At 41.6% G+C, this 72,089-nt stretch overlaps 1 long non-coding RNA gene across 1 annotated transcript; it reads right to left on the bottom strand.

The window, feature by feature from the left end:
• Nucleotides 1–13,432: 13,432 nt before the first annotated feature.
• Nucleotides 13,433–66,851, bottom strand: LOC131277347 (uncharacterized). Its single transcript, XR_009184535.2, has 4 exons — nucleotides 66,647–66,851; nucleotides 65,667–65,869; nucleotides 59,591–59,708; nucleotides 13,433–13,836 (listed from the first exon to the last, which is right to left on the bottom strand). It is a non-coding gene; the product is annotated as an uncharacterized lncRNA (long non-coding RNA).
• Between the last annotated feature and the right edge of the window lie 5,238 nt (nucleotides 66,852–72,089).

Here is a 72,089-nt window from a genome sequence, read left to right as displayed (position 1 = left end):
GTATCTTAACTGATTGCTGATAACTAATAAAAATGTTTCCAAGCACAAGGTTGCATGTTACAGGCAACATGGATTCCAGAAGAAATCTTACCTCTTAAAAAGTAAAATCTAAGATGTGATATAACAGAAAACTTAAAAACAACTATACCAAGAAAGTAAGAATTATGAGTCAATTGTAAACTGTACGTTTCTGTTAATGTGTTGTAATAGTTTTGTGTTTGTTTGTTCAATGTCAGTGTATATTTTGATACCTCCAGATGGTGATATAAATTAATGTAAAGAGCTCTATTCAAATGACCAAATATTATTAAATAAGCACTTATATTAATACATAAATTTAAATGTTAATAAGATCTATACATTGATAAAAATTGTAAGTCTATTAACAAAATTACTATAAGTCTTTTAAAAAATAGCTTTCACCTAGATTGAAATGAAAAGTTTATTTTTCTTCACAGGATAAAATGAAGTATATAAAACTTAAATGAATATTTAAAAGGTTAAAAGTTTGTGGGAATGCTGCCTGAAATTTAATACATTTTTTCCTAAAAGGTGTGTTTTGTCCTAAACAGAATGGCTAATTTTCATAAACTCTTGGAACTTAAATTCATGTGGCAAGTTGTAGAAGGTATTGTGGTAATTTTAAGTAAGGGAATGTGTTCTGTGAAGGTAAAATTTGTCTTCAAATAATATAATTACAGTCTATATGGTTATAAATAATTATAAGAAGTTTAATGAAGCATTGTTTAAATTAAGGTATTTAAATGGCTAATTCCAAAAAGTAATTATTAAATAAAAACTGAATTGATAATAATAATAAAAAATAATTTTACAACAGGAAAACTTGTCAGCAGCCAGCCTCCCCTGCCAACTTGCTTCCAGGGGACTGTTTCTAGTATTGCATATTACTGAGTATTTAAAGTGAAGGAATGTTCATTATTTTAACAAGCTTGTTTAGTGTTGATGGTGATTATATGTTGTAAGAAGTTTGCCTGGTAACTTAATATGTAGAATATATGGAATGTATTTTTATTGTTAAGGAAAAAGGAGATGATTTTGTCCTAAAATAAAATAACTGGTTACTAAGAAAATGTAAAATGTGGAAATAAACCTGAATAAATACAGAAAGTGCAAAAGGTTTGTGGAAAAGAAATTTTTATGATTAAAGGTAAATAAAATTTGATGGGTCTGTCTATAAAGTTTTAAAGGGTTTAGGCAAAGATAAAAATTTTGTCCTTTTTCAAAGTCTCTCATTATTAGTCTGTTTTGGTAAAAGTTTCCTGAATAATCAGTATACAAAGAAAGTGTTTTATCAAAATAGCTTCTTTGGACAAAGAAACAAGACGCAGTAAAAAGACACAGAAAACAGACAACCAGGGGAGGAGAGGGGAATTAAATAAATAAATAAAAAATAAAATAAATCATTAAAAAAATAGCTTCTTGTGCTTTAACCTCATCATTTCCTCAGTGTTTAAAGAAGGGTCTTATCGCTTTTAAAGGAAAATAATGTTTAAACCTGCTTTCTAAAAATCAGATCTTGAAAAGTAGCTTTCTTTTTCAAACTAATTACAAGAGATTTGTTCTTTTACCTTGAAAGAAAAATTAAAGTAACAGTTAAGTTCATTTAATATGTTATAAGTTGAGTGTTTTAAAGTGTTATAAAATTAACAAGAGTTTTTAACCCCCTGTTAAAGTTGTATGAGTAAAAGTTTCAAGTGAGTACTTAAGAGCATATAAATTTACCAGTATTTCAGCATAATATTAAACAGAAGTACAATGTGGTTAATTATGGTTTTAATTATTATAAAAAGGTGTGTGTCACAGAAACAACCTCCTATAAATTAAAATAATAACATTGTAGTATGCAGCAGTCTCAAATATTGCTAGTTTGTTGCAAGAAGTTAAGGTCCAGCTGTGTCATTATCACTTTGTTTTAAAACGTGCTAAGACTTTCTTTAGTAATTCCTTAGGCAAGTCAAGCCAGTCTGCATTCTCCTACCTGTAGAAAAGTCAACAATGGACTTTTGCAGTACCTCTACAAGGCTGTGTGTATAGCCCAACCATCTGTCCTGGCAGGTGATAATAATCCAGCTGTGTAAAATCAGTGGCTGAAACTCTACTGATGACATTATGTTAACCAGTAATCCTTTTTTCAGAATGAAAAAAAACATCAGAGACAATAGTATCTTATCTTAAGAGCCTGAACTAAGCAAACAATTGGGACAGGCTGCAGGGTCCCTGATGCTCTATCAAATTCTTCAATGATGTTTAGTTTGGTAAAACAAAACTATAGCCTGCTGTAATTGATAAAGTACAATGTTTTCTCACGTTAACTTAGTTTGTAATATTGTTAGAATACTGAAAATCTTTCATCTCTTAGTCTCAAATATTAAAACCATTGTATGTAATAATTGAGAAAAATCCTTCATGAAAGTAGGAATACCTCCAGCAAGCTGCTTTTAATAATAATAAAAGGAAGGTAAATTGTGGACATTAACTTAGCCTATGAATTGGATGTAGCAAGCACCCATAGTGGCTTTGGGTGGTGTTTGTGGCAAAAGCAAAATTCTAAACAAGTACCCCTTGGGTTTTAATCACAATTCTGGAAAGATGTCAAAAGCAAAACATAAAAAGGAAATTGTGTGCAGCATAGGAAGTCCTGCTAAAAGTGAAAGACTTAACCCAATAGTGTCTGGTCACTCTAAAGACTGCCATCCCTATCCAGGGGTAGATTGCAAATACTAAAAACAAAACAGAAATGATGGACTGTTATAAATCACCCTCAGATTATGAAAAAACATCCAGGTGACTGTCATGTCCCTGCCACTCCTCTAACATCCCTTTTAGGACTGTTAACACAAATGCCTTTATAAAAATCTAGGCCCTACCACTGAAACCTGAAAAAAGGGAGAGTGACTCTACCAGAAAGATTAACATCATGAGTACCAAACCTTATGGTGACTAACCCAGCAGTTCCAGCTGCCTGTTACTTGCCAACAGCTCATAGACATCACCCATAAGTTCCTTCATGTTACAGCCAATGACTTACATCAGATCCCTCCTGCTCTTGAGAGGAATCAGCCCTTAGATAACATGTGGCAATTGCTACCATGCATCACATTAACTTTACAAATTCTGGAACTATGAACTTACAGCTTGTGTCTGCCTATGGACTTTGTGACTTTGGGCCTTTGTGCTCTCTCCTTATGCTAACATTACAAAAGAGAATAGATACCAGTCCCTTGGACTAATGACACTCATAGTCATAACCTACAAAAGAATTTGTGGAAAATATTTCTTGGAATTGCCCCTACTTATGAATGGTTTGGAAATATAAATAAGACAAGACAGTATTTGATGCTTAAACAGACATATCATTTTAAAGCCTGTGTTAGAGATCTATTTGTTTTCATAACTGATAAGATAACTCTTAAGAATGACTCAGTGTTTTATGAAAATGGTGCATTTGTATAGTCTATCAGAAAGTGTGTTGCAGGATGAAGAAACAATAGTAATGGCCAGAAGAAGAAAATGCATCTGGATACCAGTGAGAATGATGCAGATTTGGCAGTTATCTTCTGAAAGTCAATTATTGCTACATAAGAATTCTTGAAATGGACTAAATGCTTTATTGGGCTGCTTATTATAAGTATTTTGGAACTGATTGGAATCATTACAGCTGCTGCTACTGCTGTGGTAGCTTTACATAATCAGGTTAATATTTAGAATCTGCTGTTTTGCATATTGGAGATCAATTGTATAATTTAAACTTAAGGTGATTGAAATGTAATTGGAATGAAAGTAGTTTCTGTATAACTCCACTTGCCTATAATTCATCTGATATAGAATGGAAAAAATTAAGACTCATTTATTAGGCCATAAAAGTATTATCTCTCTGAAAATAATTGAATTACAAAGGAAAATATTAGAAATGTCTCAAAATCAAATTCATGTAACCAATGATAAGGATATTTTCTCAGATTTGATTTCACATATTACAAAATTTAACCCAGTTAATTGGTGGAAATCACAGCATTCCTGTCAGCTTTAGGAATAGGGTTAATCATATTTGTTCTGTTGCTCATGATTCTCGCCTGTGCCAGACAGTGCTTTCAAAGAAAATTGCAAAGTGTAACAGCCATGGGACATGCAAATAATCAGGTGCTAGCAAAGGCACTTCAATAATATCCCCAAGTTGAAGAGCTTGACTGGTATTCAATGACAGGTAAGACTCTCAGAGGAGAGCAACCTAAGATAGGAATGGTCACCTCGACTAAAACAAAAAGGGGGAGATGTTGGAAACTGAGGCACAGTGGCCTCTCAAGAAGAGATGTGCTGTCTCCATGGCTATGCTTGCAACCTAAGGAATGTAGTAATTAAGAGTCCTGGCAAATGGGATGAAACTGTTAAAGGCTGAAAGAAAAGATAAGCACATACCTTTTGTAGTGAATGGAACACTTAGACTTTGTGCCTTGAGATAAGATTTTTAAAAATTCCTTAGACTATGGGTAATGCTGATAGTTAATACATGTTGCTTCTTAATGTCATGTATGCTATGTTTGTGCTTATTGGCATGTAGGCTACCTATGCCTGCTTCTTGGCACATACACTGGGGTATATAAAGAGCCCCTTGTAAACAATAAAGTTGTTTGATGAGCTTGAGGCTACAATGCTCTCTGATTCCCTGATCCCAATCTCTCTTTGTCATTCATTCCTGATACCCTTCAGGTTGGCAACTCCGACAATTTAGATTATGAAGTCCCCATGATCAAATAAAGGTTCCAAAAATGAAAATTTTATAAAGGTCTGTATTAGTCAGATTCTCTAGGGAAACAAAACCAACAGAGGATATCTGTAAATAGTTTGAAGTTTTATAAAATTGCCTCATGCAACCATGGCAATGCATAAGTCCAAATTCTTCAGGGCAGGCAGCAAACCAGGGGTTCCAGTGAAGGTCTTTGATGAGTTCCCAGGAGATGCTAAAATAGAGATAGGACATGCCTTAAACCAGTAACACTTCCTTATTATATTTTCTAAAGAGATTTTTCAACATCATAGTTTCAACAACATACCTGACAATTTCCTGTGTTCACATGATACCCCTTAATCCTTCCCGCAATTCCATGGACCATCTGACCCATCCTCCCAACCCTAGGCCCCCTGAAGCCTGCAAAGCCCAACCCAATAGTATCCCTATGCCTCTGTCTTATTCCTTCATTGCACAACTACTTATCTCCACTTTATCATAGATTTTGCCTGTGTGGGCATTGGCTGACAAACTTTCTCTCTTCCCATATTTTCTGTAAGCCTATCTTCCAGTCTCTAGCTCTCTGAGACAGCTTGATTTGCTTAATTCTTATCAGGTACATCATGTAGTATTTGTCCTTCAGTGCCTGGCTTGCTTCACTTAACATAAGGTCCTCAGGGTTCATCCATGTTATCCCATGTGTTAGTACTGTATTCCTCCTTACAGTTGAGTAGTATTCCATTGTATGTATATATCACATTTTGTTTATCCATTCATCTGTTTGATGGGCATTTGGATTGATTCAAACTTTTGGCAAATAGTGAATAATGCCACTATGAACACTGGTGTGCATGCATCAGTTCGTGTCCTTGTTTTCAGTGCTAGGTATATACCCAGCAGTGGAATTACTGGGTCATATGGCAAATCTATAGCTAGTTTTTTGAGTAACTACCAAACTGTCCTCCAGAATGGCTGGATACTTCTACATTCCTACCAGCAGTGGATGAGGGTTTCCATTCCTCCACATCCTCTACAGCACTTATAGTCTTCTGTTTGGTTTTTTTTTTCATTTTTTTAATTCATTTTGTAAAAATATTACATTCAAAAAATATGAGGTCCCATTCAACCCCCCCCACTCTCACCCCACCATTCCCCCCCCCCCCCCAGCAACACTCTATCCCATCATCATGACATATCCATTGCATTTGGTAAGTATATCTCTGGGCATCGCTGCACCTCATGGTCAATGGTCCACCTCATAGCCCATACTCTCCCACGTTCCATCCAGTGGGCCCTGGGAGGATCTACAATGTCTGGTAATTGTCCCTGAAGCACCACCCAGGACAACTCCAAGTCCTAAAAGCGCCTCCACATCTCATCTCTTCCTCCCATTCCCTGCACCCAGCAGCCACCATGGCCACTATTCCAACACCAATGCCACATTTTCTCTGTGGACCTTGGATTGGTTGTGTCCATTACACCTCTATGTCAAGAGGAGGCTTAGATTCCACATGGATACTGGATGCAATCCTCCTGCTTTGAGCTGTAGGAACTCTAGGCTCCAAGGTGTGGTGACATTCTTCAACTCCCTGTTAGCTGAGTGGGGTAAGTCCAATAAATCAGAGTGTAGGAGTTGAAGTCTGTTGAGGCTCAGGGTCTGGCTATCATATTGTCAGTCCAGAGATTCAAATCCCCTAGATATATCTTAAACCCCAGCACCAACTACAATTCCAGTAAAGTAGCATGAAAGGCTTGTGAAAAGAGATCACATCTGAGTCCAGCTCCATCACGCAGAAACACCAGCTCCAAAGAAGGGCCAACTGGCATGGCAGTGAACCCCATCTGCCATGACCATAGAACCTGTGGGTCTCTTTAGCCCTCAAAAGAACCAATACCTGGGGTTGTATCTACTTTATGTGTCTCTGAGACTCTACTCAGGTGTACATAAGGGCAATCCTTCTGACATCCTCCAGACTTTTTTAGAGACTCATAGCCGTATAAACTCATTTGTCCTTCCCATTTCCCCCTTACTTTAGGTCAAACAGCATTTTTAACTCCTGTTATTGTATGTAGACAGGGATATTCTGCTGGTCCACATTGAACCTTTAATTCAAGGTCATTTTCTAGTTTCATCATCAGTTGGTACTTGGTAGTGATCCCTCAGTGCCAGGGAGGCTCATCCCCAGGTGACATGTCCCACGCTGGGGGGAAGGCATTGCATTTACATGCTGAGTTTGGCTTTGAGACTGGCCACATTTGAGTAACATGAAGGCTGTCAGGAGGAAACTCCTAGGCACAGTGCTGCTCTAGGCCTTGTTCTTATTTCAGGCATATAGGCTCACAAGCATAGTCATTAGTATCAGGGGCTCACTGTTGGACCCTCATTCCTTCCTGGTCCTTACTGTTGCACCTGGGGGACTGCCACTGCTCCCCTAGGGACCACGAAAGAGCCCCCCCCAGCCAGTAACCCAGTACCCCCCCCAGCTGTAGTTTTTAATTGTTTCCACTATGAGTATATCCAAACATTACCATGCACCCTGGACATATGCCCTGTATAACTCCCTGTCAACAATATATCACCTGTCAATAACATCCTATACCAGTATTCCTGCGCTGCCATTGTTGAGCCACTCTGTGATCCAAAACTTCCTGAAAAGTGAAGCCCAATATAATGTCAGGATCCCTTACTAGTAAAATGGAATATAGCGATGGGTTTAAAGGTTAGATATAGATATACGTACTGATTTGGAAAAATTCTACATCCTATCTTTTTCTTTTCTTTTTTCCTAATGATTGAGCTTCTCTTCACAAGAGCCCTAGATCACAGTAATTCATATATACAATATACAGTACTCCCACACATCCACCATAAAACCTTTTCCCTTCCACAGCAATATTCTTATAACTTATTCATATCATATTTACTTAAACTGATGTACAGACTCTGAGACAATAGCTTTCAAACAAGGTGACATCTGTGCTTACATTGTGGCCCATTGTGCTTACATTGTGGTCCATACTTTAGGATATACAGTTTTCTAAATTTTTAGTTATCCTATGTTTTACATTATAGTTTACATTATTAGTCTGTCATCCCCTATATGTTTATGGTGTAATATTACATGTTTTCTATCCATCCTTGTGTACTCTCGTGAAACTCCTCTCTTACCCCCACATTTACCTTGGTTCCATCCATTCAACATCCATTTTCCTCTCCCCTTGGGGCCCACAGTGACAGCCAACCTCCATTTCCCAAGGAGCCACGTCCAGAGATACTTGCAACAGTGTTCAGGGCCTGACTTGCTCAACTGCCCTAATGCCCTGGGAGCCACCCTTTCTCTCAAGAGATACAGTTCCCTCTATCTGATGGCATCAGTCCTCCCCAGGATGTGGGTCCACCCCACTCTCACTACTTGGGTCTCTACCCAATGGTACAACCCACTCTGGCAAAATGAGTATTCAAACATTCCCCAGGAGTCCGTCCCGCATCAGACCATCCCCTCCGAGCATCCTATACAGGTAACCCTCCTAGTTATATTTTGATACGATTTTCTCAACATTTTACTCTCAACCAACACCTGACACTCTCCTATGTTCGTATGTTGCCCCTCCCTACCCCCAATTTTTGGGCAATATTACCCATCCGCCCAGCCCCAGCCCCCCTCAAACCCTCAAAGCCCCACCCAAAGGCAACCCCTTGCCCCCATTTTATCTCTTCTTTGTGTTCATACTTACTGCCAGCTCATCACAGATTCCACCCCTGCAGACGTCGACTCAAATCCTTCCTCTACCCCCGATTTCCTGTAAGCCTATCTTCCAGAGTCTAGCTCTCTGAGGCAGCTTGCTTATTTCATATCATTGAGGTCATGTAGTATTTGTCCTTCAATGCCTGGGTTGCTTCACTCAACATAAGGTTCTCAAGATTCATCCATGTTATCACGTGTTTGTAGTGTATTTGTTCTTACAGCCGAGTAGTATTCCATTGTATGTATTTATCACATTTTATTGATCCACTCATCTGTTGATGGGCATTTGGGTTGATTCCAACTTTTGGCGATAGTGAACAATGCTGCTATGAACATTGGTGTGCATATATCAGTTTGTGTCCTTGTTTTCAGTTCTGCTGGGTATATACCCAGCAGTGGTATTGCTGGGTCATATGGCAAATCTATGGTTAGTTTTTTGAGAAACCGCCAAACTGTCCTCCAGAAAGGTTGGATCCTTCTGTATTACCACCAGCAGTGGATGAGTGTTCCCCTTTCTTCACATCCTCTCCAGCACTTATAATCTTCTGTTTTTTTAACAGCTGCCAATCTAATGAGTGCAAGATGGTATCTCATTGTACTTTTGATTTGCATTTCCCTAACAGCTAGTGATGTTGAGCACCTTTTCATTTGCTTTTTAGCCATTTGTATTTCTTCTTTGGAAAAGCGTCTGTTCAAATCTCTTGCCCATTTTTAAAATGGATTGTCTTTTTATTTTCAAGACACAGGATTTCTTTTTATATGCTTGATAGGGGCAACTGGCACAGGGTTCACCTGGGGCAGGCTTCTAGGGAGTATGTGAGTGCTTATTTTGCCATACTGTGTTATATCAGTGGGTGGAGACCAGCACAATGAGTGAGAAGGTGTTATACCAGGCCAAAAAGTAGGCCTGACATTCTCAAATAGAGGGGAGCGTATCTCTTGAGAGCTGGGTGGCTCCCAATGGGGGAGGACTAGTGTGTCAAGCTCTCAGCATTGGTGCAAGTATCTATGAATTTTGTCTTTCAAGCAATAAAGCTTGGTTGTCACTGTGGGCCCCAATGGAAAGGGAGAGAGGAATAGAATGGAATGAAGAGGGTTTAACTGGTGGCAATGGAAGTGTTCTGCATGATCCTGCAATGATGGATACAGACCATGTTAAATTTCACCAAAATTTTATAAAAGTGTATGGTCTAAAATGTAAACCATAATGAAACCATGGTTAGTAGCTATGTATCAATATTTGTACATCAGTTGCAGCAAATGTGACATCCACGTTTAAAAAGATCATTGCTAGGGAAGGGGGAAAAGGGTTTGATGTTGTGTATATGGGAGTTCTATATATTCTAAATGTGACTTTACTGTGATCTAAAACTTTTTTGAAAACATCATTTTAAAAAAGGATGCAGACACAGGAATAAATGGAAAAGATTGCCTTGCCACTCTACATATAGAGCAACACCTAATACAGTGATGAAAGGCAAAAAGTAAAAAAAAGTTTTGAATCACAGAGGGGTTCAACTATGGCAGAGGAGGAACACTATGTAGGATGTCATTTAAGGAGGATGCATGGGTGGGAGGGAGTTTTCCAGGACATGCATATAAGTTATAAACATATGTTTGGATGTTTGTTGGGTATTGACATAATGGGTAGAGTTTCACATGATAACAGAGGGAGTGCTGCCCATTTTAATTGTTCTAAAGTGACCCTGCTGCTACATACTACTGGTATACAAGATATCAAGAAGTACAAGAATGAAATGAAACCACTGTCTATGATCTGAGCTTCCTGCCACTCTGAAGTAGGTCCATATAGTTTTCTTGTTTATTTCTGTAGGTTAAAATAATATATTTTGCCTGATTTCAATAACTTATAATTTTTGAAATTTGTCTTATGACTCAGAATATACTCTTTTCAAATATTTCATACACACATGCAGACATTTTATTCTGCAGTTCTTTGGTAGAGTGTTTTATAAATATCTTTTGGTTCTGCTGTTGATTAGATAGGTCAAGTCTTCTCTATATTTTTAATGACTTTCTGCTTACATTCTATTATTTTTTAGGGTGAGTTTTGAAATAGCCAAATAAAATTGTTGATTTTTCTGTTTTTTCATTCAGTAGTAGCAACAGTTTTTCATGTAGTTTGAATTAAACAATATATAGTCTTGATGAATTGAACTCTTTTTTATATTGAAGTGTTTCACTTTATCCCTTGTAATTTTCTTTGCTCCAAAATATGATTTTTCTAATGTTAACACAGTCATTCCAAATTTCTGTTTTTAGATCTTTACATGAAAACCTGTGTTTATAAATGTAAAGTGGGTTTCTTATGGAAATAATATAATTGGTTCTGCTCTTTTAAATAAAATCAACCTCTTCCTTCTACCTGAATTTTACCACAAACCAATAAATTGCTCTAACAAAGTCCATAATAATTGTGCTGTCTCAGTATACATTGAAGGGACCACCTGCAATTTCCCCTGTCAGAGTCCTGGATGAAGTTCTACCCTCCCCCACTTCAAGCCCAACTGCCCTCTGCCCCTCCCCCCTGTAGAATGTCTGAGTGCTCCGTTCTAGTCCTGTTGAGATTCAAACTTCTCCACCCTTTCCGTGGATTCCTGAGAATCTGTTGGCAGCGGTTCACTCTCAGGGCGTAGAAATGAATCTTGTTTATGTGTGATGAATCTGGACTCAGATGGGATCTCCCTTCATAAGACTTTCATGCTAATGTGCTGGAGGTGCAGTTAATGTTGGGGTTTAAGATATATTTAGGGGATTTGAATCTCTGGACTGACAATGTGATAGCCAGATCCTGAGCCTCAACAGACTCCAGCACCTACAATCTGATTTATTGGACTTACCACACTCAGCTAAGATGGAGTTGAAGAAGGACAACCACCACACCATGGAGCCTAGAGTGATTACAACTGAAAGTGGGAGGATTGCATCCAGCATCCAGGTGGAATCTGAGCCTCCTCTTGACATAGAGGTGCAATGGACACAACCAATCCAATGTCCACATAGAAGAGGTGGCATTGGATTGGGAAAAGTGGACATGGTGGACGATGGGTATGGGGAAAGGCAGGAAGAGATGAGAGGTGGAGGCGTCTTTGGGACATGGAGCTGCCCTGGATGGTGCTTCAGAGGTAATCACCGGACATTGTAAATCCTCACAGGGCCCACTGGATGGAATGGAGGAGAGTATGGGCCATGATGTGGACCATTGTCTATGAGGTGCAGAGGTGCTCAAAGATGTACTTACCAAATCCAATGGATGTGTCATGATGATGGGAACGAGTGTTGTTGGGGGGGTGGGGGGGTGGGGCTGAATGGGACCTCACATATATATTTTTAATGTAATATTATTACAAAGTCAATATAAAAAAAAAAAAGAAATGAATCTTTGCTAGAGGTTGTCAGATAGTGGTGGTCCATGTCCAAGCATACCGAGGTGACTTCAAAAGGTAAGCACTTAGGATAAGGTGTTGTGTTATCAGGGTCCCTGATATCCTTCAAATCCATATAAATTCACATTTGACCCATCTTCTTGGAACAAGATTTGAGATGAATCTTGAGGAAGGAGAAATCACTGGACTCCACCAAGAACCTCTCACCTGGAAATTGGTGGGGTAGGTTAGAAAGCCAAGACTTAGAGTTGAGGAAGGGGTCTCCTTAGAGGTACATTTAGATATGTGAGAGGGCTACAATAGGTATGAGAAAGTTTGGATGCAGGAAGAGTTTCTCTCTAGAAAAAAACCACATAACAAGTTCATTAAATGGTAGTGGGTTTATGTTGTGTGGTAGTGTAGAGAGGCTTGTCTCCACCCTTTGTCATTACTTCACGCACCTGAGAATGTATGATTTTACTGGAAGAATATGACCTGGGGTAAATGAGATCCTATGGGGACAGTTAGAATCAATGGTCTAACGTAAAAAAACTTTTTGGTAGAGTTCATCGTGGCCAAGTTAGCAGAGAAATATCCTGTCTGTCTGGATATATCCAGGCAGCCTGGAAGTTACTCTAACTGTCCCAGCCCAGAGCCTCTAAGCTCCTACCAGCCCAGAGGCCTTTTGCTTTCACTCCTGGCAAATGTTTTCTTTGATTCAATGTGTCCAGGGCACTTGTGGTAACTTTAGCTAGTTTTACAGATCGGGTTTACCTGGATTTTATGACTTTTTCTTAAACTGTGTAAACTCAGGTGTTCAACCAATTCATCTTCTCTAATTCCTCACGGTGAACCCTCAGCTCTTCATTTTAAAGTTGAGGTGAAGATGTTGCTCATAGTCCATGAATAATTCATGGTCATGGAATAGATAGTGGCTGCTATTTGTTTTCAGTAAAACACTCAATGAAGGGTGGTTTCTTTCTGAAGAGGGGAAGGAGAAGAGATACAATTAGGTATATGTTACTCTATCACCAATAGTGCTAGAAGTAATAGTAGTATTGGTAACAGTCTGAAGAGATGATGCAGAACATAATCTTAAGAATTTTCCACCTTTATAACTACCTTGTGCTGCCTAGAACTTACCCAAAAGAACATCCCTTATCTGCTCATGAGCATGCTGAGGGGTATTTTTCCCAAAGAATTCCTTGACAACAGCTCTTTGGTCAAGAGGCTGACTGAATGCCTTCACCAAATATTGAGTCTGGCTGAATTTCTGGTAGCGATTTCCTCAGAGAGGGGCTGTCCTGATAGCACGTGCTTCTTTCTCCTTCACACTCAGAGGTCTGGGAGCCTCACTGAATGGGAGCAAGTTCTCTTATGGGAAAACCCTGATCTGGAGTTCTAGAACCTAAAATCACTAGAGGGACAGGTGCTATTCTGAATTTCCTCCACCTAGGTGCCTGCTCACTTTTTGAAATTCAAAGCTCTGCTCTCTTGACATATGCATGGCCATTTCAACAGAACGGCATGCCTGTTCCAGCACCACAAAGAAGAAACACGTCTCTCAGTGAGAAGGTGATTTATTGCAAATACACAAGCAAGGAACTGGGATAATCTTCCCAAAACCAGTTCAAAGTGAGAATGGGAACTTGAATTTGTATAGGGAAACACCCAGGGGAGAGATGAAAAGAAAAGCAAGTCCAAAACAAGAAACAAGTGATGACTTTAGACCTTCCAGGGGTCTTGTGAGGAGGGTACCTGCAATTTTCCAGTCCTGTGTTTTATCTCAAGCATGTTAAACTCACAATCACTCAGTTTCTGTGATTTATCAGTGACAGTTTAGATTCAGGTACTGGTGCTTCTGATGCTATTCTCTGGTTTTGCCTTCAGTTGATATTTCATTCTTCTTGTTCCTGTAACCGGAACTGGGAAGGTCTGGTTGATGTCCTCTTAGGAGCTAAGGAGAAAGAGTAACTATTAAGATTGGATTAAGAGAAAGCTATCTTAGTTATGTCTGCATAGATCCAGAGCTGCGTAGGTGAAGAAATTTTTAATAAGCACTTTTTCCAGCTCTCAATTTCCTAGTGAATAAAGGACAGCTCCAGATAGCCTCAAGAGTGTTGCCTTTGTGGCCTCTAAATCCACTCATTTTCTTGTCTCGACAGCATCTCCAGTGCTGGGACCAGACAAGACCATGAACTCTGGAGTCTCCCTGTATCCTGGCACTGCCCTGCCAATCCCTTCACCCATTCCTGGCCCACCGCCCCCACCTCCCTGGGGGCAGCACCTACCCCCATCTTTCCTTCCTGGCAGCTCTCTGCTGCTGCCTGCATTCCCCAGGCCACAGTTGGTGACAGGAAGTGGGGGCCTTGTCCCCAGTGGGACTGGAGGTGAGAAGATCATTCTTCAAATCACAAAACTACGGGGACCAGCAGAGCCCCCTCCTACTCAGCCCTTTGTCCTTCCTCAGATGCCCCACATTTCAAGTGACCCAAGGATCCTCTGTGGGGGTGCTCAGCATGCCCCTCCTGGGATCTTGAGGGTCTCTTCTCTGGAGTCCTTGATCGCAGCCTCAGCTGTGGGGTGCACCCAGTCTGCTGAGGGAGGCTGGACCCCAGGCCTTCCTCCTCAAGCTCCACCACCAGCTGCCCAGATGACCCCAGTATTCCTCCAGGGAATGCTTTCTTCAGGCCACAGGAGGCCTCCATGGAGAGAGGTCCTCCCTCCAACCAATCCAAGGATGACTCCTGTAACCCCAAGAGTGTTGTTACCCAGAACTTCCAATGTTGGCAGTGCTTCAAGTCCCTGGCCTGGAGGCACATTCGCCTAAGTCCTGATGCTGAAGCTCTTTCCTGCTTTCTCATGTGAGTGGCTTCCTCTTGGAGACACATTTGACTGTTTTGCACCATTCAGATACAGAGGACTAGGGGATGGATACCCCAGGTTAATGTCTCCAGAATTTCTTGACAGTAGGTCATGAGGAGAGAAGATCTATTTCTGGTTTATGATTGATTTTCAGGTGTCTTATCTCAATTGATACCTCCCTCTATTGGGGGTCCAGCCATTCTCTACTTTGGTATCATTATCCTAGTAACCATTTATATAAAAACTAACAATCCAAGGGGTGTCCTGACATTGAGTGAGGAGCCATGATTTGAATTGAGGTGTGACTACAAACACCACACTCTTCCCCTTGCACTCTACCTTCCAGCACAAGATTTGAGCATCCGTTGTCCAGAGAAAGCAAAATCCACAGCAATCAGGCAAATAAGTCTAGTTTTTCCCCCATACACATTGTTCTGGAGAATCCCAGTTAGAACTGGGAGGTGGTAAAAACTGTAGAGTTGTGAAGTACTTGGCTCCAACTTGATTTGTAATCCTGGAGAGGTTACCTCACTTGGTAACCTTATCTGTAAGGGTTTATTCCATTTATTGCAGAGTATTGCTTAGATGTTTACCTGAGCTAATAGACAAACTACTTCATAGACACAATTTCTCATGCTTTCCTACCTTACATGATAACTAGTCTTTTTTCTTTTTATTGTAATTCTTACTTTTTTAAATTGTTATATTATTTTAGGATTTTGAAAGGACAAGAAGAGCAAAAGAGCTCACAAAAGGCAAAATTATCCTAACTAAAGAGTGTGAATGAATGATTAGCAATGTGGCCCAAGTCCATGGGCTGTTGTGACTGTGAGGCAGAAACCGTGATGGTAATATTTTCCTCTTTTCACACCGTGAACTGCCATCCGTCTCTGCTCTGCACTGCCCCCAGTAAAATTGTGTCAACCGCAATAGAGCCTATATCAAATAACAAGACACTTAATTTTTATTTACACAATGCTTTTCGATTTTTGAACTCCCAAAAGTATCTCCTGCCCCAGGGAAGAATTCAAGGAAGTCCCCCAAATTTCCAGCTGAAGAGTCTTAATGATTCTCCCACATTCTTGAACACTCTTGGAGCAAACTCTCAAATGCAGGCAGCAGCATGATCTTCTGTATCTTGAGGCAGCCCGTGGCTGTCCATGGGCATGGGCTTTAACAACTCTTGGCTTTGCATACTAACTCCTCTTCATATTCTTTTTTTTTTAATTATTTATTTTTAAAAATTACATTAAAAAAATATGAGGTCCCAATCAACCCCACCGCCCCCACCCCCCACTCCCCCCACAGCAACACTCTGTTTTCCAAAGCACTCATCACCTAATAGTCACCTGGGAAGTTGTTTACTTAGCTTTGGCCCCTGGGAATAGGCCCGGAATCTCCTTGTAAAGTGCTCTCCCAGTTCATTCACTACACAATGCCATTGAAGATACAGAGGGAAGTCAGAGATTCCAAAACAATCATTTCATTGTTGTTCCTTGTATTGATATTCAATATTCGGTCAGGGATCATACAAGGCAGATGTACTTAAAATCACAGGGTGGGAAACGGACTTTGGCCCAGTGGTTAGGGCATCCGTCTACCATATGGGAGGTCCACGGTTCAAACCCCGGGCCTCCTTGACCCATGTGGAGCTGGCCATGCACAGTGCTGATGCGCGCAAGGAGTGCCGTGCCACGCAAGGGGGTCCCCCTTGCGCAAGGAGCCCCACGCGCAAGGAGTGCGCCCGTGAGAAGAGCTGCCCAGCGTGAAAAGAAAGTGCAGCCTGCCCAGGAATGGTGCCGCCCACACTTCCCGTACTGCTGACGACAACAGAAGCGGACAAAGAAACAAGACACAGCAAATAGACACCAAGAACAGACAACCGGGGGGGGGGGGAATTAAATAAATAAATAAATCTTTAAAAAAAATCACAGGGTACACATAGAAAGGAGATCATGAAGGGGCAGATGGTGGATAGATGGGATGGGGTTCAGGTGATGTTGGCTGGGTAGTATCAGGAAGGGGTAGGAGAAGGTGCATGTAGAATATTACTGACAAGGGGGATTTTAGCCCAGTGCTTCGACCACTGGCCCATTCGAAGCCTACCATGATCCTGGAAGAGGGACCACAGAGGGCCGTGCAGGAGTGGTGGCACACAAGCAAATTTGATTGGATGATCTACTACGACATGGCCTCAAAGTGATCCAGGGATCCTTGTTAATTTGCGAGGTTTTGTGGCTGGGTGTGATTGGGGAGGATGAAGCCAGGCAGGGGTCTTGCTTTGTTGCTGGTCAATAGAAGGGATACTTAGAGAGGGGGTGTCAACTAGGTCACTCTTCCCTGGAAATTGAAGGACCAACTCCTCTGTGCAGTCACTTTCACATTTAGTACTGGACGGTTTTTCACCTTTCTTTCATAGGATGCTCAACCCTTCTCTGACACTGCGTCTGCAGATGTCATGAAATTGAAGGTCTTAGGATGGGGTTGAGGGTAATTCCTACAGATTCTGATGACTTTAAGCCTCTAGGTTGTAGGTACTTTGCAGAGGTGACATGCTTTACAAGACATGTTTCTGCCTGTCTGGGTGTCTGGGCAGCTGGAGCCTATTGGCATAGAACTTTGGGCCCACCTCTCCTCACAAGATCATGTCCAAATGGTTCCCTGTCATTCCAGATGAGTTATGTTGGATGAGGTTGGTTAGGGGAAGCCAGGATCTCAGATATCCTGTGAACAATTTGTTCAACTGCATGTTAAACTCTTGGCGAAAACACAAAGTAATAACAAAAAAAATTAAACAGGACAGCATTGGAAATTGAATCCCCTCCATAATGTTTCCTTCTACTTTCTTTCCAAGCATTATTTCACCCCATGTCTTCATTCAGTTTACTGGTCCAAGGCTCTAGGATTCTTAGACCTGGGCACTGACCCCTCCTTTATTTATATTAACATCCCAGATACCAGCACGTCATTACTGTCAGCTCATCAGCATAGTTTTTGCTGACATCCTTGACTTGGGGATGATGGCCACCTTTGTGATCCTGTCATGTACCACAATGACAAATTTAATTCAAGAACCTATATCAAGATTGTTGAAGCCCATTCAATCCTAGTTAAAAGAGTGTATAGTCAAGCAATTACAACTTGTAGACCCAATTTTGAAAATCTGCCAAGTACCAAATTGATTCATTTTTTTCACATTCCCCTTAAGTGATGATGCTTTGCTGTAGGTGAATGGATGATGTGGGGACCTCATGAAGTACCCCCAAACTGTGGTTGTACTGCCAGGAGTAAAACCCCTCTTGGAAAAGCACTTATCCAAGACCCTGATAGCTCTCCCAAGACACTTAGTTTCCCCTATTGTTGGTGATGATCTCTTTTTGTAGGCATCGCAGTGGGCCAGGCCACCTTGTCAACACTGCCTGTGCCTTCCTCCCATGCTAGGTTCAGGGAGTTTGAAATTGAAGAAGAGAGGCAGATTCAGATGTTGGAGGAGAGGAATGGTTTCCAGTGCCCTCCACCTCCAGCCCCTCCAAATCTTCATCCACAGGTGCCCCCAGGCACTATGGAAGGCCAGAAGCCAGGTATGGCTTGTCACATTCCAACAGAAGACTAGGTGCAAAGGGGACTGAGAGAAGGCAATAAGACTCATGAGCTACATTTCTTTCAAGATTTGCCTTCTGTATTTCCAAAGGAGAAATCCATCGAGAACCTAGTTTCTCAGTTACCCTTTGTCATGGGCTAGGTCAATTTTGTCAGCTGTCATACCTACACTCTCATCTTGACTGTCAAAAGGGACATATTTATATAATATTCCTGATGATGAGGGGATGGATGAAGAGATAGCTTTCAATATCACAAGTTCCTCTTTTTCTTGAAGAGAAACTTTCTCTAAGATCATTCATCTTTTAAATTTTATCCTATAAATGTTCATGTAGTTTCAGATTAGCCTGAACCAAGTGGAAGTATTTTCTATCCCTCAAATATTACTCTAACCAATATATGGTTGGAAAGTAAAAGCTGGAGATTCATTCCACTTTTACTTCTTGACCTCTGTCCCTACCTTTAGTGTCCAATCCAAAAAAGTCTGGGCCCAAGGCCAAGGTTTCCAGCCAGAGGCAATGCAGACAGCAGTGGGCTCTGAAGACAAAGGCCCCCAAGGAGATCCCACCCAATGCCATAAAAGAGTACATTGACCTCATGGATGGGCTGGTGGGGCCTTTGCACTCAGCCTCTGAGGGGGAAGATGGAGAATGGGAAGAGGAAGAACATGGACAGCAAGAATGTGATGGAATCCATGCAAACCCGGATCTCCTCAACTACATCCACCAGCTGTGTGCAGAGGAAGACTTCATCACCAAGGTGGGTGGATTTTAGGAGAGGTGTCTAGCAGAGTCCTTGTTAGAGCACTGTCAGATGTTCAGGCCTGTGCTTCTTTCCCAGTCTGTTGATACTTGGGCCTATTCCTTATCTCCTGAGCAGTGTGCAGTGGGTACATGTATGTATTTTTGAGTCTTTGTGTGTGTGTGCATGTGTGATTGTCTCTATGTGTACCTGGTGGAGGTCATCATCCAAAACATCCACAGATTGCAGATTGAGGTGCAGTGTCAGTGCTTTCCCTCCTGCTTCCAAAACCGACAGGTGGCTCCTTCTCAAGTGTGCTCAATCCCCTTTTATTACTGTTCCCAGGTGGAGGCTGTCATTCACCCTCGATTCCTAGCAGAATTGCTTTCCCCAGGAGCACATGTAGAATTCTTGTCCCTAACAGAGGAGCTGCAGCAAGAGGAAGGACTCACGCCCACCCAGGTAAACCAAGGGTGGGACGGCCTCACAACATGTAATCTACATGACCTTGTCTAACCTACTTTGTCTTGGGCGGCATGGCTTCTGGAGAAAAATAGCGGAAGGTGTGGGGGCAAATGGAGAACCAGTAGGGAGGAAATTATGGAGAGGTATGGGGTAGGTGTGGTTAGGACTGAAAGTTTGGGAACAATGCATAGGAAGATGGGCAGAATAAGCTATAATATATGTCTACAAAACCTACCTCCCTTCTGCTCAAGTGCAGTCATCTTCACCACACATTCAGCCACCTCATATGAGAAACATCTGCAGTTATTAATTGTCTATTTCCTTGACAACAGTTGGTTGAAAAGCATCTGCTGTCCTTGAAAGATGTAGAGGGTATGGAAGCACCTCCAAATTATGATATACCTGAATTGGACACAGTTGCTTCCACATGCAAGTCTAGCAATGGTGCAGAGAGTAAAGCTGACCATGGCCAACTTCTGGGGATTCAAGTCAGTACTGATGCCCTACATTGAGATGGCAGAGCAGACAACAGCCTGGACCTCCCTAAAGACATTGCTGTCTCTCCAAGGTGTCAAGACGATCCACAAATCATAAAGAAACAAATGTCTTATCATCACCAACACCAAAGACACTCTTCCCTTAGATTTGGAAGCAGAGATGAGATGGCTCTGCAAGAAACCTTTCCAATAAGTACCAAATCCAAGCCTGCAGATGGGTCCAGTGAAGAGGAGGATGAGGAGCTCCCCAGCCTTGCATTCCTCTTGAAACCACCACATCAACTGCTGTCATGGGGACTTGTCAAGAGTCCCCTTGCTCACTCAGGCCATCACACCTCTGGAATCAAGAGAGCACGTGGAGAATCCCTGTCTGTATCATCTCTGAAAAGAGGTCACAATCAAACTCCTCATCCTGATGCCAAGTCTCCAGACACAGCTTTAGTTGAAGGTCCATCTTCTGCTGGAAGAAAATCCCACCTCATAGCTGACTTTGGGGCTTCGCAGGGGCAAATGTTGGTGCTGGGTGCCAGTCAATCCTCTCACTCTCAAAAAAGAAGGTGTGACCAACTTTTGGATCCTAGAAAGAAGCCCCGATGTGGAGAGTAGGGAGCAGGGGCCAAACTCTCCTCATAACAGACCTTTCATTGTGGACCCCCACAGTAGATTTCCTCTTGCTTAAACCAAATGACTCTACATGCTGCTTCCTGGTCCTACTGTTATTCCTTGGCATTTCTAGAGACTGTGGGGAGGACAGTGAGTGCCTTCAAAGACTTTCCAATATGACTATGATACCCTTGGTAGGGTAGGAGGAGTGGGGGTTTTGGGAGTTTTATAGAAATTTTATATAAACTTAATTTTTATTTAAAATGCTCTCAGTTCTGCATTATTGCATATGTCCAACATTGCTACTTCAGGGATGGTGGGGTGTTGAAGGTGGAGAAATATGGATGGCTGCAGTCTCGGTGGATCCACAGGTGACTGGCCTAGTTCTGCCCTCCTGCTTCAGTCTATATTCTTTCAGCCTGCTCCTGGGAAAAGAGAAATTTCATGGTCTTCCTGTTTAGTGACAAGTCCCCATTGGTCTTTCCTTATGCCTTCTCACAAGCTCTGGCTCCATTGTGGGTGGCCATCAGTGGATGGCCATCAGGATATTATCTGTATCTCCTAATACTTTCCTCATGGAAAGTTGCTCTTCTACCTTTTTGGTTTCTGGAATATCAGCTAATTTTCTATAATTGATATGTGAGTCAACACCTTCCCCAAGTGTTCTTGTGCTTTCCTTACCTAAAGGATGTAGACGTTGGTGCTTCCATGGTCCTCAGTACATGCAGGCCATGTGTTGTGTGGTTGGTTTGAGTAGACACCTCCAAGCCTGCTTCCCAGGGACATTAAGACTCAGGATTACTAAATGTGTTATTAGACTTGGCCTATTTCTTAATGCTAATAAGGACAGAAAAAGAATGTGGGGTAAAAGAAGATTCACAAGTCCATCAAAATGTATTTGTATGCAATATGATATAGGGATGGAGGATATGAAGTTGCTTTGTGTATTTCGGTACAAGAATGAGTCTTGTCCAAGTAGCTGGGGAGAGATTCATTTTTGTAGCCAAGGGGACTGACATCAGGAATTTTTGGGCTCTTCTGAGGATCACTCCACAAACACTGCTCCCTCTCCTCCCCAAATAATGACTGAAATTTTTATATGGAACACAGGTAGAAAATTACACTCATGTCTAAAATTGTTTCTTTCCAATGAAAGTCAAACCAACTTCATTGTAAAAAAAGAAACAGAAAAATAAATGGTTTGATTTGTTTAGCATGCCGTGGGCTGCCCTGCATGTGCAGGGTATATTTAAGCTGGGAGGAAGGTGGAGAAGGGCTGAGGCACTCAATCACCCCCCTACCTGGGCTCTTGTCCGGGCCCATGGTTAGAGCAGTTAGACAGCCTGGGGATCTGGGATTTAGTGACTAGGATTTGATTCTGGGGGTGTGTGGAGAATTTAGCTGAGCACTGGGTGGACATGTTCTGGACCTGAATTAAGCGGTAAGTGTCCTATGAGGATACAGTCAGGAAAAAAACTTGAGATCAAGGAGATACGCTGCACACCCTCTTTGTACTGAAAGTTTTTTTGTCACCCTCCAATCTCTAATTAACCTCTCAAATTGAGGTGTCCATGGTTCAGTCTCTCGACTCATTCTGTCAGCCCTGACAGACTCTGAGATTCCTTGACACAAACCCTTGTTCCTGGCCAGTGCTGCCTTCTCTAAATTCTAAGTTCTGATTCCTTCCCCATTGACTTTGTGGTTTCAGGCAATCCATGACTTCCAGGGTGTGTCCTCTGGGACAGCTCAGCACACACAGCTGGGGTTGCATTGCAGGGTGGTGTCCCATCACATAGGCGATAAGGTTGCCCTTTTACCAAGGGTTCCGGCACCCATGCTTGCTGCTGGCAAAGAGCTTGGGATAGAAATAGTCACATATCAGGACCCTCTCCTCTTGTCATCTTCACATATTACCCATAATTCTGCCCACAATTTCTCCTTCACCTCTACTTCTTTTTCCAAAGAAAGCAGCATCCAGGGGCTGTCTGCCCTCTACTGTCCTTTCTGTAATGGAATTTTATACTTGGCCATGCTTTCCCCAGCTGATGCCCTCTCTCTGTTCCAAGCTGGACCTCACGAAAGTGATGTGGGACTCATAGGCTGTATATCACAGAGGCAGTATGATAAGGGCTGGGCACCAAGCAACAAATGTCTAGAAGATTCCTAAGCACCATGTCATGCAGGCTCCACTTGGGTAGAGCATCCTCATCATGTGTTCCCATACTGCTTCCTGGTGTGTAAATCAGTGACCACATCAGTCACTAATTGATAATATATTGAGGGAACAAAAGAGAGAGCCCTTGCTCCATCATTCACTGCTGTATGACTTTGGGAAAGTCACCAAGTCCTTTCCACTCCAAGTTCTTTATTGGAAAATGGATTTAACATAGTTCACCTCAAGATGTTTGAAATAGTAAATGAATCCTGTTTGTAAGAAACTAGTTCAACTGTCCTGTGGTCTCTCTTCTCAGTCGGGGACAGATTTCACCATCACATTTAGTCCAGGGCTTTTTGGTTTTGCTCTCATGTTTTCACATACCTGGGTGTCTCTCCATCTCCCATCCTTGTTTTGGTTAAACAGTTGACAGCAGGTGGGAGATTCTGGTGTTGTCCAAACACTGTTCCTTGCCCTATTCCTAAAATGTGTCCCTGAGCCTGCAGAGTGAGGACTGCCTGAAGGGTCATCCTGCCTGAACTTCCTCATTGACCACCATCTGACAACCATTTACCAAAGCCCACCAGAAGGCTTGGCACATACTAGGCTTTATTCCACTGAATTTTTACTTCTTCTCCTGGTTTCTATCTCTTCTTTGGGAACATTTGGAAGGGCAGAGTTTGTGATTTGAAGTGTTGTATATTCTCCCAAGATGGTCAGTAATGGAGGAAGCCTTTGGAGGAGAAGTCCAATTTGCTGCCCTCATGTCTGCTTGATGTTTACAAATTCACACACGCCCCAACCACACATCTTCACACACACACACACACACACACACACACACACACACACACATTCCACTGTCCACAGCCACCTCACTGTACACTATCAGTGTCCTCCCCAGGGTTTATATTTCATAGTAAACAATGCTTGCAATTGTTTACTCCAGAGTTGTATGTAAATATACAGGTATAGAACTCAATTTTTTTCCACTCAGGATAAAGCCCTTAAGTTACATCCAAACTATTGCATACATCAATAGCGTGCTCCTTTTTTTTTTTTTTTTTAAGAATCCAATTACATATGTTGAAAGATTAGGTATCAGCCATGGTTCCATTATGGTTTACATTTTAGGCTATAAACCCTTTATAAATTTTTGGTGATATCTAACATAGCCTGTATCCATCATTTCAGGATCATGCAGAACACTTCCCTTGCCCCCAAGTGATCTCCTCTCCCAATTACTCTATTCCTCTCTCCCCCTGCCCTTAGGGCCCACACTGACACCCAAGCTTCACTTCTTGAAGGACAAGATTTGTAGATACTTGCAAGAATGCTGAGGGCTTGACACACTGGTCTGCCCTCCCCCACTGGGAGCCACCTATGCTCGAGAGACACCCTCCCCTCTGTGGGAGAATATCAGGCCTCCCCAGGATGCGGTCATGAAGCCTTCCCACTCATTGTATGGGTCTACACTCACTTATATAACACACTATGACATGATGAGCACTTACACATTCCCTAGAAGCCTGACCCAGGTGCACACTGTACCAGAAGATGCATCAAACACCTTAAACCAGTAACCCTTCCTTATTATATTTTCTAAAGAGGTTTCTCATGATTACAGTTTCAACCACTACCTGACAATCTATTCTGTTCTCCTGCTCTGCCCAACCCTCCCCCCAATTCCTTGGACCATCTGACCCATCCTCACCTCAAGCATCCAAAGCCAGACCCAGTAGTGTCCCTATGCCCCTGTTGTATCCCTTCATGCACAACTACTTACCTCTAATTTATCATAGGTTTCCCCCATGTGGGTGTCAACTCACAACCTTTCTCTCACCAACTATTTTCTGTAAGCCTATCTTCCAGTCTCTAACTCTCTGAGAGTTTGATTTGCTTAATTCATAATGGAGAGGTATTCTACTATATTCTACTGCAGAATTATTGTGACTCTAGCAATGGAAATTATATCATTGATGTGGGGACATTGGTCATGGGAGTTGCTGAAGGCAGGGAGAGGGAAAAAGAGGTGTGATACTGTGGCATTTTGGGGACTTGGAGCTGTTCTTGATGATATTGCAGGGACAGATGCAGGAAATTATATATCCTGTCAAAACCCAATGAATGGACTGGGAGAGAGTGTAAACTACAACATAAACTATAATCCATGCTGTGTAGCAGTGCTCCAAAATGTACTCATCAACTGCAATGAGTGTACCACATTAATGAAAGCAGTTGTCAATGTGGGATGAGTAGGGGTTGTGGACAATGGCGTATATGGGAACCTATTTTTTAATGCAACATTTTGTGTGATCTATGTATCTTCAAAAAAAACTTTAAAAAAAGAAACCATATTTATTGAGCACATGCAGAGTGACAAAGTAGAGAATGTTTAAACTTAAGATAAATGAGCAAGTCCAAATATTCTGAAGGCTGTCATACAAAAAAGTGCGAGTTTGGCTATTCAGAATTTCTTCAAAAGGCAGAACTTAAACTAAGGAATAAATATTAGCAAACAACAGGAGGCAGGATGGTTGTACAAGCATATCACTGATCTAATAGTTTCTTTTCCAATATCATGCACTTTGCACTTACTTTTACCTTCTGCTGAAGGAAGGAGTAACTTAACACTTCTCCTAGACATCTGCATGCTGGCCCATGCAGAGTGCTGATGCCCTCAAGGAGTGCCTTGCCACGCAGAGTTGTCCCCCGCATAGGGGAGCCCCATGCACAAGGAGTGTGTCCCATTAGTAGAGCCACCAAGTGCAAAAGAAAGTTCAGCCTGCCCAGGAATAGTGCCACAGACACGGAGAGCTGATGCAGCAAGACGACACAACAACAACAAATAATAAACACAGATTCCTGTGCTGCTGACAACAACAAAAGGGGAGATAAAGAAGAATATGCAGCAAATTGACACAGAAAACAGAGAACAGACATCTGGGGTGGGGAGCAAGGGGAGAGAAATAAATAAATCTTAATTTTTTTTTTCTTTTACATCCAAGTCATCTACTGCCAACAGAGAATGCATTCACAGCATCAGAAAAAAGTCTAAAGCTAACAAACGGTTTGTGGTTGTCTGAGACTGCATGTACCCCAGAAAATCATGTTCTTAAAGCTGTCCATTCCTGTGGGTGTGAACTTAGAGAGGGTGGGCCCTTTTGATTAGGTTACTTCAGTTAAGTTGTGACCCAGGCTGGTTCCTAATCCTCTTAATGGAGTCCTTTATAAATGGGGTGAATACACTGAGAGAAATAAAGAGAAAGACCAAGAAGCTAAGAAAGAAAGCCAGAAGCAAGAAGCTGAAGCAATGAAAACCAGAGAAGAAGGAAAGCCCAGCACATACCACCATTGCCTTGCTATGTGACAAAAGAAGCGAAGGTCATTGGCAGCCGGTCTTTAGGGACATTCTCTCAGCTGATGGCACATTGATTTGGACATTTTTCTCAGTCCCAAATCTCTAAGCTTGTAAGATAATAAATTTTCATTGTAAGATCTAGTCCATTTCTGGTATGTTGCATTGTTGTAGCTTAGCAGACTAAAACACTGTTTCCTCAGCTATGTTTTAGTATATCACATCAATAATTCTCAGGAGGTGGGAAGACATAGAGAGCAAATTCTCCAAAGAGGATGAGTCAAATACCCAGCAATTGTGCATTTCCTTCTGTGGGACGGTGTCCTCAATTTCTAAATGAATCACTACAACTATCAATCAGTGGTATAGATGGGATTGACATGTGTGTTTTGGGAAAAGAGCAAGGAAAACACAGCCAACCACCAATGCTCTACATTAAACAGGAGAGCTATATTTTAAGTCAACAGGAAATACAAACTAACCACATAACACCAATGTGGCCCATCCAAATGGTTAAATAATACAAAGCAAGAATTGTTTCAAAATATTCAGCATACTTTTTAGGGAATATATATTATATTATATTATATTATTATATTATATATTATATATATAATATACTTCATGCTATTTATTTACTTTATCACATACTTAGGAAGGAAGGCTGACATGTATAATGCACCCAGTAAATTGAAAATAAAAGATTTACATTTTTTTATTTGTTAGTATTCAGGACTCTGAAGGTGGATCTTGAAGTCAGAATGCCCCATCAGTTTTCAAGGAAAGCCATGGTGTTGGTCACTCTGACGACCTGCTGTGCATTGGGGATTGGTGGGCCTGGGACAGCTCTGGTAAGAGAATAAACCTGTTAAAGGAAACATTCAAGGTCCCTGCTACTGGCTTTTTGAGTATAACTCTTTTGTGGTGGAGTCATCTTGCAATCGATGTTACAATATCCCTTTTACAGCCTCTTCACCATGAAGGCTGACAAAAGCTGCAAAGCCACTGGCAATTACAAAAGGATAAGCAAAGTCATTGACACTTGTGTCAATGCATCCTTCATTGCATCTCTTCATTTCTCCATGATTAGCTGAACCATCTCAGAACACAGGTAGGTATTGATGGTTACAGGATCCCAGGAAAATACCTCCACAAGATTCTCTGTCCTACTGACCAAACTACCACAAGTTCAGAATGGGCAGATTTTATAGCAGGTGGCATTCTACCAAAGAGCACTTGCATGATGCATGTCATTATGGAGCAGATATAAAGCTACAAGCTGACCACATAGAGGTATAGCAATTCCTCCAGGAGCCTTGAGTCCCTGGTTCTTGTCCTGATGTAATACATAATCAAGGGAGTGAAGTTCATCTCATCCACAGAGCTTGGACTTATACACACACTAGACATGAGAGGGTGGGAAGTCCTGGGGATATCTTAAAATTTTGCTTATCACAGGTTCCCATAGAATTCTTGTCCATATGGGGTGGACACTTCCTTCTCAAGGCAGGTATTGGGGACTGAATCATGTGCCCCACAAATGGGACCACAAACCCTGGTCCCATGGGTGTGGACCCATTTGGAATTAAGATATTTGAAGATGGTATGAGTAAAGGTATGCCCAAATGGAATACAAAGTGAATGTGAGTGGGACTTATTCCAAAATAGCTGAAGTCCTTACAAGCAAAGGGAAATGGACACAGAAGAAGTAGCCATGGCCAACAGCCAGAAGCTGCAAGTCCATTGAACTCAAAAAACAAAAGGGGGGAAACGGACTTTGGCCCAGTGGTTACGGCATCCGTCTACCACATGGGAGGTCCATGGTTCAAGCCCTGGGCCTCCTTGACCCGTGTGGAGCTGGCCCATGCGCAGTGCTGAGGCGCACAAGGAGTGCCGTGCTACACAGGGGTGTCCCCTGTGTAGGGGAGCCCCACACGCAAGGAGTGCGCCCCGTAAGGAGAGCCGCCCAGCGCGAAGGAGGGAGCGGCCTGCCGAGAAATGGCACTGCCCACACTTCCTGTGCCGCTGACGACAACAGAAGCAGACAAAGAAACAAGATGCAGCAAAAAGACACAGAAAACAGACAACCAGGGGAGGGGAGGGGAATTAAATAAATAAAAATAAATCTTTTTTAAAACAACAACAACAACAACAAAAAAAGGGAATGTGATGTGCTTTGCATTGTCATGTGACAGATAAGCCAATGACCAAGGGTCCCTGGCAGCCTGCCTCAGAAGGCAAAAGTCTTTATGGGAGAGCATCACCTTGCTAACACCTTCATTTTTGACTTCTAGCCTGAGATCCATGATCCAGTAAGTTTCCATTGTTGAAGCCATTCCATTGAATGATATTTTTTTTAGTAGCTGGGAAACTAAAATTGCAGTATTTTTCAAATATGTGACCACAACTTGGAACTTTTCCCAAAACTAGTTCAACCCTCTTCAAATATCTTCTCTTCCTTCAGTTATTATACCACTGAAAATCTTCCAAATTATACTTACTATAATTATACTTAAATTATCCTTAGTATAATTTTACTTAGACCACACTCTTACATAATTTATTACATTTCACAACAATGCAATGTGTTTGCGATACATGACCTATGGGAGTCCTGTGTCATGTTATGCATATTTGTTTTTTGTTTTTTTTTTAAGATTTATTTATTTATTTAATTTCCCCCCCTCCCCTGGTTGTCTGTTCTTGGTGTCTATTTGTTGCGTCTTGTTTCTTTGTCTGCTTTTGTTTCTTTGTCGGCTTCTGTTGTCCTCAGCCGCACGGGAAGTGTGGGCGGCACCATTCCTGGGCAGGCTGCACTTTCTTTTCACGCTGGGCGGCTTTCCTCACGGAGAGCGTGGGGCACGCGGGGGACACCCTTGCGTGGCACGGCACTCCTTGCGCGCATCAGCACTGCGTGTGGCCAGCTCCACACGGGTCGAGGAGGCCCGGGGTTTGAACCGTGGACCTCCCATGTGGTAGACGGATGCCCTAACCACTGGGCCAAAGTCCGTTTCCCCATATTTGTTTTTTAAGTCCACAAATTTACTATACACTTATTGTTTATGTATGTTCATGTACGAATGATATACTTCAATAAATTGTTTTAAAAATGGAAAAATAAAGAGAGTTCCACACTCCCATCCTCTTCTTTGGAAGCTCTATAGAGAATCAGGATCAATCTGGGGTCACAGTGACAGAACTATATATACAGGAAGAGATTCCTTTTAGGGAATTGATTCCTTTGATTGAAGGAAGGTGCAGAGCCTGGAAATTCCAGTATGAGGGTAGCTGAAATCTTCTGTCTGTATTCCTTATGCTGGAACTAGGCGAGGCAGTGGAAGGTGTAGTCTTGTGGAAGTACTCCTTATGATACCTGGAATACCCACTTCTCCCTTCTGAGACCTCTCACTGTTTGCATTAGTCCAAATCACGTTGTTCATCTTAACTTTCTTTGCTTAGAGTCAAATCATTTTAGGCACTAATCCCATCTATGAAGTAACTTTGCAGGGACAACTAGGGCAGTTTTGACAAACAACTGAACATACAAATTAGACACGTTGACACATAAAACTAATCATAACGGTCTATCAATTGCCAATTGGACACCCACTGACATCTCAGATAAACTATACTTTATCTCCAAATAAAGACAATAACAAAACCACATTTCCATCTGACATGATATAACTATCCTATGTACTACTGAAATTTCACTAATGTTCCCTCAAAATAGGATGCAGGCACTTGGGTGACCGATATTCACTCTTACCCTTACTATCCTGTAACATAAATACTATGATGCAAAGTTAATACAACTTATCTTATACGGGGATAGGAGAGGGATGAAAAGAAAGACGTTTGCTTTATACACAAACATATTCATATGCAAAAATGCTTCTAACAAAATAAATATTAATAGCAATTATAGTCCTTGTTGTGGCAAATAGTCACATGATCATAACTGGTAATTACAACCACCTACTTCTATTATGTATGCATAATTCATTTCCCCTCAACAAATGAAATAGCTGGTTATTGTTCTTTCCCTAGTGCAGTAACACATACCTTTTTAATGAATGGTATGGGCTATTGGTAGCCCTGTGCAAATTGATTGTTAGAGTTCTCCTTTGACTTTAATCACAGGGAATGGAAATACAAATAGATACCCTAAGGAATATTCTGTATTCTGGAATTCTCTTCCTTACTTCCATTTTGAAGTAGCAGTCTAATTTCCCCTAGGTAATCGGGATCAATAACCTCAGCTAGTACATTCAATTCTGTCTTTGCTTGTTGATTCAGAGGCATGAGGAAACCAAAGTGTCCACAGCAATTTTGACTTCCAGGTCAATGAAATCAATTTTTCTCTTTTCTGGAGGAAAAGCATAAGTTTTGGTGATAAGAAGCAAAACACTTGGTAGAGGATCACTAGTGAGTTATCTCTATTGCCAGCCCTTGATTTCTGGACTCACAAATCACAGCTTTGGGAGAAGCAGAACCATATATTAGAGTGTAATTGAGTGTATATACAGCTTCCTGGAGGACATTTATCTAGATCTGCAAGGTATAGCCACCCAGCTAACTCCATAATTGAATCTTCCAAAGGTCATTCCACTGATGTGTCAATTCAGCTGCTCCAGTATGAAAATGAGAGATGAGGGAATTCCATTAGCGTATGCCCAGTACTGCATTTCATTAACCATGAAGCGGGTTCCATGATCAGAAGCAAAGCTGTGTGGAATATCGAGATGAATGATAAGATGTTCTGTAAGTCCACAGATGGTAGTTTTGTCAGGTTGATGTTTTCAGGGAAGAAAAATTCATATTCAGAATAAATGGAGAGCTGTGTCTATTTGAATAGGCATTGGTCTGATTGATACATTCAATAAAGCGGCCAGATCCTTAAAAGTGTAATCTGCAAAGGCATGCCTTAGATTCAAAGGAAGATATAGATGGAAAGTAAAAGGATGAAAAAGGATTATCATGTGACAGCAATCATAAAAGAGGTGTCTCTTGCTTTCCGATATACTAAGTGCACAAGTTTAAATATTGTGAAGGCTAGGAAAGGTTATGTTCTTGAACTCATCCATTGCCAGGAGTGTGGGGCCATTTGATTGGGCTACATCAGTGCAGCGTGACCCAGGTTGGGTCTCAACCCATTTGTTGGGTCTTATTTAAACTGAGAACTGAAAGAAGAGATACTCAGAAAGAGAGCCACCACTTTGACCATGCCATCTGAGAGAGAAGACTTCAGGAATGGCAGTGATTAGCTTCCATCTTGCCTTGTCACATGGCAAGACTCCAGGATCTGCCAGCAGATGACATTTGTTGATAAAACATCTCTGCTGGTACCTTGATTTGGACATTTCAAGTCCCTTTGTAAAAACTAACCCATTCCTGGTAACTTTGCATTGGCAGATTTAGCAAACTAAGGCAGTATGCTTTAAGCCGATAAATGTTATAAAGACAAAGAGAAATATTTCATAATGATTAAAATGTTATTACATCTTAAAGACATGACAATTGTAAAATATGTTCATGCCTAACAATGGACACTTCAAATGCCTGAAGAAATAATCTGAGAGATTTGAAAGGAGAAAGAGATCATTGAACTGTCAGAGTCTGTTTTCCATACCCACTTCCAATAATTGATAGAACTACTAGACATAAATTCAGCAAGGTATAGAAGATTTGTACAACCTTATCAACCAACTCTGCCTAACTGACATGAACAAAATATTCCATCCATTGGCAGCAGTATCACACTCTTTTCAAGGTCACAGGAAATGTTCTCCAGAATAGAAACTCTGCTGTTCAAATGGAAAAAACAACAAAGCAAAAACCTAAAGACTGTATAACTTTAAAATTATGCAAAGTATTTTCTCCAACTGCAATGAAATGAAATTAGAATCAACAATTGAAAGGAGTCCGGAAAACCTCCCGATATTTGGAAGTTAGTTAATGACCATTGGAATAACCCATGGGTCACTGAAGACATTACAGGGAAATTGCTAAATACCTTAATCTGATCTAAAAAATAACACACCATATCACAACTTATGGGCTGCATCAAAGAGCAAAGCTTACAGACTATGGGGAAGATGGCATCAGAGTACACAAGCAGGGCTCAACTCTCACAAAAGCAATGGAGAAGTGCAAGGAGATGTCAGAGGGACTTGCGTTGGGGGTTAGCTAACCCGGACAGTACTGCCCAAGGCCCAGGAGGGCAAGGGACAGAGAGCCAAAGAGCCCAAAATGTCAACTGTGAGGTTCTAAACACCCCTGGCAGGAGGAAAGGGCTCCCAGCACCCATTCTCAAGGCATGAAGCCTGATAAAGCCCATGGATAAGTGCAGCTGACTGAGAGGGAAGAGGGAGGATGTGGCAGAACAGAGTGGTTTCTCTTCTGTGAATTTGACCAGCAGAGCCAGACCGGAAGCAAGGGTAGGCTGGGGATTGTGGCACTTCCTTGGAAGTGTTTGCCAGTGAGTGCCATCTGCTAGCGAGTTGGATAACAGCAATGAGAAAAACTGCTTTTAGGACACTTTTTTTCCCAAAACCCTGGGGAAAAAAAAATCTGTACCCCATTAGTGGATCCCTGGCCTGGTTTTGGTTACATAATGTTGGCAATTTAAAAGCCTCAGAATGAGGTGAACCAAAACTCAAAGGGGCATTGTGATAGAACAAGCAGTCATTCAAAGATGATCTAATACCAATCTTCCTCAAGGTGATTCAAAAAATCAAACAGGAGAGAACACAAACACATTCTATGAAGCCAACATCACTCTAATATCAGAACCAGATAAAGATGCTACAAAAAATAAAATTACAGACCAATACTTATAATGAATATATATGTAGCAACATTCCAAAAATACTTCCAAACAGAATCCAAAAGCACATTAAAAATTATACACACACACAAAAAAGTTATACACAGGCAGCCTACTCAATGGGAGAAAATATTGAAAAATATTGAAAATCCCATATCCAACAAGGGTTTGATATCCATGTCATATAAAGAGATCACACAATTCAACAATGTAAGGAAAAGCAACCCAATTTTAAAAAGGGCCCAACTAGGAGGACACCCAGGACCTGTGGTCATGACAGATGACTTGGGACTTCAGTGCCTTGTCAGTGGACCCCACTGTGGAACTTACAATCCTGAGTGTGATGGAGTTGGACTCAGATGTGACTTCTCTGTGCATGCCTCTTATGTCACTTTTCCTGAAGCTGAGGTTCGTGCTGGGGTTGGTGTATTCTCAGGAGACTTGAATCTCAGGACTGCGCATGTGACAGCTGGGACCTGAGCTTCAGCAGAGTTTCAACACCTACTCTCCAGTTTGTTGGACTTATGCCGGTCAGCTGGCAGGGAGGTGAGGATGGTCAACCACCACACCATGGAAACGAGAGAGTCTACAATGGCAAGTGGGAGAATCCCATCTACTAGTCATGTGGGATTGAAACACTTCTCAATTTTGAGGTGGAGTGGACATCATCATCCCAGGAACTTCAGGATGGAGGAATAAATTATGAATTACAGTGGACTTACCGGTATACAATTGTTCTAGTATACAATTCTAGTATACAATTGTTGTGACCCTAGCAATGGAAGAAACTGTATCACTTTTGTAGAGACAGTGACCACGGGAGTTCTGAGGGAAGGGAGAGGACAGAAAAGGAGTGATATGGGGGTATATTTCGAACTTGAAGTTGTCCTGAATGATATAGCAAGGACATGCAGGACATTAAATATCCTGCCAAAATGCACTGAACGGACTGGGAGAGAGTGTACTCTACAATGTAAACTATAATTCATGCTGTGTAGCAGTGCTACAAAATGTATTCATCAAATGCAATGAATGTGCCACACTAATGAAAGAGGTTTTTGATGCAGGAAGAGTGGGAGGGGGGGTGTGGTGACTGGGTAAATGGGAACCTCTTATATTTATTAATGTAACATTTTCTGTAATCTATGTTTCTTTAAAAAAAAGATAATGAAAACAAACAAAAAAACATTGTACAATGCATGAGACTATAAATCACAATGAATCCTATGGTGGAAGGTGGACTGTGGGTAACAGAACACATAGAAGAACATTTTCTCATGATCTATGACAAGTATATAATGCTATAATACAGGTTGCAATTTACCAGATAGGTTGGAGGAAAATACACCAAATGTAAGATATAGGCTATAGTTACTGCAATATTTTGATGATGCTCTACATAGTTTGTAATGATTCTTTTACAAAAATGCAAGGCGTTGGTAATGTATGGGAGCCCTCTATGATGGTATGCATATTTTTTGTAGTTCACAACTTATACTATACACTTTTTGTTTCTGGATGTTCATGTATGAATGATGAACTTCAATACAAAAGTAAAAAAAAAAAAAAAGAATTATACACCACAATCAAGTGGGTTTTATCCCAGGGCTTGAAGGGTGTTTTAACACAAGAAAATCAATTCCCTTTATATACCATAAAACAATTTGAGGAAGAAAAGTCATATGATCCTCCTGATTGCTGTATAAAAGCATTTGACATAGAACAGCACCCTTTCTTGATTAAAAAATAATCTTCAAAACATAGGAATAGAAGGAATCTTTCTCAATATGGTAAAGTTCCAACATGAGAACCTCAAAACCAGCACTGTACTGAACAGTGAAATACTGAGACATTACCTGCTGAGATCGGGAGCAAGACAAGAATGCTCCTTGTCACCACTGTTATTTAATATTGTGCTAGAACATCTAGCTAATTTGGAAGGGTAAGAGGGCATGAATAGACCAAAAAAATAATATTTAAAAAGAAGAACAAGAGGGTGATATGAACATGGCCAATTAGGCAGATAAAACTTAGCTCTCACTGGTACAACCAAGAGGGAGTCAAGGTTGTCTTGCTGACCTGCATTGGGGTACAGCAGACCAGGACAGTGCTTCACAAAGTAATCTCTCTGACTACAATGAAATGAAGCTGGAAATCAGTAGGGACCAGAGAACCAGATTAGGCACAAAGATATGGAAGTTAAACAATGCACTCTTAGACATACAGTGGATTAGGCATGGAATCTCAAAAGAAATCAGTAACTACCTTGGAATGAATGAAAATGACAACACTACATATCAAAACCTATGGAATGCAGCAATAGCTGTGCTGAGAGGGAAATTCGGAGACATAAATGCATATTTCAAAAAAGAAGAGCTAAAATTAAAGACCTAATTGCACACCAGAAGGAATTAGGAAAAGAACAACAAACTAACTCCAAAGGAAATATAAAGGAAATAACAAAGATTAGAACAGCTCTAAATAAAATCAAAATTTAAAAAGCAGTAGAAAAAAGCAAAATGAAACAAAATCTGGTTCTTCAAGAAGACCAAGCCCTTAAATAGACCAGGAAAAATAAAAGGGAAGATGCAAATATGCAAAACAAGAAATAAGGAAGGGAATATCAACACTGATCCCACAGACTAAGAGTACTATAAGAGGAAAATTTGAAAAATTATATGCCAACAAGATGGATAATTTGAGGAAATACACAAATTCTTAGAAACACACAAGCAGCCTACATTGATAAATAAATTGATGAACTCAACAGACAAATCACAAGCAATGAGATAGCATCAGTCATCAAAAACTTACCAATTAAGAAAAGCCCAGGAATAGGTGGCTTCATAGGTGGATTCTACCAAATATGCTGGAAAGAACACTAATCCTGCTTCCAAAAAATAGAAGCAAAAGGAATACAACCTAACTTATTCAGTGATGCCAACATCACCTGAATACCAAAGCCAAAGATGCCACAAGAAAGGAAAACTACACACCAATCTCTGTAATGAACCCACATGCTAAATTCCTTAACAAAATACATGCTAATCATATTCAAGAACACATCAAATGAATTAGACCCCATAACCAGGTGAGCTTCATCCCTGGAATGCAAGGATGGTTCAATGTAAGAAAATCAACCAATGTTTTACAGCATATAAACAGATCAAAAGGGAAAAAATCACATCATCATCTCTACAGATGCAGAAAAAGCATTTGACAAGATACAGCACTCTTTCCTGATCAAAACTCTATAAAGGATAGAAATAGAAAGAAACTATCTCAACATGATAAAGGGTATATATGAAAACCCACAACTATTCTAATATAAAATGCTGAAATTCTAAAAGTTTTTCCTCTAAGATCAGGAACAAGACTAGGATGCCCACTATCACTGTTCCTATTTAACACTGTTTCACAAGTACCTGTTCAAGCACTTGGGCAAGAAAAACCTATAAAATTCATTCAAATTAGAAAAAGAAGAAGTAAAAATTTCACTATTTGCAGATGATATGATCCTATATAGAGAAGGCCCTGAGAAATTGACAACAAAGCCTCTAGAGCTTATAAATGAGTTTAGTAATGCCACAGGTTAGAAGATCAATGTGCAAAACTCAATATTTCTGCACACCAAAATGAGCAATCTGAGGAGAAAATCAAGAAAAAAATACCATTTAAAATAGCAACTGGAGGGGGCAAGATGGCGGCTGAGTGAACATCCCTGTTAGGGTCTTCTGCAGGGAATTGGCTGGGCGGCGTTGGAGACTCTTTGGGACCAGATTGTTTCGGGATTTTTGCTGGTCCGGAGGTGTCTGGACATCGATTTGGAGGGAAGGTAACAGAGAGGATTCATCTGTGAAATATACACGGAGATCCCAGCTACCTGTAGAGGATTCCCTCCTTGGGTAGGTGGAGACGAGGCATCTAGCCCCGCTCGGTGGGGCTGAGCCAGGCCGGGCCGCAGCGGCGGACGCCGGAGCCGGGCCGGGCTGCGCCGGCGGCGAGCGGGGCCGGGCGGGGCCGAGCCAGGCCGAGCCGGGCCACGGTAGCGTTTGGAGCTGGGCGGGGCCGGTTCAGGCCCCGGCTGCGGGCCGCGGTAGCGTTTGGAGCCGGGCGGGGCTGGGTCAGGCCGCGGCGGGTACGGAGCCGGGCAGGGCCGGTCCAGGCCGCGGTGGCGGGAGGTGGACGCCGGAGCCGGCTGGGCCGCTGTAGCGAGCGGAGCTGGGCGGAGCCAGGCCAGGCCAAGGCGGCGTGAGGATCCGGGCAGAGCCGGTCCAAGCCTCCGCGGCGGGCAGAGCCGGGCCTGCGGAGGGGTTTCTGTTTTTTTTTTGTTTTTTTTTTTTAATTTATTTTACTTAATTTTTTTTTTTTTTTTTTTTTTGAGCATCTGCAGTACTGGGGAGTTCGTGGGCCCTGGGCGGCCTATTGGGGGTTTGTGGGAAGGGAGGTGCTTGCAGACCCATTTGGGCAGACAGACGGGGTTTTTAGGGCAAAGCGGGGGGAAGTTGTTGTTTTAGATAGTGTTGCAATTGTGACACGTGTGTACCTGTATCTCTCTTCTCCCTATCCGTTCCCCACCGTTTGCCCATCCTCTTTTTCTTTCTTCCTTTCTTCTTGCCTTTCTTTTTTCTTTATTATAATTAGTTTTTTTTTTTCGGTTTTCTCTTTCCCTCTTGTCCCTCATCTTCCACTTATTTTTACTTTAATTCAAGTATACAATAGGTGCTACAGGGAACACCTCACATTTGCTGGGTTTTCCCATCCTCCACTGCCTCATTTCTGTGTGAACTGATTTAGGCTACCTACACTATCCCCCTTCCCCTGCATCTTGATATCCACTATCATCTACTGTCTCTCCTATATTCCACCCCCCACCTCCCGTTCTTTGATCCACAAAGTGTCTGACTCTTAATTTCTAATACCTTTGTTCTGTTTTCTGTCTATTATCCACTCTTGAAACTATTACCTTTCTTTTCTTTTTCCCTCTCTCATGAAAACAATAGCTGTGTAGTTCATACCATATTCCTCCCAAATTCAGTCATCTACTTCATAAAAGGTACTCTACCTACAGCTATAACTCTATACAATCTACATGAATCTAACCTCCATCCTTCCAGATCTCATATTCTTGCTTTATTAACATACATCACCAATACAACTTTACACTTTTCCCTTGCTTACACAATTGCCTTTCCCCAACACTAATACTTTCCTCTAAAGTGAACTTAACCAACAACAAGTAACTAGAATAAGAAGAAAAAAGTGACAAAGAGAAGATATAACACCTGTGCAAAAATAACAACTAATTAACCTCCAAGAGCAGACAAAGAAGCTAAGGAACTGATTAAATTCGTCAAAATAAAGAGATGACCAGAAAGCAACAAAAATCTACGAACCAAACCAATAATCAGGAAAACATGGCTGAATCCAATCAACAAACCAATAATCACGAAGGGGAGCAAAACTTGGCACAAGCAATGAAAGATCTCAGAACATTTATCACCGACAAATTTGATGCAGTAATGAAAGAGGTTAACAACATGAAGACATCACTTGGAGGGGAAATTGCAGACATACGCAAAAACATAACAGGTATGATGGGAATGAACACCACAGTTCAAGAAATCAAAAATACGCTTGCAGCAAATATCAGCAGACTAGAAGAGACAGAGCAGAGAATTAGTGATGTGGAAGACAGTACATCAGAAATCAAACAGATAGTAGAAGGGGTCAATAAGAAGATAGAAAAAATCCAATTAGGATTTAGGGACCTGAATGACAATGCAAAACGCTCAAACATACGTATTATAGGCATTCCAGAAGGTGAAGAGAAGGGAAAGGGGTCAGAAAGAGTGTTGCAGGAAATAATGGCTGAAAACTTCCCAAATCTACTGAAAGAGACAGATGTACATATCCAAGAAGCACAGCGCACTCCACAAGTCATAAACCCCAACAGGCCCACCCCAAGACATATACTTGTCAAATTATCCAATGCTCAAGACAAAGAGAAAATCCTAAAAGCAGCAAGAGAAAAGAAAACCATCACATACAAGGGAAGCTCAATTAGATTAAGTGCTGATTTCTCTTCTGAAACCATGGAGGCAAGAAAACAGTGGTATGATATAGTCAAGGTACTAAGGGAAAGAAATTTCCAACCAAGAATACTTTATCCAGCTAAACTAGCATTCAAATATGATGGAGAGTTCAAAATATTTGCAGACAAACAGAAACTGAAAGAGTATACCAACAAGAAACCTCCCCTTCAAGAAATTCTAAAGGGAGTGCTGCAGGAAGAAAGGAAAAAACAGGAAAGGCAAAGTTGGAGGAGAGTATAAGACCAACAACAACAACAAAAAAGACAAAAAAAATATACAAACAAAATATGACAAACACAAATCCAATCAAAGTATGGCTAACACAAATAATTCCTTGATAGTAATAATACTGAATGTCAACGGATTAAACTCACCTATCAAAAGATTCAGACTGGGACATTGGATAAGGAAATATGACCCATCCATATGCTGTCTACAAGAGACACATCTTAGACCCAGAGACCCATGGAGATTGAAAGTGAAAGGCTGGAAAACAATCATACAAGCTAACAATAACCAAAAAAAGGCAGGAGTAGCTATATTAATATCAGACAAAATAGACTTTAAATGTGAAACAATTGTGAGAGACAAAGAAGGATACTACATTTTAGTCCAAGGGAAAATCTGTCAAGAAGATCAAACAATCATAAATATCTATGCCCCTAACAAGGGTGCCTCTAAATACGTCAGGCAAACGCTGGAAAAACTAAGTGAAAGAATAGATACATCTACAATTATAGTGGGGGATTTTAATACACCACTATCAACTCTGGACAGAACATCTCAAAAGAGAATCACCAAAGAAACAAAACATCTGAATAGTATATTAGAGGAGCTCGATCTAATAGACATATATAAATCGCTACACCCAAACACAGCAGGATATACATTTTTCTCAAGCGCACATGGATCATTCTCCAAGATAGATCATATGCTAGGCCACAAAGAAAGGCTGAACGAATTCAGAAAGATTGAAATCATACAAAACATTATCTCTGACCACAGTGGAGTCAAGCTGGAGATTTGCAAGGGAAAGAAGCCCAGATTTCACACCACGATTTGGAAATTAAACAACACACTCTTAGAAAAACAGTGGGTCAAAGAGGAAATCTCAAAAGAAATCAATGACTACCTTGAAACAAATGATAATGATAACACAACATACCAAAATTTATGGGATGCAGCAAAAGCAGTACTGAGAGGGAAGTTTATAGCCATAAATTCATATATCAAAAAAGAAGAAAGAGCAAAAATTGAAGAATTAACTGCACATTTGAAGGAATTAGAAAAACAACAACAAAGTGACCCAACAGGAAGAAGAAGGAAGGAAATAACAAAGATAAGAGCAGAACTAAACGAAATAGAAAATAAGAAAGCACTTGAACAGATAAACAAGACCAAGAGCTGGTTTTTTGAGAAGATTAACAAAATTGACAAACCTTTAGCAACACTAACAAAGAAAAAAAGAGAGAAGATGCAAATACACAAAATAAGAAATGAGAAAGGCGATATCACCACTGACCCCACAGAAATAAAGACTATCATAAGAGGATATTTTGAAAAACTATATTCCAACAAAAATGACAATCTAGAGGAAATGGACAAATTCCTAGAAACACATAAACAGCCCATATTGACAAAAGAAGAAATTGATGATCTTAACAAACCAATCACAAGCAGAGAGATAGAATCAGTTATTAAAAATCTCCCAACTAAGAAGAGCCCAGGGCCAGATGGCTTCACAGGTGAATTCTACAAAACATTCCGGAAAGAACTGACACCAATCCTGCTGAAACTATTCCAAACCATCGAAACAGAAAGAACATTACCCAACTCCTTCTATGATGCCAACATTACCCTAGTACCAAAGCCAAACAAAGACATCACAAGAAAGGAAAATTACAGACCAATTTCTCTAATGAACCTAGACGCAAAAATACTTAACAAAATACTTGCTAATCGTATTCAACAACACATTAAACGAATTATACACCACGACCAAGTGGGATTCATCCCAGGTATGCAAGGATGGTTCAACATAAGAAAATCAATCAACGTAATACACCATATAAACAGACTGAAGGAAAAAAATCACATGATTATATCTATTGATGCAGAAAAAGCATTTGACAAAATACAGCACCCTTTCTTGATAAAAACACTCCAAATGATTGGAATACAAGGAAATTTTTTGAACATGATAAAGAGTATATATGAAAAACCTAAAGCCAATATTGTTTACAATGGAGAAATCCTAGACTCCTTCCCTCTAAACTCAGGAACAAGACAAGGATGCCCACTGTTGCCGCTACTATTTAACATTGTCTTAGAAGTACTTGCTCGAGCACTGAGGCAAGAACCAGAAATAAAAGGCATTCAAATTGGAAAGGAAGAAGTCAAAATTTCATTATTTGCAGATGACATGATCCTATACATAGAAAACCCTGAGAGATCTACAACAAAGATTCTAGAACTCATAAATGAGTTTAGTAAAGTCGCAGGTTATAAGATCAATGCGAAAAATCAGTAGCATTTCTGTACACCAATAATGAGCAAGATCAGGAGGAAATCAAGAAACAAATACCATTCACAATAGTAAATAAAAAAATCAAATACTTAGGAATAAATTTAACTAAAGAGGTAAAGAACTTATACACTGAGAACTATACAAGATTGTTCAAGGAAATCAAAGAAGACCTAAATAAATGGAAGACTATTCCTTGTTCATGGATAGGAAGACTGAACATTATTAAGATGTCTATCCTACCAAAATTGATCTACACATTCAATGCAATCCCAATAAAAATCAATGCAGCCTTCTTTAAGGAACTAGAAAAACTAACTATGAAATTTATTTGGAAAGGAAAGAGACCCCGAATAGCCAAAGACATACTGAAAAAGAAAAACGAAATTGGAGGAATCACACTACCTGACTTCAAAACATACTATAAAGCTACGGTGGTGAAAACAGCATGGTATTGGCATAAGGAGAGACATATAGACCAATGGAATCGAATTGAAAGCTCTGATATAGAACCTCACATATACAACCACATAATATTCGATAAAGCCACCAAACCCTCTCAACTGGGAGAGAGTGGCCTATTCAACAAATGGTGTCTGGAGAACTGGATAGCCATATGTAGAAGAATGAAAGAGGATTACCATCTCACACCTTATACAAAGATCAACTCAAGATGGATCAAAGACCTAAATATAAGAGCCAAGACCATAAAAACCTTAGAAAGCAGTGTAGGGAAACATCTACAGGACCTTGTAATAGGTAATGGATTTATGAATATCTCACCAAAAGCACGAGCAGCAAAAGAACTAATAGATAAATGGGACTTCCTCAAAATTAAAGCCTTCTGCACCTCAAAGGAGTTTGTCAAGAAAGTAAAAAGGGAGCCCACACAGTGGGAGAAAATATTTGGCAATCATATATCTGATAAGAAACTTATAACTTGCATATATAAAGAACTCCTATATCTTGAAAATAAAAAGATAAACAACCCATTTAAAAAATGGGAAAAAGACTTAAACAGACACTTCTCCGAAGAAGAAATACAAATGGCAAGAAAGCACATGAAAAAATGTTCCAAATCTCTAGCTATCAGGGAAATGCAAATCAAAACCACAATGAGATACCATCTTACACCCATAAGATTGGCAGCTATGAAAAAAACAGAAGAATACAAGTGCTGGAGAGGATGTGAAGGAAGGGGAACACTCATCCACTGCTGGTGGGAATGCAGAAGGATCCAACCATTCTGGAGAACAGTATGGCGGTTTCTCAAAAAACTAGCCATAGATTTGCCATATGACCCAGCAATACCACTGCTGGGAATATACCCAGCAGAACTGAAAACAAGAACACAAACCAATATATGTACACCAATGTTCATAGCAGCATTGTTCACTATTGCCAAAAGTTGGAATCAACCCAAATGCCCATCAACAGACGAGTGGATCAATAAAATGTGGTATATACACACAATGGAATACTACTCGGCTGTAAGAACAAACACACTACAAACACATGTGATAACATGGATGAATCTTGAGAACCTTATGTTGAGTGAAGCAACCCAGACATTGAAGGACAAATACTACATGACCTCAATGATATGAAATAAACAAGCTGCCCTAGATAGCAAGAGACTGAATGATAGGCTTGCAGGAAATCGGAGGGTGGAGGAAGGATATGAGCCGATGTCTGCAGGGGTGGAATTTAAGACGATATGGTGGTAAGTATGAACACAAAGAAGAGATAAAAGGGGGGCAAGGGGTTGCTTTTGCTTGGGGCTTTGCGGGTTTGAGGGTGGCTGGGGAGGGACGGATGGGTAACGTTGCCCAAAAGTGGGGGGAGGGAGGGGTAGCATACGAACCAGGAGAGGGTCAGGTGTTGGTGGAGAGTAAAATGCCGAGAAAATCATATCAAAATATAATAAAGAGGGTTACCTGTTTAGAATGCTCGGAGGGGAGGGTCTGATGCAGGACGGGCTCCTGGGGAATGTCTAAATGCTCATTCTGCCAGAGTGGGTGACACCATGGGGTAGAAACCCAAGTAGTGAGAGTGGGGGTGGACCCACATCCTGGGGAGGACTAATGCCATCCAATAGAGGGAACTGTATCCCTCGAGAGAAAGGGTGGCTCCCAGGGCATTGGGGCAGTTGAGCAAGTTAGGCCCTGAACACTATTCCATCTATCTCTGGAAGTGGCTCCTCAGGAAACGGAGGTTGGCTATCACTGAGGGCACCAAGGTGGAAGGGAAAATGGACGTTGAATGTGTGGAACCAAAGTAAATGGGGGGTAAGAGAGGAGTTTCTTGAGAGTACACAAGGATGGATATAAAACATGTAATATTACACCATAACATATAGGAGATGACAGACTGATAATGTAAACCATAATGTAAAACATAGGATAACTAAAAATGTAAAGAACTGTGTATCCTAAAGTATGCACCATAATGTAAGCACAGATGTCACCTTGTTAGAAAGCTAATGTCTCAGACTCTGTACATCACTTTAAGTAAATATGATATGAATAGGGCGTAAGAGTATCACTGTGGAAGGGAGAAGGTTTTCTGGTGGATGTGTGGGAGTGCTGTATATTATATATATACATTGCTGTGGTCTAGGACTCCTGTGAAGAAAAGCTGAATAATTAGGGGGGGGGGGGGAAAAAGAAAAAAATAGGATGTGGAATTTTTTCAAGTCAACATTCTTTATCTAAGTTCTTTATCTAACTTTATCCGAGTTCTTTATCTATCCTTTAAACTCATCGCTATATGCCATTCCCTAGTAAGGGACCATGACATTATATTGGGCTTCAAATTTTGGGGAGTTCTGGATCACAGAGTGTTTCAACAATGGCAATGGAGGGATACTGGTATGGGATACCAATGACAGGTGATATATGACTGACAGGGAGCTGTACAGAACATATGTCCAGGGTGCATGGTAATGTTTGGATATACTCATAGTGGCAACAATTAAAAACCACAGTAGGGGGGGTACTGGGTTCCTGGCCAGTGGTGCTCTGTCGTGGTCCCTAGGGGAGCAGCGACAGTCTCCCAGGTACAGTGGTGGGGACCGGGAGGGAGTGAGGGTTCAACAGTGAGCCCCAGATGCTAATGACTATGCTTGTGAGCTGATAAACCCAAAATAAGAACAAGGCCTAGAGCAACTTTGTGCCTGGGAATTTCCTTCTGTCAGCCTTCATGTTACTCAAATGTGGCCAGTCTCGAAGCCAAACTCAGCATGTAAATGCAATGCCTTCCCCCCAGCGTGGGACATGACACCCGGGGATGAGCCTCCCTGGCAACGAGGGACCACTATCAACTACCAACTGATGATGCAACTGGAAAATGACCTTATACGGAAGGTTCAATGCGGATCAGCAGAATATCCATGTCTACATAAAATACCATGACTTTAAAATGCTGTTTGACCTAAAGTAAGGGGGAAATGGAAAGGAGAAATGAGTTTATATGGCTACGAGTTTCTAAAAAAGAGTCTGGAGGCTGGCAGAAGGTTTGCCCTCATGCACAACTGAGCAGAGTCAGAGAGACAGATAAAGCAGATACAACCCCCAGATATTGGTTCCTTTGAGGGCTAAAGAGACCCATGGGAGTTATGGTCATGGCCGATGGGGTTAACTACCAGGGCAGATGGCCCCTCTTTGGAAATGGTGTTTATGTGTGATGAATCTGGACTCAGATGGGATCTCCCTTCATAAGACTTTCATGCTAATGTGCTGGAGGTGCAGTTAATGTTGGGGTTTAAGATATATTTAGGGGATTTGAGTCTCTGGACTGACAATGTGATAGCCAGATCCTGAGCCTCAACAGACTCCAGCACCTACAATCTGATTTATTGGACTTACCACACTCAGCTAAGATGGAGTTGAAGAAGGACAACCACCACACCATGGAGTCTAGAGTGATTACAACTGAAAATGGGAGGATTGCATCCAGCATCCAGGTGGAATCTGAGCCTCCTCTTGACATAGAGGTGCAATGGACACAACCAATCCAATGTCCACATAGAAGAGGTGGCATTGGATTGGGAAAAGTGGACATAATGGACAAAGGGTATGGGGAAAGGCAGGAAGAGATGAGAGGTGGAGGCGTCTTCGGGACATGGAGCTGCCCTGGATGGTGCTTCAGAGGTAATCACCGGACATTGTAAATCCTCACAGGGCCCACTTGATGGAATAGAGGAGAGTATGGGCCATGATGTGAACCAATGTATATGAGGTGCAGAGGTGCCCAAAGATGTACTTACCAAATCCAATGGATGTGTCATGATGATGGGAACGAGTGTTGTTGGGGGGGGGGAGAGGGGTGGTGGGGGGGTGGGGTTGAATGGGACCTCACATATATATTTTTAATGTAATATTATTACAAAGTCAATAAAAAATAAAAAAAAATTTAAAAAAAATAAAATAAAATAAAATAGCAACTAAAAGAATCAAACACCCAGGAATAAATTTAACTAAAGATGTAAATGACTTTTATGCAGAAAACTACACAACACTGTAAAGGAAATCAAAGAATGCTTAAATTAATGGCAGAATATTCCCTGTTCATGGATAGGAAGAGTAAACATCATTAAGATGTCTATCCTACCTACACTGATCCACAGAATTACCACAATCCCAATAAACATCATCACAGCATTTTTTTTTTTTGCTGAATTGGAAAAATTAAAAAAATTTATTTCAAAGTGCAAGAGGCCCTGAATAACCAGTGACATATGGAAAAGAGAACAGAAATCCGAATTCTCACCCTACCTGGCTTTAAAACATACTATGAATCTACAGTGGCCAAAACTGCCTGGTATCGGCACAAAGACAAACTGATCAATGTAACCATATTGAGAGTTCAAATATAGATCCTTCCATATACACTCATCTGATATTCAACAAGGTCACCAAGCCCACTCAACTGGGAGAGAATGGCCTCTTCCACAAATGCTACCTGGAGAACTGGGTTTCCATATTCAAAAGAAGGAGATTGGAACGCCATCTCACATATTATACAAAAATCAAGATAAGATCGATCAATATCCAAATATTAGAGCCAGCACCATAAAGACCTTGGGACATAATGTAGGGAAGCCTCTAAAGGAGCTTGTATTAGGAAATGGTTTTATGAACTTCACACCCAAAGCACAAGCAAGGAAGAAAAAATAGATAAATGGGACCTCTTCAAAATTAAAATTTTGCACCTCAAAGGAGTTTGTCAAGAAAGTGAAAAGGCAACCTACCTTTTGGAGAATAAAATTCAGAAACCATATATCTGATAGGAGCCTAATATCCAGCATAGATCAAGAAATCCTACACTTTGAAAATGAAAAGGCAAAAACCCATTCCAAAAATGGGCAAGTGCTTTGGATAGATACTTCTCCAAAATCAAATACAAATGACTGGAAAGCACATGAAAAGATGCTCAACATCACTAGTTATTAGGGAAATGAATATCAGAACTACAAGATGTCATCTTACATCCATTAGACTTGCAAACATAAAAAAAAAAAACAGAAGACTACAAGTATTGGGGAGGATGTGGGGGAATGGGAACCCTCATCCACTACTGGTGGGAATGTAGAAAGGTGCAGTCATTTTGATGATAGTTCAATAGATTCTCAAAAACTAACTAGAGGTCTGCCACATGATACAGCAAATCCACTGCTGAATACATACCCAGAAGAATTGAAAGCAAGGACACATCAGATACATAAACACCAATGTTCATTGTGGCATTATTTACTATTGCCAAAAGTTGAAATCAACTGAAATGCCCATCAAGAGATAAATGGATAAAAACAATGTGGTACATACATACATTGAATATTGCTCAGCTGAAGAAAGAATATAGCACTAACACAACGGATAATACAACATGGGTGAATCTTGAGGATCTTATGTTGAGTGAAGCAAGTCGGGCTTTGAAGGACAAATATTTCATGACTTTACTGATAAAAATTATGCAATCTGAGCTGACTCACAGAGCAAGCGTCTGGAAGATAGGTGTACAGGAAATAGAAATGGATAAGAAGATGGTCAGCCAAAACCTATATGAGTGAAATCTCTGACGAGGTGGAAATGTGTAGCTGTGCAGTGAAATGACATGGCAGGGGTGTAGTGATACTATTTGGGTTTGGTGGGCAGGATCTGACAGGGGTAGGATGGGGAGGGAGAGGTAGACAATCCTTGGAACTGGGGCATGGCTGAAGAAGGGAGCAGGTAAATACTGGGGACTGGCAGGGATGTGATTAAAAGTACAATGTTGGGAAAGCTCTTTTGTCAATTTTACAAGGAAGATTGCTAATTTAGTGTGTTGGGATGGAAGGCATTTGGGGCAAGGCATACCTGGGACAGGCTTTTTGGGAGTGTTCAAGAGATCATTTTGCACATAGTGTGTTCTATCAATGGGTAAAGATCCACAGGATGTTGTTGGATTCCCATCACAGGAAGGCCTGCTATGTTTTCAAACAGATGGGTGGGAGTCCCTTGAGAGTATGGGTGGTGCCTTATAGGGAAGGACAGACCAGTGTGTCAAGCCCTCAGTGTTATTGCCAAGTAACAGAATCTTGTCTTTCAAGAAGTAAAGCCTGGTGTTCACCATTGGCCCCAAGGGGAGGGGGAGGGAAGAAGAGAAGAAACAGGGGGCATTTGGGGAGCAATGGAAGCATTCTACATGATATTGCAATGATGGATACAGGCCATGTTTAATTTCATCAAATATTTATAAAATGTATGGTCCAAAATGTAAACCATAATGTAAACCGTGGACCACCCTTAGTAGCTACATTTCAATATTGGTACATTAGGTGTAAAAAATGCACCATCCACATATAAAAAAGTTATTAATATGGGAAGGGGTAAAGGGGGAAAGATGATGGTTATATGGGAGTCCCCTGTTGTAGTAGTTTGATATAATTGATGGATTCCAAAAAGAAATATTGGATTATGCTTGGAATCTGATGTGTACATGGGCATGATTGAATTATGATTAGGGCATTGAGTCCCCACCCCTTGGTGGGTGGAGACTCACAGATAAAAGGCATGGTGAAGAATAGAGTTCAGGATTTCTGATGTTAGAGTTCGATGCTGAAGACCTGGGAAGTCACCACCCAGAGGAAAGGGAAGCCAGCACCAGGAGGGAACCTTGAACCCAGAGAAAAGCACACCCCAGGAACACAGGAAACCCGGAAGCCAAAACCCTCACAGACATTGTGAGACATCTTGCTCCAATAGACTTTAGTGAGGGAAGTAATTTATGCTTTATGGTCTGTAAGTGCCTACCCCAAATAAATACCCGCTATAATTCCCAGCAGATTTCCGGTATTTTGCATCAGCACCCCTTTCGCTGACTAATACACCTGTATTCTGTATGTGACTTTACTGTGACCTAAAACTTCTTTGAAGACAAAATAAAAAAAGAAAGACACTGGAGGAATGTCCAGGAATGATCTTACAGAAAATAAGATCACTGTACATGCAGGATGATATATTACAGTGATGAAAGGAAAAACATACAAAAGTTTTTAAAAAATAGTTTTCATTATATTTTTAATATCCCAATTTTAAAATTTTAATTTCTCTAAATTATCATGTATTTTATTTCTTACATTGAAACCTATCATTATTTCATTTTCCTGTTAATTATACTTGGTGCTATCCTTGGCTTCATTTTTAAGGAAGTTTTGGGTCACAGAAGGGTTTCAAATATGGTAGGGAAGGAGCATTGGTGTGGGGTGTCAGTGTGGGGGATAAATGGGAGGAAGCTCACCCAGGCATACATATAAGGCATAAAATGTATTTTAGTGTTCATGGGGCATTTTTACAGTGAGTGGAGATTCACACAATAACTCAAGAATATCAAATTCCCATTGTGGGGAGCTCTGCCACTTTCTCTAATGGAACAGCAAGAATCCCCCAACTAGTCACAGAGGCAATGACTAGTGAAGGAGGATGGTCCATTGATGGGCCCTTGATATTGATGAGTATGCTTGTGAGCCTTCACTCTTGAAATTGAAACTTAGCCTACTCTTGTACAATGCCTAAGAGTTAGCTAGTGGGAACCACCCTGTGCTCAAAGGTGGCCTGTCTCTAAGCCAAACTCAGCATATAAATGCAATAACTTCACCCCAGCATGCTTTATGACTCCTGGGGATGAGTAAACTCATAGAAATAAACTCTGGAGTATGGGTTACTAAGAAATGGAATCAGGGTTCAGAATGAGAGCTGATGACATGTATGTAGCGATATAATTTAGTTAATTGTAATAGAGTGGAAATGAACAGGGTTGAGAGTAACACGTGTAACACATTATAGTAATGCTCAGAGTGAACATTATTGCTTGAATGCTCAAATCAGAAAATAAGCTCCTCAAATCAGTAAGTTAAACTTCATCTTAAGATAGTAGAGAAAAGCAAACTAAGTCCAAAGCAAAGAGAAGAAAGGAAATAATAAACAACAGAAAGGAAACCAATGAAATATGAGAAAACCAATAAAAAGCAATATTATGTTGAAAAGATCAATAAAATAGTCAAATCTTGAGCTCAACTGAAGTAAAAGAGGACTAAATTACCAAAACCAGGAGAAAGGATGGGAACATCACTACTAAGACTATGGAAGCAAAAAGATTATAAGCAAAAATTGTCCTCATGGGTCACTAGGAGTAAGAGCAAGCAGTGCCCTCCCATTTTCACCCCTTGACTCCTGGACCCATGGATTCTGGCTGTGGGAGAAACAGCACAATTAAGTGGATGCTGATTTAAAGCATACACAGCCTCCTGGAGAACATTGCCCCAGCCGTGCAAGGTATTGCCAGCTAGTTGGCACTGTTAATGAGTCTTTGACAGGCCATTCCACCATTCTATCAATCCAGCTGCTTCAGCTGCTGGGGAACATGGTAAGACTACGGAATTCCATAGGCATGTGCCCATTCCTGCACATCATTTGCTGGGAAATTAGTTCCTTGAGCAGATGCAATGCTGTGTGGAATGCCATGGCGGTAGATAAGACATTTAGTAAGTCAACGGATGCTAGTTTGGGAAGAGCCATTGCATGTAGGAAATGCAAACTCATATACAGAGTATGTGTCTATTCCAGTTAAAACAAATCACTGCCCCTTGCATGGTGGAAGTAGTCCAATAGAGTCAACCTGCCACCAGGTGTCAGGCTGGTCACCTCAAGGAATGTTGCCCTATTGGGGGCTGAGTGTGGGTCTCTGCTGCTGGCAGACTGGGCACTCAGCAGTGGATGTAGTCAAGTCAGCCTTGGTAAGAGGAAGTGCGTGTTGCTGAGCCCGTGCATAACCTCCATCCCTACCTCCATGGCCACTTTGTTCATGAGCCCACTGGGCAATGACAGGAGTGGCTGGAGAAAGAGGCTGAGCATTAGTCACAGACTGGGCCATCTTTTCCACTTGATTATTATAATCTTTCTCTGCCGAAGTTACCCTCTGGTAGCATTCATATGGGACAAAAAATTTTCATGTGTTTTGCACACTGAAAAAGGTCAATTCACATAACTCTTCCCCAGACCTCCTTCTCACCAATTTTCCAATCATGCTTCTTTTAAGTCCCTGACCATCCAGCCAAGCCATTGGCAACAGTTCATGAATCAGTGTACAAATGCACTTCTGGCCGTTTCTCCTTCCAAGCAAAATGAACAACCAGGTGCACTGCTCAAAGTTCTGCCCACTGGGAGGATTTGCCTCACCACTGTCCTTCAGCAATGTCCCAGAAAGGGGCTGCAATGCTCAGCTGTCCACTTTTGGGTGGTACCTGCATATCATGTAGAACCATCTGTAAGCCAGGCCTGAGTTTTCTCTTTCTCAGTCAAATAATTGTAAGGGACTCACCAAGAGGCCAAAGCTGTGGGCTGGGAAGGAGAAAGTGACATGGCAGTGGTGGTGATCATGGGCATTTGGGCTACTTCCCCATGTAACTTTCTCATGCATTCACGACCCACTCAAGCCCTTCTCATATATACCACTTCCACTTTATTATGGAGTGCTACTATGCCCTCTTGACTTAATGGTTTGGTGGGTCGTGATAGGCAACTCAGGTCTCATGGTAACTTGATGGCCCATAGTTAAGCATTCAGTCTCTACTAAGGCCCAGCAGCAGGCCAAAAGCTGTTTCTCAAAAGGGGAGTAGTTATCTGCAGAGGATGGCAGGGTTTTGCTCCAAAATCCTAAGGTCAGTGTTGTGTTTCACCTGTAGGCATCTGCCAAAGACACTGGGCGAAATGATGATGAAGGACAACTGTCATCTGAAACAGAGTATCTACAACTGCAAGCAAAACAGCCCTTTCCATCTGCCCCATTATATCTAAACCCCCTCTGAATCTGAGACAGAGTGGGCATCAAAACCCAAAAAAAGTAGGGTGTAGGAAAGAACCAATTAAGGTGGTCAACAACCATGGACAAAGTAAACATTAATATTGTAACAATGGAAGAACATGTAACATTGATGCAAAGATAGTGCTTAGCAGAGGTTCTGAGGGGAGGGGCTGGGAATACTAGGTAGAAAATAGGGCATTTTTAAGGCATTGGAATTCAGTGTAAACTGCAGTGTAAACTATTGACCTTGGTTAGTAGTAATGCTTTAATGTTTTATTCATCAATTGTAATAAATGTACCACACAGTTGTAAGACGCTACTCAGAGGGAAACTTGTGGGAGGGGGAGGGGTGAGTTATAAGCAAATCCCTCATACTTCTGATGAAATTTTTAAAAATATTATCCTTACAGAACACTTATCAAAAACAAAATGTTTATGAAAACATAAACAGATGAAAATAGCCTGTGGTAACAGTTTCCACTTATTATCAATAGAACTTCCATAACCTAAAAGAAATACATCCAACAGATTTAGAGCAAACATCACAAGTACCAGCTGCATGCTAGCACCATATCCCTAACACTAGGAAAAAGACAAAGAAGAGCAGTCATTACCATTTCTATTCAACAGTCTTTACAAGGGCGATTAAAAAGTTAAAAAAGAAATGTGTTTTAAAGCTTGGAAATCATGTGCACAATCATCATATAGCCAAAGAAACCATCCGGAATCTACCAGTGAATTATGAGAATCAATGAGGGGGTAAGTCTGTCTGTTAAAACATCAATTAACCAAAATACTTTGCAGGCATAAAGAGTAATTTAGTATGAGGATATTTCAGTGTATGGAATATTTCTGTGATTTAGCCTCTGGGTTTTGGCATATTTTGACCAAAATGTACTCAAATTCATTAAAAGTTATTTGTATTGGGAATCAAAATTCAAAACACAATAATAAATATTTTTCTGTTTTCTAAAGTCTTCTACTATTTAGTACACTAAATTTCCAGTCTCCCATTATAAAAGATCAGGCAGAACAATTCTAATGCCCTAAAACTGTCCTGTGTTCCTTCTATTTATTCTTTCTTCCCCCACCCCCAGCACTTATGGTACCATCTGTTTCACTTTCTGAAGAGTATGACTCATAATTACTTGCAAATAATATTGAGTGTCTTTTCTTTTATTAAACACTGCCTATGTTCTTGAGAGACTCTTGCCCCTCTATTTGAGAACATAGCATGACTCCCCTGGATTGGGATTTAATATTTTCTTGCTTATTGTGTGGGTCTCTACCCACTGAGATAACACATAATGACAAGATGAGCACTTACATATTCCAGAGAAACCTGCCCCAGGTACAACCTCTCCTGTATACCACTCCCATCCAATACCTACACCAGTAATCTTCCCCTGCCATATTTGCTAAAAGAATATTCCTAACATTGTAGTTTTAAGCACAGATCTGCAAATCCCCAGTTCATCTGTTCCTTCCCTCGACCCTCCTCCCAACCCATGGATAGTCCAAACCCCCACTCTACCCGACTCACAGACCAGCACTGCTGATCTCAATATCATCGCCGCACCACTGTCTTCCTCATACACTACACAACGACACCCTTCCACCTTATCCTAGTTACTGCCCATATGGGCATAGGCTCACAACCCCTATTTCCTCTGTGTCCCCTGGAGACACTCGCTCTATGAGACTGCTCAAATGGCTTAATCAAATGAGTGAGGTCATGTAATATTTGCCCTTCAGTGCCTGGCCCACTTCCCTTAACATGAGGTCTTCAAGATTCATCCAGGTTATCCTGTGTGTTAATACTGCATTGCTTCTTATACCTCAGTAATGTTCCATGGTATGTATACACCACTGTTGCTTATCCATCCTTCTATTCATGTGCACTTGGGTTGCTTCCATCTTTTGGCAATAGCGAATAATGCTGCTATGAACATTGGTGTTCATAGATCCGTTCGTGTCCCTTCTTTCAATTCTTCCTGTTATATACCCAGAAGTGGGATTGCTGGAGAAAATGGCAGTTCTGTCATTAGCTTGCTGAGGAAATGCCAAACTGTCCTCCACAGGGCTCCACCATTCTCCACTCACACCATCAGCTAATGAGGGATCCCTTTCTTCCACATGCAACTCTCTAACTTATATTAAAGCAGTTTTCAGAAAAATGTGTTTTTACTTCTATTTATATAGCAGGGAATCATACATTGATAATACTTATTTTTAAAATGAGTCAATTGTATTATTACATATTAACAAATCATTCAATTAATCCAAAACATACAAATAGTGGTATTTGGTACAATCACAAAGTTGTACATTCATCACTTCGATCATTATTAAAGCATTTCCATGATTTCAATAGTAATAATATTGGGAAATGGACTTTGGCCCAGTGGTTAGGGCATCTGTCTACCATATGGGAGGTCCGCGGTTCAAACCCCGGGCCTCCTTGACCCATGTGGAGCTGGTCATGCGCAGTGCTGATGCGCGCAAGGAGTGCCGAGCCACGCAAGGGTGTCCCCCGCATGGGGGAGCCCCACGCGCAAGGAGTGCGCCTGTGAGGAAAGCCGCCCAGCGTGAAAAGAAAGTGCAGCCTGCCCAGGAATGGTGCAGCCCACACTTCCCGTGCCACTGACGACAACAGAAGCGGACAAAGAAACAAGATGCAGCAAATAGACACCAAGAACAGACAACCAGGGGAGGGGGGAAATTAAATAAATAAATAAATCTTTAAAAAAAATAGTAATAATATTAAACAAAAAAGACACCCTGTGCCAGCAACTACATAGCAACCATCTACCTACAATCTGCAGACACACAAACCACAGTCCCACAACAACCAGACACATGCAAGACATTCCCTTGCCTAATGGATATACATGGTAACAATCACACAAATGCACGGAAGCCTGAAGAACCTCTGACACTAATTATATATTTGCCAGACCTTCCAATGAGTCCCTTGTACAAAAAATATGAGTTTATATGGTTATGAGTCCCCAAAACAGAGTCAGGAGTTCATCAAAGGGGTCACTCTTATGCATGCCTCAGCAGGGTCCCAGAGACAGCCAAAGTAGATACAATCCCAGGTATTGGTTCTTCTGAGGGCTCTAGAGACCTTGAGGTTCTGTGGTCATGGCAGATGGAGTTCAGTGCCAAGTCTCTTGGCCCTACTTTGGAGTTGGTGTTCCTGAGTGGGATGGAGTTGAACCTGAGTTCAGAAGCCAATCCTGTTTCTTTTACTGGACCTGTGGTTGGCACTGGGATTTGGTGTATGCTAAGGGGACCTGAATCTCTGGATTGTCCATGTGATAGCCAGGCCCTGAACCTCAACAGATCTGCAGCTCCTACCCTCTATTTTAATGAACTTACACCAGCCAGCAAACAGGGAGGTGAAGAAGGTCAAGCACCACACCAGGGAGCCAAGAGGGCCTACAACTGCAAGCAGGAGAATTGCATCCATCATCCATGTGGAATCTAAGCCCCCTCTCAATAAAGAGGTGGAGTGAACATAACCATCCCAGGGTCCACAGGATGGAGGAATAGAGTATGCATTCGAGTGGACTTACTGATATTCTATTCTGGAACTGTTGTGATTAGTAATGGAGGAAAATGTACCATTAATGTGGAGGAAATGGCCATGGTAGCTGCTGAGGGTAGGGAGAGGGAAGAAGAGATATGATGTGGGTGCAGTTTCACAACTTGGAGTTGTGCTGGGTGGTACTGCAGGGACAGTGGCTGGACATTGTAGGTCCTGCCCTGGCCCACTGGGTGGACTGGGTTAGAGTGTAAACTACTATGTAAACCACTGTCCATGTGGTGCAGCAGTGCTGCAAAATGTATTCACCAAGTGCACTGAATGTGCTTTGATGATGAAAGAGGTGTTGATGTGGGAGCAGTGGGGTGAGGGGGTGGGGACTATATGGGCACCCCATATTTTTTTAATGTAACTTAAAAAATATATTTATATAAACCCCACAATTCCCAGTAAAAAATAATCTTTAGTACAAAAACACAATCTCTAAACATCTATGGACAAACAAGCACTTAGTAGTAAACATATCCTCATATCCCATAAAAAATAAACCAAAACTCACAAAACCCCCAAATCAATCCCATAGACTCTGACAACAACCAAATGCATTCAAGATAAACTCAGATATTACCAAGTACTTAAGGAACAGTCAGTCCCCCAAATCCCGTGAACACACATCTAGGTATGATGCCTCAGAACCTGAAGACAAAGAGCAACTTTTCCACATTCTCCTAAATCTCACACACAACACCCCCTCTTTCACCTAAATGGGCACAATAACCTCACACCCCAAATACAAAACTCACACAAACCTCCATCTTGACAAACTATGAACAGAATGTGTCCATAGGCCCCGCTATTATGTTCACCTTCACAAACCCAGCCCCCCACAAAATCCAGTCACTCCTCTCCAAATTTGGTCCACACCAAAAACAAATGCCCTGAACTCCCACCCAGGCAGTGTGAGCACGTATTTAATGCCTACACTCTGAACAGACACAGACCCAATTCGCACCTCACAAAGAGACACATATACAATATCCCACTTTACCCTCAAAATAAACAGAGCCACCCCAAAACACACACATGCAAAAGTTTCGAAAGTGGTCCACTGTGCTGCTAGGCAGAATATTTGCTGTTCCTTTCTACAGTGTCTTTGATGAGAAAATACTACAATCTCCTCCCTGTTCAACCCAGAGGAGGCCACTTGACTTGCTTTGTTCCATGAATACCCACAAATTACTAATGGCCAATCCTCCAATGAATGCATTAGAAGAGTAAACATAGCCTTGTGAATTAACACACACTCCAGAGTTTGCCTGAGCTTCCTGCATTCTCCAAACCTGTAGAATCTACCTACAAACTCCATGAATTTTCACATAAGTTGTCCACAGCCCTAGGACACCCAGCTCACAAGTCTTCATGTATATACAGAAACCTCCAGCACAACCCCACACATGTATTTACCATCTAAAGTTCACTTTGACACACCCGTGGTCCCCACCTTTTGAATTCACATGTACTAGCACAGCTTACATACACAGAAACCCCCATATCCATAAACACACCAACATGCACACAACCTGCAGAACACACACACACACTCAGAATGCATGGAGGGGTGGGCTGTTGTTAATGAGACCCTCTTATGTTTTTAGATGTAATATTATTCATAATATATGTATCTTCAAGAAAATACAATAAAAAAATAATGCATATCAAGCAATGGTTCTGAGCCTAAAAAGGGATGAGTTTTGTGGAGAGTGTCAAGGGCCACAGATCTCTCTGCATCTGCATGGAAGGCCTCCAGTCTCTAGTAGATGGGAATGTATGTGGGAGACAGCCTAGATGGCAGCACTTGCAGAGATTGTCAGGACTGGGAGCCACTTTCTCCAGGCCTTGCCCTTTCCCAGGAGGCTCATAATCCATTTCCTGATGGAAGCATGTGAGAAACATCTGGATAACTCAGTTCAACTGAGGAAATGGCAGACTTTCTAGAGCCACAGTCCACCTGTCCAGCTGAGACAGTTTTGGGGTCTATGTCACAATTTGACTACTCCCTCTGCCCATACCCATTTACCTATCCTTTTACAGAGGTTCTTTACTAACCATCTTGTTCAATAACCTCTGAATTCCAGTTTGCATTTTAGAGATTCAAACAGATATATCCCATTTCTTCACTCAACAACTGTTTATGGAGCATCAATGTCATGGTAAAGATGCCTCATGCAGGTCTTACATAAAGTGCAGGAAACCAGATATAAACAAATATCTCTAGCCTGGACTCACATGCAAACTAATTCTGAAATGTACACTCAGCAATGAGATTTAGTGCTATAATCCTAGTGGACTCTGCAGATAGAAACAGGGGAATGAAAATAAGGTTGAGTGTTAACAAAAAACCCGTGATTGAAAATGGAAGAGAAGAATTAAATGCTCAAAGAGAGAGTCAATTTCCTCACATAAAAATATTTACCCTACACTGGAATCCTCTTCCTGGGATATCTGCATCTGGGCACTGAGGTTCAAGATATTTTCCAGGTATACCACTTATCCATTGCCACAATTGTTCAGATAAACAATCTACTGCAAAGCTCAACTGATTACAGCCATAGGTGTAGATTTCCTGCAGGTGTCTGAGGGTGGGGGTTTGCAGATTGGCTCTTCTGGAAGTTCTCCTCTGATCTAGACTCCTTCACATGTCAGGGTAGACTAAAGAAAAGCAGTCTGGCCGACATCTCACCCTCAGGAGGAGAGCATGAGCACATGCACCTGTCACTGACTGACGTTCAAGGGGAAGTCCCAGAACCAGGTCCCAGAGGCAGAGTGGGAGGCACTGCAGTGTGACAAGGGGAAGGGTAAGGAGGCCTGGAGGGAAGCACTCTGTCATTTTGCCTTCTGCCACAGGTAGCAGTGACTTCTAAATCACCAAGTTTAGAAGAGACTGTTACTGCATGTTACTGCACTCTGACCCTCGGGGGCAGCTAAAACCATTCTCAGGTCATTGAATCCTTATTCAGCAAACAATTCCTTGTGGTGTCCTTTGTGCAAACACTGTGAAGGCTGCTGTGCAGAATTCAGAGCTGAATGGGTCAGGTCCCAGTGCTAAAGGATAGAAATCACAGAGGGTTTTGTAATTAATTTTGTTTGGAATCAGAGTGGAGTGTAGTGCATTAGGGGACTGGGCAGTTGGGTTCTACCTAGTAAAAGTAAGAAGGAACATTTTTATGAGAACTCACAATATGCCAATCACAGCTCCTATAAATTGAATGTACTCACCATAATATTTACAGCTCTACAGAGCTAGCAGTGTTATCCTCATTTCACAAAGAAGTGAGACCTGGCTCAGAGGGGGAAGACTACTGAAACAGGTGCAAAGGGCATGGAATCAACATGCAGGAACCAAATTTGAGCTAGGCTTTCTGGAAGCAGAGGCTCTGCTCTAGCCCTGACCCCAGGCTCCCTCTTGATTATGTTCCCTGAAGCTGGGGAAGGGCAGAATGCAGAGAAGGCACCCACCACAGGGAGGACAGCTCAGGTACCTCCCTGGGATGGACCTACCTCCAACAATGCTGGCCCTCCAAGGTCAGGACCTCTCCATCGAGGCCTTTTCCAGGTGACCCCTCTCAACAGGGGCAGCAGTTTCCTCACCCAGAGGATATTCTCATCTCCCACTGCTGCTTCCCCTGCTGCTATGGCTAGTTCATGTTAGGGCTGCCTCCAGCCACATCTGTCCCAATGTTTGAGCAGGTTTCTCAACCTTATGGTTTCTAGATGCCCAATGATGAGATACTGGGTTTGCTTTAATACCCATTTCTCATCTGGGGCCTTCCTATTAAGACATGTTTGCTGATGGAAGGATGGGTAAGCAGGGAACTTGGCCTGCAGCCAGAACCTAGACTGGTAAGCTCTGGGCTGATGATACCACAGGGCTTTCAGCTTGAGGAAGCAGCAGCCAGAAGGTGAGTCTGGGAAAAGGGGAGGTGTGGGTATTAGGGTTAGGGTTGGGGTTGGGGGTCTTCTCATCCCTCACATGCTCTCTCCACCTGCTACTGCAGAACCAATCCTTTTTCTGACCTCACCCCTGATACCTGGCCTCTTTCAGGCCTTGTCTGGGCTCCATGCAGCATGCTCTGCTTTCCACATCTGCAGGTCCTCAGCCTCCTTCCTTGGCCTTTGGAACAAACCTCCACCTTCAGTCCCACATTCCTGCAACAGAAATCAGGAAGACTTCCTTTTAGGGGCAGTTTCCCAGTGGTGGCAAAATAACCTTCAGAGTCTCCTCAGACCTTACTAGTAGTGCATTATGGCAGGGCCCATGTGACCCCATGCCCTGGTGTAGAATTTGAAGGGAAAAGGGCCTGTCACCAGCCTTTGGAGAGTAGAAGAGTCTGGGGCATCAGGGAGCCTGGCCATAAGGGCCACTCAGTGAAGACCTGAGATGGGAAGAGGAGGGTAAGACATGTCCTGCCCCCAGGTTGAGGGCTGTTGCCTCCAGGCCTCAATCTTCACATCCAACATGTGGGCTGCAATGCCAGGATGTGGTCTGCAGCCCTCAGACCACGCTCCATCCTCCCAGGTCAAGGCACACCCTCTGTCTCTCCCCACATTGTGTCTTTGTGGTTTTTATGTGGGGGTTTTAGATACCCCCACTCCCACAACTCAAAATTTTAGACATACTTCCAATACATACAATCATCCCACTGTGGTAGATTGAATTAGGCACTGCAATTTAGACCTGTGTTTAACCTTAATCCACTTTCCTGTGGCTGTCAACCCAGTGTTAACAGGATTTCCTCTGGTTTTCATTTTCAGGTCATGCGTGGCCCATCTAAAATTGTGGGTGGGTCCTGCTCCACATGGCTGTAGGCCTTAGGAAGAGAAGCAAGAAGTTACAGAAGCTGGGAAGGAAAGGATATCACCAACTGACCAGAGGCTGAGAAACAATCCAAGGAACTGCAAGGATTCCCAGAAGATGCACCAGAATGTTACAGGCTTTCAGAGGAAGCAAGCTTTCCCCACACTTTGACCTGGACTCCAGTCTCAAATGAGACATCAACATAAGCTGTTTAAGCAAAACCATGGTGTGGGATTTGTGAGATCAGCTCAAGCACACTAAGATGTTCACTTCCATGTATAAACACACAACCCCACCATTCAATGAGATATATATACACATACTAAGTGCCCACAAGACATACTAATAACTCTCTACTGAAAGCTTCAATAACATACTACTGGGAAATATATATCCAAATCACTGTGACCCAGAGTACACACTCATTACACGTAAAATGTACCACATGCCTCAATTTTACCCACCATTCCCCTATACAATACAAATATGAAAAAATACCACCCTGTATCACCAAATACAAATACAGCTCTGGCATTTACTTAGTCCCTACACTTGCTAATGATCATCAACCTATCTCCAGCATCTTTCAGAATAGGCACATGAAACACAACAATCCTTCCATCTGAACATATACATCTGCCAGCTTCACACACTATTATACAGTTTCCCTTCAACACCAAAATATCTACGCACAACTCCTGAAAGTCACCCAAACATACATCACCACTCAACATACCCTGAGTACATTTCAATGATTCCACACATCCAACCAATATACAGAAGATACACAGTCCCTACCAACTAATATACTGACATGTTCCCTAGCATTGCCCATATGCATATGCAGAGGCAATTCCAAACTTAAACACACAAAATTCCCAGAGTCATGGGGAAAGTACACACAGCATATAATGTTTCCATAGCCTCAAACTGCAAATACATAACACCTATTCCTTGATATACATGCACTGCATCTCACAGGATCCAAGAATCCAAAGCCTCAGGCTCACTGAAAAAATAGGTCCTCCACTTAACCCCAAATATCCACACAGACACCACTGATTCACAGATCTCAAGGTATCTATCACATTCCAACCAACCTATGAAATGCAAATACGAGTGTCAAACTTTCAATTCATAGGAACACAGTTCCCAAAGACATGCACAATAGAGCTCACATACCCTGAATTTCTACAGTCCATAAGAGGCCCACCAATACATGTAGAGAATATCACATTTTCAGATACACAATCAACCTCTTCTCTGCATACCCACAATCAGGTACAAAACATCCTTCTATCCTCAGATACACTAACTGATCTGCTAACAACCCCACGAAACACTTCCACCCGGAGGAACTCAGCTCCTGGATACAATCATAAAAGTAGTTAAAGCCCCAGTTATGAAAGTAGTGGTATGTAGCCAGGTTTAACACTGTGAACCAACTCTCTCTAAAATAATTCTGTGCATGTATATATATAAATATAGAGAATACATTTCAATCATTTAATAGCATACGACATGTGCAGAACAAATTTTACAAGTAGTTAGAAAATATACATTATCTTTTGTAAATTGGATTTAGTCGATTGACTCTCACATACTTTTGTCCATTTTGCCCAAATCTTATATCTATTATATATAACCTGAGCTTGAAGATCCATCACAATTGACACCAGACCTTGAAAAACTGTTTATTATTCCATGAAGCAAAGACTGTCGCATTCATGATAAAATAATGGTTTCATCATGAACACTGGTTAATATTTCTACCTTAAAAAGTAATATAGTGAAATATCCAAGATATGCTGATTTGCACTTAATGTTTAGTGTTCCCTCTTTCCTCAATAGAAGGTATTTTATACACTGAAATATTTTCCCTCATTTTTTGTATTATTACAATGTAACAGATATAGACTTAGGTCACATTATTAACAATTTAAAGTTAATTTAACTCTATACCATCTAGTTGAACAAATGTAGCTGGTCTGATCTACAGTGCTTCACCCTCACCCTCCCACAGTATAGATGCTCCCCCCACAGTGGAAGGGACAAGTGAGGGCAGAGCCACAGCCTTAGGGAGCAGCTCCTGATTCACAGGAGCACACACAGTCCTGAGCCCAGAGACACCACTAGGAAGTCATGAGTTGGCGCACTCTTCACCTTTATTTTTTATACAACTGACATAGAAAAGCAGCTGGAAGTGGTGGGACTAGGGTGATGGGACAACCCCTCCCCCACAGGCCCTGGGGTTCACAGTTATGGACTCGTCCACCTCCCTGTGCACATACATTTCCCTTCTGGAACCGGTTCCCAACTGACATCAGAGGTGGTTGGAGGACCAGAAAACAGGTGACAGAGCCCTGCCCCCACAGCCACATGTGCAAGCACCAAGCTTCCAGGTCCCACAGGGACCAGGTCCTGGGAGGGCCATGGAAGAGAGGCAGGAGGTGGAGCCACCTAAGTCTCTGTGATGCGTGTTCAGGCCATGCCTCTTCTCCAGGAACCCGAGCAGCCATCCCTGGCTCTGGGAGAAAGCATGTGGGAAAGGACCACTCATGATGTTTAGACTCACAGATGTGGAGGACAGTCCCATGCCCTGAGATAGGGTCCTCCATGAAGTGTTTTAGAAGAGGTCTAGCCTAGGGCCATGTCCTCAGATTGGAAGGATTGCTTATGCATGCCTTGGCTGCATTTGTTTTCTTCTGGCTCATGGCCTTTCAAAGAATATGCCCTTTTTCCTATTCAGAAGCAGGGTTCCTTATAGAACCATCCTGGCAAAGTATTTGGGATCTGGAAACTCCTTCAAAGCTATGCTTTCTCTGAACTCCATTGCTGGTTGTATCCTAGGACTTTTCCCATATTAGAATATATTTTAGTGAGTTTATTTAATATGTACAGTAAATGTGGACTCAGTAAGATTTTGTTTGAAGGTTTTTTTTTTAATAGCTTTCATCAGGACATTTGATAATCTGAGTCCAGAAACTAGCTCATGGCTTTCTTGAGTCCTTAAACTTGAGGCAAAATTCTTAGCAGGCTTCTTAGCAATGAAGTAGAATAAAAATCCAGACTTTGTAATACTTCCTGTGACTGTTTTCTGATTCAGTAGAAATGTAAAAATTGTGTGTTTGGGGGGAGCATAGATACAAATTCAGTTGTCTTTACTGTAGGTTCAGTGCTTTCTTTTTCTTTATGGGGTAAACATTAAAAACATAATGGGTTACACTTCTTATGTAGCATTGCCAGATGAAATAGAGGACACCTAACTTAAACTTAAATCTCATAAAAACAATGTGAATTAGCATATATGTCATATACAATTTGAGACATACTTATGCTAGAATATAATTCATTGTTTACTGAATTTCAAAATTTACCGGGGTTTATTTTTTTATTTGCTAAAACTGGGAACATTATTCTTAGGGATATTTTAAAGGTTTTATTAATTGAAGAACTTCTCCTTGTAGCATATGCTAAGGAAAGAAGACTTGAAAACAAGCTACCAGCCGAAAGACAGTAATTGCAGTAAAACTGACACTAGATAACAAATATATACTCTTGTATAAACTGTTTAAAATCAGAAATAAACATAAAATGTTTATAACGAATTTACATCACATTTGCTTTTAGTTGCATGATATTTTCCTGGAAAGACGCAAAAAGAGCAAAAACATTAGCGTCCTCTGCTGATGTGGACTGGGATGCCAGGGGAAGTGGGTGGGTGGAAGACTTCTCACTACATATTCCATTGTGCCAAATTTGACTTTCGCACCATGCAATGTTTACCTGTTAAAAGCAATCAAAATCATTGAAATGAAAATTTTAAATACTTAACTACCAATGAATGAGAAAAAAAGCATAGATTTTTCCTGTAAGCCTACAAGCCTGGAGTTCTTTGATGTGGAGGGGTCTTCCAGCACAAACCAATGTTTATTTATAAATAATTTAAGTATAGAACCTAGGAAGAAGTCTTTGTGCTATGAATTAGGAAGAATCACTAAATTGCTCTAACAAAGTCCCTAATAATTGTGCTGTCCCAGTATACTTTGAAGGGACCACCTGCAATTCCCCTGTCAGAGTCCTGGATGAAGTTCTATCCTCCCCCACTTCAAGCCCAACTGCCCTCTGCCCCCCCCCGTAGAATGTCTGAGTGCTCCATTTTAGTCCTGTTGAATTTCAAACTTCTCCACCCTTTCCGTGGATTCCTGAGAATCTGTTGGCAGCGGTTCACTCTCAGGGCGTAGAATTGAATCTTTGCTAGAGGTTGTCAGATAGCAGTGGTCCATGTCCAAGTGTACCGAGGTGACTTCAAAAGGTAAGCACTTAGGGGTGGTGGACTTGACCCAGTGGTTAGGGCGTCTGTCTACCACATGGGAGGTCCGTGGTTCAAACCCCAGACCTCCTCGACCCATGTGGAGCTGGCCCATGCGCAGTGCTGATGCACGCAAGGAGTGCCATGCCACCCAGGGGTGTCCCCCATGAAGGGGATCCCCAAACACAAGGAGTGTGCCCATGAGGAAAGCCGCCCAGTGCGAAAGAGAGTGCAGCCTGCCCAGGAATGGCACCACCCACATCCGTGCCACTGAAGACAACAGAAGCGGACAAACAAGATGCAGCAAAATAGACAGAGAACAGAAAACCAGGGGAGGGGGGAGTTAAATAAATAAATAAATCTTAAAAAAAAAAAAAGGTAAGCACTTAGGATAAGGTGGTGTGTTATCAGGGTCCCTGATATCCTTCAAATCCATAGAAATTCACATTTGACCCATCTTCTTGGAACAAGATTTGAGATGAATCTCGAGGAAGGAGAAATCACTGGACTCCACCAAGAACCTCTCACCTGGAAATTGGTGGGGTAGGTTGGAAAGTTGAGGAAGGGGTCTTCTTAGAGGTACATCTAGATATGTGAGAGGGCTACAATAGGTATGAGAAAGTTTGGATGCAGGAAGAATTTCTCTCTAGAAAAAAACCACATAACAAGAGTATTAAATGGTAGTGGGTTTATGTTGTGTGGTAGTGTAGAGAGGCTTGTCTCCACCCTTTGTCATTACTTCATGTACCTGAGAACTTATGATTTTACTGGAAGAAAAATGAGATCCTATGGGGACAGTTAGAATCAATGGTCTAACGTAAAAAAACTTTTTGGTAGAGTTCATCATGGCCAAGTCAGCAGTGAAATAGCCTGTCTGCAAGGCAGCCTGGAAGTTACTCTAATGGTCCCAGCCCAGAGGCCTTTTGCATTCACTCCTTGATTCAATGTTTCCAGGGCACTTGTGGTAACTTCAGCTGGTTTTAGAGATTGGGTTTACCTGGATTTTATGACTTTTTCTTAAACGGTGTAAACTCAGATGCTCAACCAATTCATCTTCTCTAATTCCTCATGGTGAACCCTCAGCTCTTCATTTTAAAGTTGAGGTGAAGATGTTGCTCATAGTCCATGAATACTTCATGGTCATGGAATAGTGGCTGCTATTTGTTTTCAGTAAAACACTCAATGAAGGGTGGTTTCTTTCTGAAGAGGGGAAGGAGAAGAGATACAATTAGGTATATGTTACTCTATCACCAATAGTGCTAGAAGTAATAGTAGTATTGGTAACAGTCTGAAGAGATGATGCAGAACATAATCTTAAGAATTTACCACCTTCATGATGCCCTTGTGCTTCCTAGAACTTACCCAAAAGAACATCCCTTATTTGCTCGTGAGCATGCTGAGGGGTATTTTTTCCAAAGAATTCCTTGACAACAGCTCTTTGGTCAAGAGGCTGACTGAATGCCTCCACCAAATATTGAGTCTGGCTGAATTTCTGGTAGTGATTTCCTCAGAGAGGGGCTGTCCTGATAGCACGTGCTTCTTTCTCCTTCACACTCAGAGGTCTGGGAGCCTCACTGAATGGGAGCAAGTTCTCTTATGGGAAAACCCTGACCTGGAGTTCTAGAACCTAAAATCACTAGAGGGACAGGTGCTATTCTGAATTTCCTCCACCTAGGTGCCTGCTCACTTTTTGAAATTCAAAGCTCTGTTCTCTTGACATATGCATGGCCATTTCAACAGAACGGCATGCCTGTTCCAGCACCACAAAGAAGAAACACGTCTCTCAGTGAGAAGGTGATTTATTGCAAATACACAAGCAAGGAACTGGGATAATCTTCCCAAAACCAGTTCAAAGTGAGAATGGGAACTTGAATTTGTATAGGGAAACACCCAGGGGAGAGATGAAAAGAAAAGCAAGTCCAAAACAAGAAACAAGTGATGACTTTAGACCTTCCAGGGGTCTTGTGAGGAGGGTACCTGCAATTTTCCAGTCCTGTGTCATCTCAAGCACGTTAAACTCATAACTGTTGTTCCAGTTTCCGTGATTTATCAGTGACAGTTTAGATTCAGATACTGGTGCTTCTGATGCTATTCTCTGGTTTTGCTTTCAGTTGATATTTTATTCTTATTCCTGTAAGCAGAAATGAGAAGGTCTGGTTGATGTCCTTTTGGGAGCTAAGAACACAGAGTAACTAGTTAGATTGGATTAAGAGAAAACTATCTTAGTTATGCCTGGGTATATTTAGAGCTGCGTAGGTGAAGAAATTTTTAATAAGCACTTTTTTCACCTTTCAATTTCCTAATGAGTAAAGGACAGCTCCTGATAGCCTCAAGAGCGTTGCCTTTGTGGCCTCTAAATCCACCCATTTCCTTGTCTCTACAGCATCTCCAGTGCTGGGACCAGACAAGACCATGAACTCTGGAGTTTCCCTGTATCCTGGCACTGTCCTGCCAATCCCTTCACCCATTCCTGGCCCACCACCCCCACCTCCCTGGGGGCAGCACCTACCCCCATCTTTCCTTCCTGGCAGCTCTCTGCTGCTGCCTGCATTCCCCAGGCCACAGTTGGTGACAGGAAGTGGGGGCCTTGTCCCCAGTGGGACTGGAGGTGAGAAGATCATTCTTCAAATCACAAAACTAGGGAGACCAGCAGAGGCCCCTCCTACTCAGTCCTTTTTCCTTCCTCAGATGCCCCACATTTCAAGTGACCCAAGGATCCTCTGTGGGGGTGCTCAGCATGCCCCTCCTGGGATCTTGAGGGTCTCTTCTCTGGAGCCCTTGATCCCAGCCTCAGCTGTGGGGTGCACCCAGTCTGCTGAGGGAGGCTGGGCCCCAGGCCTTCCTCTTCAGGCTCCACCACCAGCTGCCCAGTTGGCCCCCAGTATTCCTCCAGGGAATGCTTTCGTCAGGCCAGAGGTGGCCTCCATGGAGAGAGGTCCTCCTTCCACCCAATCCAAGGATGACTCCTGTAAGCCCAAGAGTGTTTACCAGAACTTCTGATGTTGGAAGTGCTTCAAATCCCTGGCCCAGAGGCACATTCACCTAAGTTCTGATGCTGAAGCTCTTTCCTGCTTTCTCATGTGAGTGGCTTCCTCTTGGAGACACATCTGTTTTGCACCATTCAGATACAGAGGACTAGGGATGGATACCCCAGGCTAATGTCTCCAGAATTTCTTGACAGTCGGTCATGAGGAGAGATGATATATTTCTGGTTTTGAGTGATTTTCAGGTGTCTTATCTCAATTAATACCTTCCTAACTTGCATATATAAAGAACTCCTATATCTTGAAAATAAAAAGATAAACAACACATTTAAAAAAATGTGAAAAAGATTTAAAGAGACACTTTTCCAAAGAAGAAATAGAAATGGTTAAAAAGCACATGAAAAAATGCTCCAAATGTCTAGCTATCAGCAAAATGCAAATCAAAACTACAATGAGATACCATCTTACTCCCATAGGATTGGCAGCTATGAAAAAAACAGAAGACTACAAATGCTGCAGAGGATGCAGAGGAATGGAAACACTCATCCCCTGCTGGTGGGAATGCAGAAGGATCCAACCATTCTGGAGGACAGTTTGGTGGTTTCTCAAAAAACTAACCATAGATTTGCCATATGACCCAGCAATTCCACTGCTGGGTATATATCCAGAAGAACTGAAAACAAGGACACAAACCGATTCATGCACACCAATGTTCACTATCGCCACAGTTGGAGTCAGCCCTAATGCACATCAACAGATGAATGGATAAATAAAATGCAGTACATGCATACAATGGAATACTACTCAGCTTTAAGAATACAGTACAAACACACGTGTTAACATGTATGAATCTTGAGAAACTTATGTTGAGTGAGGCAACACAGGTATTGAAGGACAAATACTACATGACCTCAATGATATGAAATAAGTAAACAAAGCTGCCTCAGAGAGCTTGAGACTGGATGATAGGCTTACAGGAAATCGGGGGGTAGAGGAAGGATGTAAGCTGACACCTACATGGGTGAACTCTATGATAAGCTGGAGGTAAGTATTTATACAAGTAAGGGATAAAATGGGGGCATAGGATTACCTTTGGGTGGGGCTTTGCAGGCTTAAGGGGGGCTAGGGATGGGCAGATGGGTAATATTGTCCAAGAAATTGGGGGGAGGTGGGGCAACATATGAACATAGAAGATTGTCAGGTATTTGGTTGAGAGTATAATGCTGAGAAAACCTTTTCAAAAATGTAATAAGGAACGTTACCTGTTTAAGTTGCTTCAAGGGGATAATCTGATGCAGGACAGGCTCCTAGGGAATATGTGAATGCTCATTTTGCTATAGTGGGTTACATCATTGGAAAGAGACCCAAATAATGAGAGTGAAGGTATACCTATATCCTGGGGAGGACTGATGCCATCAAATAGAGGGAACTGTATCTCTCAAGAGAAATGGTGGCTCCCTGGGCTTAGGGCAGTTGAGCATGTCAAGCCCTCAACAGTGTTGCAAGTATCTCTAAACATGGCCCTTCAAGCAATGAAGATTGTCTGTCACTGTGGGCCTTAAGGGGAGGGGGAAAAGGGTATTGAATAGATGGAGCTAATGTAACTGTGTGGGCAATAGAAGTGTTTCACAAGGGTATGTAAGGATGGATATAAGACATGTAAAATTACACCAAAAATGTATAGGGGCTGATAGGCTAAAATGTAAATAATAATGTAAAACATAAGATAACTAAAAATTTAGAGAATTGGTGTAGAATAAAATATAAACCACAACGTAAACACAAATGTTACCTTGTTTGAAAGCTATTGTCTCAATATCTGTACATCAGTTTCAGAATATATAGTATGAATATGTAAAAAGATTATTGCTGTGGAAGGGAAAAGGTTTTATGTTGGATATGTGGGAGTACTGTATATGGTATATATGAATTACTGTGATCTAAAACTCTTGTGAATATAAGCTTAATAATTAGAAAACAGAAAAGAAAAAGATAGGACATAGACACTGAGGAAAAGATGCAAGTAGTTGCCTTGCCAAGCTGCATACAGGTCAACACTTATTGCAGTGATGGAAGGCAAAACATCAAAAACAAAGCTTTTGCATTTTTAAATTTTTTGATACCCCAATTTGTTTTTACCTTAATTTTTCCAAGTTAATATGTATCCTATATCTAACCTTTAAACTCATCGCTATATTCCATTTTACTTATAAGCGAACCTGGCAACATATTGGGCTTCACTTTTCAGGAAGTTTTGGATCACAGAGAGGTTCAACAATGGCAGCAGAGGAATACTGGTGTGGGATGTTATTGACAAGGGACACACGGTTGGCAGGGAGTTCTAGAGGGCATATATCCAGGGTACACAAAAATGTCTGGATATTTTCATAGTGGATACAATTAAAAACAACTGAGGGAGTGCTGAGTTCCTAGCCAGGGGAGCTCTATCACAGTCCCTAAAGGGACAGCAACAATCCCCTAAGTGAACGGCAAAACCAAAAAAGAAGGAAGGTCCAACAATTAGCCCTTGATACTAATGAATATGCTTGTGAGTATGTGTACCTGAAATAAGAAAAAGGCCTAGAGCTGCAGGGTGCCTAAGGGTTACCTCCTGAGAGCCTCCATGTTGTTCAAAGGTGGCCAGTCTCAAAGCCAAACTCAGCATATAAATATGTTGCCTTTGCCTCAGCGTGAGACATGACTCCCAGGGATGAGCCTCCCTGGCACCGAGGGATTACTACCAAGTACCAGCTAATGATTTAACTAGAAAATGACCCTGAATACAAGGGTCAACTTGGTCCAGCAGAATATCTCAGTCTACATATAATACCAGGAGTTAAAAATGCTTTTTGACCTGAATCAAGGGGGAAATGGAAAGGACAAATGAGTTTACATAGCTATGAGTCTCCAAAAAAGAGCTGGGAGGTTATCAGAGGGTTTGCCCTTATGCACACCTGAGCAGAGTCCCAGAGACAGATAAAGTAGATATAACCCCAGGTACTGGTTCTTCTGAGGATGACAGAGACCCACAGGTTCTATGGTCATGGCAGATGGAGTTCAGTGCCATGTTAGTGGGCCCTTCTTTGGAGTTGGTGTTTCTATGTGATGGAGCTAGACTAAGGTGTGATCTTTTTTCACAAGTCTTTCCTGTTATGTTTACCAGAACTGTAGTTGGTGCTGGGGTTTAATATATACCCAGAGGATCTGAATCTCTGGACTGACCATATGATAGCCAGGCCCTGAGCCTCAACAGACTTTAGCTCCTACACTCTGGTTTATTGGACTTACCCCACTCAGCCAAAATGGAGTTGAAGAAGGTCGACCACCACACCATAGAGCCAAGAGTGCCTGCAACTGAAAGCAGGATTGCATCCAGCATCCATGTGGAATCTAAGCCCCCTCTTGATATAGATGTGGAATGGACACAACCAATCCAAGGTCCACAGGATGAAGGAATAGAATATGGATTAAAGTGGACTTACTGATAATCTATTCATGAACTATTGTGATAAGGAATCAAAGAAAATGTGGCATTGGTGTGGAGAAAGTGGCCATGGTGGCTGCTGGGTGTGGGGGAATGGAGGAAGAGATGAGACGTGGAGGCATTTCGGGACTTGAAGTTGTTCTTGGTGGTGCTGCAGGGAAAATTACCGGACATTGTATGTCCTCCCATGGCCCACAGGATGAAACGTGGGAGAGTGTGGGCTATGATGTGGACCATTGACCATGAGGTGCAGCGATGCCCAGAGATGTACTCACCAAATGCAATGGATGTGTCATGATGATGGGGGAGAGTGTTGCTGTGGGGGGAGTGGTGGGGTGGGGGTGGTAGGGGTGAATGGGGACCTCATATTTTTTGAATGTAATATTTTTTTTTAAATGAATAAAATATATATATATAAAGACAAATGACCCAATTAAAAATGGGGCAAAGACATGAATAGACACTTGCCCAAAGAAGAAATACAAATGGCAAAAAAACATGAAAAAGTATTCAATGTCAGAGAACTAAATGTTGGAAAGAATGTGGATAGAAACACTTATTCACTGTTGTTGGCAATGCAGAATGTAGAGCCACTGTGGAGTTCAGCAGTTCCTAAAGAAGTTGAATATAGATTTCCCACATGACCTTGCAATACCACTATGGGGTATATACACAGAGGAACTGAGAGCTGTGAGAGCAGTGGCATGAAGAGACATCTGCACATCTATGTTCACAGTGGTATTATTCACAATTGCCAGAAGCTGGAAACAACCAGCTTTACTTATCAACTGATAAATGGATAATCGAACTGTGGTATATTCACACAATGGAACATTACGCATCTGTAAGAAGAAATGAAGTCATAACATTGACAACATTGATGAACCTGGAGGACAGTATGTTGAGTGAAGCAAGCCAGACAGAAAAGGACAAATACAGGAAAATTGCATTA

This window comes from Dasypus novemcinctus (assembly GCF_030445035.2).
Source record: "Dasypus novemcinctus isolate mDasNov1 chromosome 11 unlocalized genomic scaffold, mDasNov1.1.hap2 SUPER_11_unloc_1, whole genome shotgun sequence".
NCBI classification, from domain to species: Eukaryota; Metazoa; Chordata; class Mammalia; order Cingulata; family Dasypodidae; genus Dasypus; species Dasypus novemcinctus.
Note: the sequence above shows the minus strand (reverse complement) of the source record. Positions and strands in the feature narration are given on the sequence as shown.